This window comes from Pseudochaenichthys georgianus, unplaced genomic scaffold (genome assembly GCF_902827115.2).
Source record: "Pseudochaenichthys georgianus unplaced genomic scaffold, fPseGeo1.2 scaffold_895_arrow_ctg1, whole genome shotgun sequence".
Taxonomy (NCBI): domain Eukaryota; kingdom Metazoa; phylum Chordata; class Actinopteri; order Perciformes; family Channichthyidae; genus Pseudochaenichthys; species Pseudochaenichthys georgianus.
Window position 1 is genome coordinate 1 of NW_027263429.1, and position 58,823 is coordinate 58,823.

The following is a 58,823-nucleotide window of genomic DNA, read 5'->3' on the forward strand; positions in this document are numbered from 1 at the left end:
GATTTCGTGACACGGACCGTCAGACTTCGCACACTGATAACACAAACGAGGAACCAGAGAGCATATGGAACCGCTCAGCTGGCACTCGCTCGTGACACCTTGTGTGTAGTGTGTTTTGGTGTATGTAGTGCAAGTGTGGTGCTGGTGGTGACTAGGACACGTCACTTGTTGTCATCTGTTGGTGACTTGGACATGTCACTTGTTGTCATCTGTTGGTGACTTGGACATGTCACTTGTTGTCATCTGTTGGTGACTCGGACACATCACTTGTTGTCATCTGTTGGTGACTTGGACATGTCACTTGTTGTCATCTGTTGGTGACTTGGACATGTCACTTGTTGTCATCTGTTTCTATCGTTTCTCCTTTCCTGTGACCACGACCTTGCAGTGGCTGGCGTGGACCCATGTAGCTCTCTCGGCGACCTTGACCGCTGTCTGGGTGACGAGAAGCACCTGGTAGGGACCTGCCAACGATTGGATTTCCAGCTCTTTCTCCGGAAATCCTTGACCAGCACGAAGTCGCCCGGTTGAAGGTGGTGAAGCGGACCAGTGGCAGTCGCTAAAGTGGATGATAGGTTAACACAATATGACAACATAGCATCCTCACACAAAGTTGTGGAGGGAGGAGGACATCCTGGAGCCTTGAGTCCAATCTGGATTAGCATAGGATTTCAAATGGGCTGAGTTGACTCCGTGTTCTTTTCTGCATCCTCATGTACATCAGCACAATGGGCAGAGCTTGTGTCCATGACAGACCTGTGTCTGCACAGCATTTTGCTAGTTTGTAATTTTGCATAATGCAGATTAGCATGCTTCACAGTGCTTTTGAGCTGTTACTGTGAACCCCCTTGTGAACCACTCCTGATTTATAGACTCTAACATCCCCCCTTTTGACACATGATCCCACCCATGTGTCAACTTAGCGAAATGAGGGAAAAAATGTCTGGGAAGACATGGATTAGAATTTGGGCCAACCCAAAAAACAGCCCCAGCAGCCTTCCATTGAGCCTTCTCAACTGGCGTAGCTAGGAAGTCAGTGATGACATTTTGTCAGTAAAGGAGGAGACAGGGATTTTAACAAATGAGTGTGCGTGAGGTACGAGAGGAATCAGGGCAGCTGCCTTTGCGGCTGAGTCAGCAGACGCATTTCCTAGGGAAACTGGGTCTTTACTGCTTGCGTGTGCGGCACATTTACAGACTGCAACCTCAGATGGGAGCAGAATGGCGTCTAGTAAGCCTGCAACCAGTACATGGTTAAGTACTGGTTTGCCATCAGATTTAAGAAATTGTCTACACTTCCAAATAGCCCCCAAAATCGTGTACTACAACGAAAGCATATCGTGAGTCAGTGTAAATAGTCACGGTTTTGCCTTCTGCAAACGTGCAGGCTTCAGTTAGTGCGATGAGCTCTGCTGCCTGTGCTGAGAGGTGACATGGAAGCAGTCCAGAACGGAGTACAGCAGAATCTGAAACAACAGAAGAAAAAAAAACAACAAAAAAAACAAACAAATAAATTAGTGCCCCCTTGGTCGCGAGAGGCAGACCCATCAACATACAAAATGAGGTCAGCGTTGGTCAGAGGAACGTCTTTTAAGTCCAAACAATAAAAACCTGTCTGTCTTTAAGTCCGGTCTAGGTGTGCACACAATGGAAATTACGTCAACCGTCTTCAGGCAATATTCAAACTAAATGAAGTCTCTCCTTTTGAAACATCATGTGTTGAAATAAACACCTGTAGTTAAAAAAAAAAAAAAATGAATTGCCTAATATTTTTGTTGTGGAATCAATTAATTTCTTTCTTTAAAGGCAAAAACATGAAAAAGCTAAGAGAAAAACCCTATTGGTACAATATTATTTGGAGCAACTTAATTTATAAATAGTTGTCAACTTAAAAACATGTGTTCATGTTCAACATGTGGTAATTAAGTACATACAATTTAAGATTATATTTAAATAATACGGTAAAACAAGTTGGAACTTTTGGAGTAATCAACTTAAACTTGTGTTTATGCTACCAATTATTAAGTGAGTGGTAATTGAAAACACCTCTGATTGCAGAGGAAAAGCCTTCTCCCCTAACCCAAATAACTTTGTTGCTTTAACAACATTTCAATAGAAGTTGTCTTAACTCAATAACCATCGATGCAACCTATTGCCTTGATTTTCTTTGTTAAGCCAAGGCATTTGTTGTTAGAGTGTACGTAGACTGGGCCTCCCATATAACCTGGCTGAGCCGATATAAAAACCAATCAGCAAATAACTTTTCAATACATTATTGATTACTATTTTTTAGGTCCTTTTAGGTTGGAAGTGAACATAAGTCATAGGTACATGGTGTACTTTTCCTTCACTTCATGTATTAATACCTTTAGTTACTTCACAGATGTGGATGAATGATGTGAAATATAATCAAGTGTTAAATCAGACTTTAGTTCCACCTGGAGTGAATCCACAAGCTACCCTGCAGAATACAAATTCATTCAAACTAGCTGCACCTTCACCAGCTTTGAGAACACTTTCATGATCAATCATTATAAAACATATCACATATATTATTCTGAAATGGACCAATCTGCACAACGACTACTTTTACTGTCTTTACTTTCACTATATTCTGATAATACTTTTCTACTTTTACTTGAAGAACATTTTGAATGCAGGACTGTTACTGTAACACTCTGGTATTTCTACTTTTACTCAAGTACAAGATCTGAGTACTTATTCCTTTACTCAAATACAATATCTGAGTACTTCTAATTTCACTACAATATCTGAGTACTTATTCCACTTCTGGTAGTGTATTAGTCTGAATTGTAGCTACAAAATCACACAGAGCTGCATAAAAATAGAATAATATGTACACGTGTACAATGATTTGTAGGTAATTTTGACTACTCAAGACACCTCACTTATACATCTTCAAAGTATTGGCTTTCAGAATATTAAACTTGTTTCGGCAAATTCAGATGATAAATACAACTTTGAAGCTTGTAACGGCATAATTACAAGCAGAGAACGGACTAAGGTAACATCACAGCAAGCATAACAACAGCCGTGTGTTATGAACACATACGCAAGAATGACATCATCTGTTGCTTAGTGACTTTTTTAACATTTAGTCTTAACACAAACGTGTGAATGTGTAAGGTTTACCATTATATTCAAATGTGAACAAAAATTGACTGTCTTTGTGTACCGGAACACTGGAAAAAATGCATTTGAGACATCTATGGCAGTAAAAATGTTGCAGAGGCTGGAACTTGGGAAATAATCAGATAAGAATTCCGGACGAGCGTGCATGCACAGCTGCATTTACATCGTAAATCCTGGACAAATCTCCACTCGTCAGGAGGTTTGTCTCTGATCTTTTTGACAGGAAACACTGGAATCGTTACACGGAATAATGACCCCTTGTTTAAGCAGAGAGGTAAACACTGGCCATCAACAGCTTCACGTTTCAATGAGTACGGTACGTGAACGTGGACATTAACCCTACGTCATATCTGTGAGCTGCCCAGAGTGAGTATGGCACATCTGAAAGCGCGGCAGGAAGCTCAGAGATATGAGAATTACCTTATCCTCAACCAACAGCAATGTGCGCAGAACGGCTACGTTCGTGCACATTTTCCTTTGATACACGTCACGTGACATAGAGTACATGACATATTCTGTGTGTGTAGGTGCCCAATCAGTGACTGACTCCCAATCTTTAACGATTGGACCCAAATCCCTTCATCTATCAGTGGGGCCCCCTGGCTAGTGAAATGTGTGGACCGCCCCTGGGATTTGACACAGCTGGTTGTGTCTTGTGTGTGTGTGAGTCTAACAGAGATAGTGCTACCCAGCGAATTCCAATACATTTTTAAACATGAGCTCATCATTCACACATTCTAACAGTAAAACTCTCATCATAGCATTTACACGGATCTTTCAACCACGTTAGCAGTACAATGCAAAATGAGAAGTTTCCACACAGCAGGTGGAAAACCACGTTGACCAGTCAAACGCAACAACTCCTGAAAATCAGGATATGTCAGCAGCCCATTGATACACATTCACCAGTTCTTTATCATCAAATGACACTTTTTGAACCATCGTAGGAGATGGCTGTCGGACTTTAAGACCCTCATTTGTGGAAAAATGAGGTCCAAGCCGAACCGGAGAACCAGATCTCTGCCCAGTAAATGTATTGGGCAGGCAGATGATAAAATAACTGTTTTTTACTGATGTGGGAAATGGATTACTGTCAACACCGTTATCTCCACTCTGAAGTGGTACAGAAACTTCTCCTTTTCATAAACCCAGCACATGAATAAATCTATCACTAAATTTGCATTCAGGCAAATCTACCCTTTTTTTACCACAGAATGTGTAGCCCCAGAATCAACCGAAAATGTGTGGGACATTTCTTAACGCAAACATTCACTGTCATATTTCAAATATGTACCCTTTTTAATTACAGACATGTCCTCTAATTCTTCTAATTTCTCAATAGCATGTATGATGCGTGTGTGTGTGTGTGTGTGTGTGTGTGTGTGTGTGTGTGTGTGTGTGTGTGTGTGTGTGTGTGTGTGTGTGTGTGTGTGTGTGTGTGTGTGTGTGTGTGTGTGTGTGTGTGTGTGTGTGTGTGTGTGTGTGTGTGTGTGTGTGTGTGTGTGTGTGTCCGTGTGTGTGTGTGTGTGTGTGTGTGTGTGTCACTTCCCTGGTTAGATGCTGCTTGGCATGGGGTCCGTCTCCCCCGACCGAATTCATTCCTCCTCCACTCCCTCCCTCGACTGTTAGTTTGAAGAATTGTCTTTGTTGTGGTCCGATTTATCCGATCAAAAGTTATTTTTCTTCTTCTCGTGTGGGCATTCAGCGAACCGATGACCCGTCTGTCCGCAGTTAAAACAGCGATTGTAGTTATTGCTCCGGCCTCGGAAACCCCCTTGTCTGCCCCGGCCATCACTTTGGGTCCAGGTGGTTGTAATAGCCTGGACCATGGTCAGCTGGCCAGGGAAAGCGGGGAATGTAGTTATTCCTTTTTGGAGGTGTTCTTTTCTGTAGAGTTCAGCTTTCTTCGCGTCTCTTTTCTTTTTCTCTCTCTTGTCATGGATCTTTTTCAGTCCTGCTTCTTCTTCTTCATTTTCTTTTCTCTGTCTCTCTTCGTCTCTGCTCCCTGTCTGTGTGTCTTGCTGCGCAGCTGCTCCAGCGGCGGCTGGTATGTTGACCTCTGGTCCAGCAGCAGCAGCCCCTCCAGGAGCCTCCACAGCAGGTAGCAGACGGGGGGAGGAAGGGGGGAATGGGGAACTTAGGTGAGGGAGAGGGTCCCGCACGCCTGAAACCAGAGGATAAAGGGAAGCATGTGATTTATATTGTGGAGGAAACACAAAACACTTTTTATCTTTCTTTTCAGTCTTATCCTCAGCCTGTATCTTTTTTATTGCCGCGGCCAATTGCCTTTCACGGCACTCTGCTTCATCCTCCCAGTATTTTAAACACTTTCTATGAGTGTCCAGTCTCTCTAAATCTTTTACTTTAATTTTACTCTTCTTCTTCATTCCATCTTCACACTCTTGTAATTTATCCCTTAGGTTTTTGATTTTTAATTTACTCAAAGAACCTCCCTGAGGAAATCCGAACATTTCCGTCCATATATTTAATTTAGACAGACTTTCTTCACCATATTTTGCTCGCATGACATCAACTATCGGACCCTCAGGAGGCTGTACATACCCCCTCCCCTGCTTTGCCCCCATAGCAAAGTCTTTTAAAGTGTCACCAAAACACTCCGTGTCACCAAAACACTATTAAAGTGTCACCAAAACACTCCGTGTCACCAAAACACTATTTTTCATCCGTCGATGCTAGATATGCCAAATATCTCTGTTTTCGAGCAGTCCCTCTCCTGATGTCATGGAGTTTTAATTACGTTTAACGTTTAACAATTTAGACTTTGCACATCTCACCGAGTATTGAAAGCCCTTTGAGTTCGTTGGATCTCGTGAAGTCAATCGGTTCCACCCCTCGCGCTGGTCCCCTCGTCCCGTACGTTTTATGTCGGGGTAGAGGAGGATCCAAGATCCCGGAGCTAGCAGCCACCAGCGTCCAGAGGTTTCCCCGATCAAACATACAGAGATCCTGCCGACAACGCCATTTGTTATGGAAATCTAGGACCCAACACAGCGCTTGAGAGTACAAGTCAAATGATCAAAACAAATAAATGGTGAATCAAGCAAAGCTGTCTTTTGGTTATTTATTTGAAGCTTCAAATACACGATATAATAATATAATAATGTCACAAGTCGCACAGAGTATAAGATAGTCTGCGCGAGAGTGCGCAGAACAATGGAAAAGCAAAGGTTATATAGAAAAGGAGTGGGAAAGAGAACAATCTGGGTTCACACAGTCAGATTGTTGATGAGACACCCAGTGGCCTTGAGTAGATAGCATAACGGTTCTCAGAGCAGGGAAATTCGTGATGTGTCTGACTGTGTATGAGTCTCCCAGTCTGCTGAAACAGCTGTGGCCTTGCAGAGACTGGGAAACTCATAAGAGAATATAGTAGAATAATAATGGTAAAAGCACAACAAGAGGAAATAAGAAGCATTTGGTTTAAACATATGAAAGATATAATAAGGATAATAATAAGAATGATAATAATAAAATGTTCCACTACAAGAGCTAGGGAGAACATACTGAATAATTTAAGCTAACTGTGGCAACTATATCGTCACTTGCTAGCAACATACTAGAAAACCTGTATAATGCACTTTGGTATTTTATTGATGTTACAATGTAAACAGTATTTATGGCAAAAATGGCTTTCAAATGTTAAAACAGGTGTCAAAATGCTCAATTCTTGGTCATAATGGGACACAGGGATGAACATTAAATAATACTATTACTGATACTACAGACAATATCCTGTATCAATCTTTTCCATTGTTAGTGGTACAGTAGGAATTGTCTATGTCCTTATTATATATAAAGAAAAACACATGACTGAAGAGGATGCATTTATTTGTTATTCTTCTGCTTTTTTATGTGCAGCCAAACTTTACTGAACCGTATCCAGACATCCATGGCAAACAAGAGGTGGATGGTTCCTGTGTGACAACAGGGCCTTATGACTGCTGCTGTAGTGTTTTAAAATGTAGCCATGAGTAAAAAGCAAAACTTGGTAACATCATGTAAATTGAGATGCATTACCTCAGACTATAACTACTTCACATGACTAAACCCCCCTGACATAAACCCTAATATAGCTCATGTGTGTCTGCAGATCTATTTGTGTAAATCCACAATATACAAGAAGCGGGTTGTTTGGCATAAAATACCTTATATTTAACGAATAGGACCAGACTGGGAAGAACCTTGCTTAGAATTCCGCATTTTATGACCCAGTAATTCCACAAAAAGTGATGATAGTAAGCAAACAAAGCAGTAGACTGACCTCCAGGTGCATGTACAGTGGTGACCTTTGAAGTTAAAGATAGCGATGTGCTGCCATCTATAGGCTTCCATGTGCACTGACCCCACTCTGTAAAAAAGAGCACATTTCTGTCATTTAACATTTAACTGCAAGAAACACATATTTTCACCATTATAATAATATATTTTATTTATAAGCGCACTTTTCATTAGCGTAAACAAAACTCAAAGTGCTACAAAATTAAAAAGGGTGAAACAAAACAATAAAAAAACAATTTTAAAACAATTAAAACAACATAATAAAAGCTGTGACATTCATGCCGGCATGGCATAATGTGGTGGATTTAAAAATCTAGTTAAAGGCTATTCTAAAAAGATGCGTTTTTAGGCCTTTTTTGAAAGCCTCCACAGTCTGTGGTGTCCTCAGCTGGTTTGGGAGGGCATTCCACAGTCTCGGAGCAGCGGAGCAGAAGGCTCGGTCTCCCATGGTCTTCAGTTGTGTCCTTGGTGGGATGAGGAGGTTTGCCTTTACTGAACGTATAGTTCCTCGTGGAGGTTTGTGGGGTGAGCAATTCCTTGATGTAGGGAGCATTTCCATATACTGATGAGTGAAGAGGGTGATTATATTATATATAAGTTATTAAAAGACTTTCATCAATGGAATATTCTGCATGTTCAAAATCCAACTAGTAAGTCCTGCCATTGAACAATGTTATTTGTTTAAGTATCTACAGTGGTTATTATTACAATCCAATACATTTGTTGGCCTAAAATACTTTATATTTAGTGAATAGGACCAGACTAGGAAGACAATCAAAAAACATTTAAAAAAGTGATTGATTATAGTAAGCAAACAAAGCAGTAGGTGTCAAGGTGAGTCTACTGTGGTGATTTTTTAATTTAAAGATAGTGCTTTGCTGCCATCTGCAGGCTTCTACTGATCCCACTCTGTATAACGGCACATTTCTGTCTAAAACTACATGGCAATTACAAAAAAGTGTGATCCGAAAGTTTTTGCAGCAGTTCTTTGCCCCAGTGCATGTGAAGTTTATTAAAAATAATATTATTTTCAGGCTCAGAAGAATATATATCAATGTTACTGCTGCTGAAAAAAAACAGATACATTCCCATACATTTAACTAAATCTTAAAAATGTTATTATTATTCAAATCTTAAAACGGTCCAGAAATAATTTTAAATTGTAATTATTTAAATGAAAAGAAGAATAGTTGTTGTGTTGCTGTTTATTGTAAATAAGGGACAAGCAGCTACACTTTGGTAAAGGTTTATGCATGTTTATGCTGTAACTCTCTTAATATTTAAAAGCCATAATAATTAAGGTTAATATTTTTTTCACATTTGTGTTGATATTGAGGTCAATTTACTGTAAAAAGTGGGCTGCCATACCATACAGTATGATAGTAGCACTATACAACATCTCATCAGTATCATGTGTTTGAACAAATATTAAAAGACTTTCATTATTGGAATATTCTGCATGTTCAAAGTCATTTAGTACGGCCATTGAACAATGTGAATGAATACAAATACAAAAGGTATGTACAGTGGTTATTACAATCCCATTTTTCTTTTTATTAATTATCTAGTAAAAGTAGCTGTTTTATTAGCCGTGTAATTCAGAGAAGAGGATGAGCTACTGTGGCACAGGTTTTTGCACAGTGGTGTTTCACTGTGTATACGGGGGGAACCACAGTGATTGACACAGTTACAAAAACCTCTGGCAAAGCTCCGTAAACTTTAGATATGCAAACAATTATAGGAAGCTGTGACTTGCAGGAAATAGTGAGTTTAAATACATTTCACAAACGTAGTACTTAAAAATTAATAATATGCACATTGTTATAACATTTTATTGCATTACCCTGTCATTGCTGCTACATCTGCTTTTATTTATTTATTTGTGTCTATTTTCATTACTGCAGTGAGAGATGCCAAAGAAATGTCGATAAACTTTGAATGATGACAACAAAGATATATTCTATTCTATAAAAGACTGGGCAGTATTTTTAAATATGATAAACAGGATGATATACCTGTAACAACATATAATGAGTATGAAAATATGTAATCTTCTGTCAGAGCCTATTTTCCATGTATCAAGCAATTTGTTTCTCATCCACATGTATACTTAGTTTGTATATGCATTTTTTTTTATATATATAACTGTATTAGTGAAACTCTTATTATTTACATTATTAAAAAAACGAAACAAAAGGAGACACTTGTACAGGTGATTCTGTTCTAGGATTAAATCGTAAAATCATCAACTAAAATGAAAGGGTTCAAAGCAAGTGCGTGTTGTGACAGCCAGTGTGCCGGGTGGAGTTTTTGTATGGAGTCATATCACAGTGCAGTATAGCAACCACAGTGATACATTGTGTGACAAAAACCCCTTTCCACTGGAGGACATGTGGTGCTATGAAGGAAACCAGGAGGTGAGATATGTGACCTACATAACCTCCTCATGAGAAGCACAGATGTATGATAGTTGAAAATAATGTGATCAATTACATAGGATTTTGTTAGGCAACATGGGCTTATAAATTACCTTACAAAAAACGAGTCAGAATCTGGGAAGGATGGTAAAAGGAATTTGTTTTTGATGTTTAAATGTACATAAATAACACCAAAAGAGAAAGCAAAAAAATAAAAGATAAAAGCAGATATTGAAAAAAAAGGGAGAGAAATACAATGCACTGTATCAAGCAAGGGTTTTTGTATGAGCGTGTCGCACTGTGGATCGAATGGCAACCACAGTGATATTGGGCAATACAAAAACCTGAACTAAAATACTCAATATCACTGTGCCTCAAGAAAGAGAAGATCAGGTGATCCCCCCCAAATGACAAGCAAGGTGATATTAAATGTACAAGTGGCAGTTTAAATTCAATATATGAGGAATTATGTTAAATATATGTTTTTGTTTGAACATGAGAAAACAGGAAACACCTCAGAAAAAAGTTTGACCTACCAACATACAGTGTTAATAACACCTTGTGATCTTATTACATGCTGGAGTAATTCTGCTTCTCATTTAATTTAGGAGGATATTACACACATTTGTTTAATTGCACCATAATGTAAAGCCATTGTTCAGGTGTATATGCAACACGACAGATGAAAAAAGAAAATATTAGAAAACTATTGCACTGATGGTTCCTTTTACAAGATTAGATTATAAGATTACAAACACAGAGCAACATGTGTGTGTTGTCATGTCAGTCAGTGTACTGGGTGGAGTTTTTGTATGGAGCTGTATCACAGTGCTCTATATAGCGGCTCCCACAGTGATACATTGCGTGACAAAAACCTATTTGCACTGACTGAAGGGAATGCTGTGTATGATGCTGATGATACAAAAGACGGCTCAGAAGGTCAGAGTGCTTTCTGATGCCTGTATTTGTACAAAATAAACTCTTAAGATGAGTAAAGATGCTTAAGAAAAAGATTAAAATAAGACACCATGTTGTTATCCAGAGGGAAATTGCTGTGCAGGAGTTGTTAATACTAACCAGGGCTGGGCGGTATGACAACAACTCTCAGTATTTTTCCAAACTATAACGGTATCACAGTGTATCATGGCATTTATTTATTTTTCAATGAGTGGAAATGTATTTACATTTATACGTTTTGGCTACACACAAACACACCTGATCAGCAGTGGCCCTCATGAGTCTTATTTGGGGAAGGAATCCAAATGCATGAAACCGCTGCAAAATGTAAAACATTTTATTGTGCAAACTTTGCGTACCACATAACAACTAACAAGAAAAGCACTGTTTGAAAATGTAAACAAATTCCCCCTTCCCTGAAACTGCACATTTGAATTATGATTGACCTTCAAACTTAGGTTCAGAATAAAAGAAGAAAGTGCAACTTAATAAACCTCGCTTCAAGCCAAGGTACACTACATAGACAAGAATTTAAACAAATATAACTAGTGCAACTTGGCTGGCACTGCACGATTATCCCTCAATATAGAGACTTTAACACACTTTATTTAACAGTCGAAATGGCTACACTATGAACATCATAAAGGCACCAAAGCTTAACATTATGTACAGACTAGTGAGGCGACATTAAGGCTTTGGTAAAGCTTGTTGACGATTGAGACATCAAGACATGTCAGACATTACACATGTTGAAACACTGCCACGTTATTAAGTATATGAAACGTTCACATTATACGGTATACATTTCAGGGTATGAAACGGTATACCTCCCAGCACTAATACAAACCATAAGAAAACAGAAAATATACAAATATTAAATAAAAAGAATATTCAATTGCAAAAGAAGGTTAAAGTAAGGAATAGTCTAATTTGCACTTAACGTCCCATTACTGCTCATTAAGTCTCAACATGATATCCCATAGGTAAGTTGTTGTGGTTGAGTTGTAATGATAAATAATTAAATACTGACAATAAAATGGTGGTTTTAGGAATCATGAGCTTAAAACTGACAAAGTGACCCTAACACCCGGAGGATTGTGGTAATAAAAATGGTATTAGGTTTCCAAGTGTAAAATGATAAAAACAATTGAAGTATATTGTATCATTTCACAGTGAAAAAAAGGAGTGCTGAAATATTGTGAATACTCCTGCCGAGTACAAAACATTGACCACACACGTCAGGTTTTTGTACGAGTATATGGCACTGTGTGGATGGGGGGGTGGCACAGTGTTACATACTCGTACAAAAACCTGTGCTAAACTGAACGGAGGCCCAGAGTCACTATACCTAAAACCTTAGAAACCCACAAACCCATGAAAAGCTGTCTGTCTTGTTATCATATCATATTTTTTCAAAATCCCAAAACACCATTCATCACTCTCATCAGAAGCGTGAGAATGTAATTTGCCCATAGTCTTAATATAGATCAAAAACAGATATTAAAAGACTTTCATTATTGGAATATTCTGAATGTGAAAAGTCATTTAGTACGGCCATTGAACAATGTGAATGAATACAAATACCAAAGGTATGTACAGTGGTTATTACAATCCCATTTTTCTTATTATTAATTATCTAAATGATTCATTTTAAAAGTAGCCGTTTTATTAGCCGTGTACTTCAAAGAAGGGGATGAGCTACTGTGGCACAGGTTTTTGCACAGTGGTGTTTCACTGTGTCTACGGGGGCAGCCACAGTGATTGACACAGTTACAAAAACCTCTGGCAAAGCTCCGTAAACTTTAGATGAAAGATATGCCAACAATTATAGGAAGCTGTGACTTGAATAAAATAGAGTGAGTTTGAATACATTTCACAAACGTAGTACTTAAGAATTAATAATATGCACATTGTTATAACATTTTATTGCATTACCCTGTCATTGCTGCTACATCTGCTTTTATTTATTTATTTGTGTCTATTTTCATTACTGCAGTGAGAGATGCCAAAGAAATGTCGTTAAACTTTGAATGATGACAACAAAGATATATTCTATTCTATAAAAGACTGGGCAGTATTTTTAAATATGATAAACAGGATGATATACCTGTACCAAAATATAATGAGTATGAAAATATGTAATCTTCTGTCAGAGCCTATTTTCCATGTTTCAAGCAATTTGTTTCTCATCCACATGTATACTTAGTTTGTATTTGCATTTACTTTTATAACTGTATTAGTGAAACTCTTATTGTTTACATTATTAAAAAAATGAAACAAAAGGAGACACTTGTACAGGTGATTTTGTTCTAGGATTAAATCGTAAAATCATCAACTAAAATGAAAGGGTTCAAAGCAAGTGTGTGTGTTGTGACAGCCAGTTTGCTGGGTGGAGTTTTTGTATGGAGTCATATCACAGTGCAGTATAACAACCACAGTGATACATTGTGTGACAAAAACCCTTTCCACTGGAGGACATGTGGTGCTATGAAGGAAACCAGGAGGTGAGATATGTGACCTACATAACCTCCTCATGAGAAGCACAGATGTATGATAGTTGAAAATAATGTGATCAATTACATAGGATTTTGTTAGGCAACATGGGCTTATAAATTACTAGTCGGAATCTGGTAAGGACGGTAAAAAGAATTTGCTTTGATGTTTAAAAAAGATACATAAAAAATACCAAAAGAGAAAGTACAACGAAAAGTAAGAGCAGACAAAAGGGAGAAATACAATGAACTGTATCAAGCAACGGTTTTTGTATGAGCGTGTGGCACTGTGGATGGCATGGCAGCCACAGTGATATTGGGCAATACAAAAACCTGAACCACAGGGCTCATACACTTTTTCACCAATGATTTTCAATGACTTTTCCATGACCTTTACCTAATTTTACATGACCAAAACTATTACTCTTTCTCAGCGGCACCACTGAAAATTGTTTATTTTAACATGGAACAGGAAAATAAGGTCTGCATATGAAACATGTTGTGCCTGTCTAAAACAAATCACGCTTCTACAGGCTAAAGCCACTGTAGACTAGACTCGAGGGCGTGATGGTAAAAATCTCACCAGCAAAATACCTCGACAGTGAAATGCCATTTTATGTTTCATTACTATACAGTATTTATTATCATTATAGTATTAATATTTCGGCGATTAGATGAAATATAAATTATAGTTAGTTACATTTCCATGACTTTTCCAAAACTTTGGGAAAAATATTGTTTTCCATAACTTTTCCAGGACCTGGAATTTGCATTTAGAATTTCCATGACTTTTGCAGGTTTTTAATGACCGTACGAACCCTGGAACTAAAATACTCAAAAAAGCTTGACCTACCAACAGTGTTAATAACACCTTTCTGCTGGGTTAACCCACACTTAACTTTGGACAACATGCCTGAATACAATATGCCCAGTTTGAAATATGAATCATCCTGTCAGAGCCTTTTGATCTTATTACATGCTGGAGTAATTCTGCTTCTCGTTTAATTTAGGAGGATATTACACACATTTGTTTAATTGCACCATTTCCATAATGTAAAGCCATTGTTCAGGTGTATATGCAACACAACAGATGAAAAAAGAAAATATTAGAAAACTATTGCACTGATGGTTCCTTTTACAAGATTAGATTATAAGATTACAAACACAGAGCAACATGTGTGTGTTGTCATGTCAGTCAGTGTACTGGGTGGAGTTTTTGTATGGAGCTGTATCACAGTGCTCCATATAGCGGCTCCCACAGTGATACATTGTGTGACAAAAACCTATTTGCACTGACTGAAGGGAATGCTGTGTATGATGCTGATGATACAAAAGACGGCTCAGAAGGTCAGAGTGCTTTCTGATGCCTGTATTTGTACAAAATAAACTCTTAAGATGAGTAAAGATGCTTAAGAAAAAGATTAAGATAAGACACCATGTTGTTATCCAGAGGGAAATTGCTGTGCAGGAGTTGCTAATACTAATCAGGGCTGGGCGGTATGACAACAACTCAGTATTTTTCCAAATTATAACGGTATCACAGTGTATCATGGCATTTATTTATTTTTCAATGAGTGGAAATGTATTTACATTTATAAGTTTTGGCTACACACAAACACACCTGATCAGCAGTGGCCCTCATGAGTCTTATTTGGGGAAGGAATCAAAATGCATGAAACAGCTGCAAAATGTAAAACATTTTATTGTGCAAACGTTGCGTACCACATAACAACTAACAAGAAAAGCATTGTTTGAAAATGTAAACAAATCCCCCCTTCCCTGAAACTGCACATTTGAATTATGATTGACCTTCAAACTTAGGTTCAGAATAAAAGAAGAAAGTGCAACTTAATAAACCTCACTTCAAGCCAAGGTACACAACACAGACAAGTATTTAAACAAATATAACTAGTGCAACTTGGCTGGCACTGCACGATTATCCCTCAATATAGAGACTTTAACACACTTTATTTAACAGTCGAAATGGCTACACTATGAACATCATAAAGGCACCAAAGCTTAACATTATGTACAGACTAGTGAGGCGACATTAAGGCTTTGGTAAAGCTTGTTGAGGATTGAGACATCAAGACATGTCAGACATTACACATTTTGTAACACTGCAACGGTATTGCGGTATATGAAAAAATCACATCATACGGTATAAAGTTCACGGTATGAAAACGGTATACCTCCCAGCACTAATACAAACCATACGAAAACAGCAAATATAAAAATATAAAATACAAATATATTTAATTGCAAAAGAAAGTTAAAAGTAAGGAATAGTCTAATCTAAAAATATATTAGTAGTCAATATGTTATATTGCACTTAAGGTCCCATTACTGCTCATTAAGTTTCAACATGATATAAGTTGTTGTGGTTGAGTTGTAATGATAAATAATTAAATACTGACAATACAAATGGTGGTTTAAGAGCTTAAAACTGATAAAGTGACCTTAACACCCAGAAGATTGTGGTCATAAAAAAGTTATTAGGTTTCCAAGTGTAAAATGACAAAAATAATATAAATATATTGTATGATTTCAGTTAAAAAAAAAGGAGTGCTGAAATATTGTGAATACTCCTGCCGAGTACAAAACATTGACCACACACACTGTCAGGTTTTTGTACGAGTATGTGGCACTGTGTGGAACGGGGGGGGCACAGTGCTATATGGTAATACAAAAACCTGTCCTAAACTGAATGGAGGCCCAGAGTCACTATACCTAAAACCTTAGAAACCCACAAACCCCAGAAAAGCTGTTTTTGTCTTGCTATCATATCATATTTTTCAAAACGCCATTCATCACTCATCAGAAGCGTGTGAATGTAATTTGTCCTTAATCTTGATATAGATCCATTACTATATGTTTTAGTGGTGTTTGGTTGCAGACAGAATATCAACCATGCAACAAATAATGCAAAGGTTTTTGTATATGCCACATATAAGTATGTGGCACTAGGTACTGTATGCAGCAACAGCAATAATGATATCAAAAATTATATATTTCACATACTGAAAAACTAAAAGAGGAATAAGGTGGGCCTACTTACAAATTACAGTTTAAAGTATGTTTTTAACTTGATGAATGGTCACAACGTAAGGATCCAACATGTATTTGATGAGAAAATGAACTGCAAACTGCGACCCATAACTTTAAATGTTCTATACAAACACACACATACACTCAAAACAGTTAGACTAAGTAACAGACACTATCAAAAGATAAATGAAAATGTGGGTACTTTTTGACTTCCTTGCTGGTTAATATTTATGTAACACAGAGGAAACAACCTTAACCACAGCAGGTGTTTCCTCATCCAGTCAACAAACTGAACGTTTAGACTGAAAGCCAAGGGCTCAGAAACCAGCCCGATAAGACATGATAATACTTAACGCAAAAGCATGCCAGAAAAATTGTATGTTTTATGTTTTCAAGATTAAAAAAGTTATTGAATCAAGCAATTCCATTCTAATAGATAACATTTGTCTTAGCCAGTACCATTGAAAAGTATTTACTACGTAGACTTAGTGACTTTGTCTATCACAGAATAAACATTTAAAAACATTTTAATGGTTTTAGGATTTCATGCAATTTAGTCTAACTAGGTAAGATAAGGTTAGCACGAGAGCAGCCTCAACGAATCAGCCCATTTTTGTGGGAAGAAATGTCTCGGTTACATGTTAGCTACAGGACTACTAGTCAGGACGCGCGTGAACTGCGAGCGCCGAAGCCTTGCAGCGGCAAAACTGTGGCGCGCTTACACTATTGCGTCGCATAAGCGCATAAAAGGTGCGCCGCATTTGAGCTTCAGGTGAGGCTCCCTCTGCAAGATTAGGGCCCCTCCGCGAGGCCCCCTCCACGAAGTGAGGCCCCACGGCGGCCCTGTGTGTAACCATTAACCAATAACTAACCAAGGTATCCCCCTCCGCCTTATCACCTGAATCTCCTCAGAGCACTATTGTGTTCTTTGGAACCAAATATCTCTCAGAGGGGCGTGGGGAGGGGCTCCTTATTTTCATCTAAAGTAACAGACAGAGAATCAGCACTTTTGAAACAGGGCTGAAACAGAGGGGTTTATGGGATGTTGCAATGATCTGTATGGTGTTTGGAGCCAAACACTTCAGAGACATGTTTTGTATATGAGACCTATAATATATTGATGAAAAACAGTATGATATGGGACCTTTAATATAATATGGGATACACACTGTTAATGGCAACTTTATTCTGGGGACACTGACGGAGTGCTAATGGGGACATCTATGGCTCAGAATGTAGATATTTGTCCGAGGTCATGGTACAGTTTGCAAATATTTCGTCAAAAAAAGTAGAAAAAATAGGAACTTTGACCAGGTAGATGACATGTCGATCAACAAAGATCTTTACAATTCACCAGAGATCAAAAAGAAAGTCAAAGCCACTCAAAACCATAATATCAATAGCACACTATATGGAAAAAAGTATTAGGACACTGCTCTTAATCATTGAATTCTGTTTCATTCACTCCTATTGCCACAACCAAGCAGCTAGCCATGCAGTCTGCCTTTACAAACATTTGTGAAAGAATGGGTCGCTCTAAAGAGCTCACTGAATTCAAACGTGGTTCTGTAATAGGATGCCACCGTTGCAACAAGTCAGTTCGTGAAATGTCTTCTCTCCTTGATATTCTACGATCAACTGTAAGTGGTATTTTTGCAAAGTGAAAACGTTTAGGAACCACAGCAACGCATCAACGAAGTGTAAGACCACTTAAAGTTACAGAGAGGGTTCGCCGAGTGCTGAGGCGCATACTGCGTAAAAGTCGCCAAAGCTCTGCTGACTCAATAACTGCAGAGTTCCAAACCAGCTTTGGCATTACTATCAGCACCAAAACGGTGCACCGGGAGCTTCATGGCATGGGTTGTCATGGCCGAGCAGCTGCATGCAAGCCTTACATCTCCAAGCACAAAGCCAAGCGTTGGATGGATTGGTGTAAAGCACCACAGGACTCAGAGCAGTGGAAACTGGCATGACTGTGCCCAAAGCAATGTCCATTAAGGCATGGTTGGATGAGTTTGGTGTGGAATAATTTGACTGACTCGCACAGAGCCCTGACCTCAACCCCATTAAACACCTTTGGGAAGAACTAGAACGGAGAGCCAGGTCCTCTCGTCCAACATCAGTGTCTGACTTCACAAATGCTCTTCTCGATGAATGGGCAAAAATTCCCACAGAGACACTCCAAAATATTGTAGAAAGCCTTCCCAGAAGAGTGGAAGCTGTTATAGCTGCAAAGGGGATTCCTAAACATTTGGAATGGGATGTCATAAAGCTCCTGTAGGTGTAATGTGTATGTGGCCCAATACTTTTGTCTATATAGTGTATGTCGAAGCTAGACTATAGAAGAAAGGTTGGGGAAACACAACATTAAGTAGGATTGATAGTCTTGGGACCGTGGATGTCAGGTCAAAAATCCATTCAATGACTGACAAGTTGTCAGGACAAAAAGTGGTGGACCAACGGAATAGCAGACCATTATTGCCATCCATAGGACCACACCGCCACTCTGGCTTAGAACAAACACTAAATCAAAGATCTTCAACCCACCTCACAAGTTCCTGCATATGTAGGTCTGGGACAAAGTGTGGTCTAATGTTAAGTTTTCAAAAACTAAGCTTAACTCTCTTGAGGCTCTGTGATTTGTTTTGATAAGTTCTACAATACTTGTTTAAATTGGCTACTTGTGCACTATAGAACTACTCATTGCCTTTTGCGTAAGGCAAGTTTATTTATATAGCACTTTTCAACACAAGGCAATTCAAAGTGCTTTACAAAAAATGAAAGACATTAAGAAAATGGCATTTAAAATCAGTCATTAAAAAGAAAAGCTAATAAAATAAACATTAAAAGAAAAATACATGGATAAAAGTTACAGTGCAGTCTAAGATATGAATAGTTCAATTAAACATTAAAATAAAAAGTACATGGATAAAAGTTACAGTGCAGTCTAAGATATGAATACTTAAATTAAAAGCAGCGACAAAAAGAAAAGTCTTCAGCCTGGATTTAAAAGTAGTCAGAGTTGCAGCGGACCTGCAGGTTTCTGGGAGTTTGTTCCAGATGTTTGGAGCATAATAACTGAACGCTGCTTCTCCATGTTTAGTTCTGACTCTGGGGACAGAAAGCTGACCAGTCCCTGAAGACCTGAGAGATCTGGATGGTTCATAATTTAGCAGGAGGTCAGAAATGTATTTTGGGCCTAAACCATTCAGTGCTTTATAAACCAGCAGCAGTATTTTGAAATCTATTCTTTGACACACAGGAAGCCAGTGTAAAGACTTCAGAACAGGAGTGATGTGATCCACTTTCTTAGTGTTAGTGAGGACTCGGCTGCAGCTTCCTAATAGATTCTTTAGTGAGACCTGTAAAGACACCATTGCAGTAGTCGAGTCTACTGAAGATAAAAGCATGGACAAGTTTTTCCAAATCCTGCTGTGACATTAGTCTTTTAATCCTAGATATGTTCTTTAGGTGATAGTAGGCTGATTTAGTAACTGTTTTAATGTGACTGTTGAAACTCAGGTCAGAGTCCATGACTACACCTAGATTTCTGGCTTTATCTGTTGGTTTGAACATTGCAGACTGAAGCTCAGCGCTAACTTTTATATGTTCTGACTTGGCTCCAAAAACCATTACCTCAGTTTTATCTTTGTTTAATTGGAGAAAGTTCTGACACATCCAGTCATTGATTTGTTCAATGCACTTACTCAGTGTTTGAATTGGAGCATAGTCTCCTGGTGAAATTGTTACGTAAATGTGTGTGTCATCTGCATAGCTATGGTAACTTATTTTGTTGTTTTTCATTATCTGAGCCAGTGGTAGCATGTAGATGTTAAAGAGAAGAGGCCCCAAGCCTTGAGGAACCCCACATGTCATATTTGTCAACTCAGATGTGTATTTACCTATAGAAACAAAGTTGTTTCTGTCCTTTAGGTAGGATTCAAACCAATTTAGAACTGTTTCCGAAAGTCCCACCCAGTTTTACATATTTTCAAGGCAAATGGAGTTTGCCTGAACAAGTCAGGAGTGAAATTGTTTATCTCTAACATATTCAACTGCCTGCGTCATCAATCTGTTCCCTCTGCCAAGGACAAGCGGCAAGAGGAATCAAAACAGGAGAAAGACACAAGAAGAATTATCACTGCACCCGCCTGAGGAATGTTCTGATTATGGGAGACCTACAGTATGAGACACATGGAGGAGTCTCCACTGCCCGTCACCCCCCCCCCCCTGTCAACGCCTTTGAGGATACTCCGTTCACCCTTTCACCCTCGCCCACCCTCCTGGAGATCGCTGAACATACAAAGGAGATACAGAGGGCTGGCACCGATTCCTTCCTGGAGTTCAAAGACCAAACTAAGGCGATACGCAGGATTGGCAGCATGTCCTTTACCCCCGCTCCTCAACGACGGCCACCAAAATCACTGCAGAGACGCGCACCATCTCCCCCGTCCTCATCACCGCGCCTACGTCAACCACTTGCCCCCCCTGGCAGCATGTCCTCTACCCCCGCACCATCTCCCCCGTCTCCATCACCGTGCCTACGTCAACCACCTCCCCTCCCTTCAAGAAAGCATCTGCAGTCTCCGAAGCCTGATAAGGATGTGTGTGTACAAAACAAAACAAACTCTTACTGATATGTGCTGGGTCCAGGCTCAAGGGCGTATGGCACTCTCAACTCTTTCCAGCACATGCCGGGGCCCTGCCTGCCAGTAGCTTTGCTGATATCTGTGTTGATAGGTAATAGATTAAGAGCGGTGAATCATCTTAGAAACAGGAAGCGCTCAAACGTTTGTGTGAGTTTTTCTAATTTAGCAGTGATTCCATGTCAGACACAGCTTGTTACAAAAAACCTGACTGATAGTGTGTTTAACAAACTTAAACTAGCTTTATTAAATGTCAGGTATTTGGCAGGAAAAACATTTTTAATCAATGATTTTATCACTGAGCACAATCTCGATTTTATGTTTTTAACGGAAACTTGGATTGAACAAAATAACAGTGCAGCTGTTCTTATCGAATCAACCCCTCCCAACTTTAGTTTTATGAGTCAGGAAAGAATGCATAAGAAAGGGGGTGGAGTTGCTATTCTGTTCAATGATTCCCTTCAATGCAGGAAGACATCGTATGGAAACTTTGATTCTTTTGAATATGTGGCCCTTCAGCTGAACAACTGTTTTGTGTTCTTGATAGCGATGGACTGACTCAGCATGTGACGGAGCCCACGCACAATAAGGGGCACACTCTGGACTTAATTATCTCAAAGGGTCTGAATATCTCTAAGGTTGTGGTGACTGATGTTGCGCTCTCTGATCATTCCTGTGTGTTCTTTGAGAGCTCTATTTCTGTTCACAAAAATGTTCAAAAAGAGGTAACCACAAAGCGATATTTAACTGAAAATACTAGGGAAATGTTTACTCAGAATTTTTCTTCCACACTTGCCCCTGCTAACATCTCAGTAAATGAACTAGTAGATCATTTTAATTCAAAAATTAAAAATGTTATAGATGCCATTGCTCCAACTAAGGTAAAGGAAGTGTCTGGCAAGAAAATATCTCCATGGAGAAAGGCCATGACCGTGAGAACAGAAAAAAGAGAATGTCGAAAAGCTGAACGCAGGTGGCGAAAAACAAATCTTCAGGTTCACTTTGAAATCTATAAAGAGAGACTTGGCCTTTATAATTTGGAATTGAAAAACGCACGACAATCGTTCTTCTGAACGATTGTCGTGCGTTAACACGTTGACGTTAACACGTTGACGTTAACACGCTGACAGTGTTCAGAACTGAACACTGTCAAACGCTGAACTGAACAGTTACAACTTCCAACTCCACTACTTTTTAATAGTTGTATTAACTTATGAACTGATCGACATCAGAGATGCAAAATATCATCCCTGTGTTGTTTTTTTATATTGTAAACTGTATTTAAATAATGTGCGGGCATGTATGGATGTGTGAGCATGTTTAATGTGTATATGTTTATATAGATAATATATGTATTCGTTTTATGTGGAAATGCACTGCGAGGATTGCTTTTTTAAATTTCGTTGGACCTGGTGTGATGACAATAAAGGAATTCTATTCTATTCTCCGACATCATTACCAAAAACAAAAACAACGCACGTGCCTTGTTTGCTACCGTCGACAGACTAACTAACCCCCCAGTGTCAGTAGCCTCTGAATTAGCCAATGATTTTGCCTCCTTTTTCACTGACAAAATTCAGAAAATCAGACAAGCAGTCAGTGCCTCTGCATCAGGAACAGCAAATATGTTGTCTCTGTGTCCACTTAACATCAATGCAGACATCATGACACAATTCCATCAGATTAATGATAAAATCCTAGAGGACATTATACAACTTCTGAAATCCTCCTCCTGCTGCCTTGATATTATTGCAACAGGATTTTTCAAAGATGTTTTGCCTTGCATGGCCTCAGATCTACTTCATATAGTAAACAAATCTCTTCACTCAGGTATTTTTCCACAGGCCCTGAAAACTGCAGTCATTTAAACGCTCTTAAAAAATAATAATCTAGATGCTTCAGTAATGAACAATTACAGGCCCATATCAAACCTGCCATTTCTACGTAAAGCTGCATTCACATTTAATTTATACAGTTACCTCCCCTAGTTTGCACCGCTTAGCACAGCTGTAATCTGATTGGTTGCACATAAAAAGGTCAGTGAACACAGTCAAAGTTGAAATAATTTGAATTTGACAATGTCAAGCACCACATTTCCCGTAGAAACAAAACGGCAACGTCCGCGCAGAGACGTTTTGCCGCTTTTCATGTTAATGCAGCTTGGATGGGTGTGGCTATGTTAATGATAAAAGATTAGGTATTTAGTGCTTTAATGTTAAGCTGCATTTCAGGTCTCAGGCTCCAAAATTACATAACCAGAACAAATGACCATATCTTCCCTTCTAAAAGGGTTAAATTAATAATCCTTTTTCTCAAAGTAATGATAAACCTGTGAGTTGGATGTAGAAAAGTCCGAATCAATATAGATGTTTTTTATTTTAAAGAAAATTCAGATTGAACATAGTAAAAAAATGTAAATTATAGTGTCCGTCCAAATATTATTTGTTACTTATAGTGAAAACTACCCTTGGATGATGGTAAGGTAGATTTAAAGCTTTAGGAATCCAAAGTACAACATATAATAAGTACCCTGTATCAAGATTGATGCAAAACAAATGACATTTGACCTTTTTAGAGAGGTTTAGCAAAAAAAAACACTTCTGGGGTCATTTGGGTGGATTTTCCATATCTCTGGCCCCCCTTGGTCGATTTTGCTGATTGACATCTCTTTCTAACCGTCAGAGCCAATGGAATCGAGGGGAACTCCCACATACACACACAGCTTACTAAATAAGGAGTGAGAGAGATGCGTAGAAAAACCGGAAGCTGCGCTAACCTCTGGTGGCTACCATTAGCAGCTAATTTTTCTTCTCCGATTTTTGCATAAAAATGGAATTATGGATTATCAATACTTTTTTCAAAGTGACAGACCCATTGCTATAACCTATGGGTTAACCTTCAGCCACGTTTTTTCTCGTTGTAATGTCATTGAACACGACTTTTGATCAGAATAACAGCTAAGGTGAGCATATCTCCGTGTTTTGCTACCTAAAGCTACTCGTGTGTTGTCTGTATTTGTTTCTCCTGTCACGAGTTATGATCGCTCAGTGATGATCCTTATACTTCTATAATCTGTGGACTCTCAGGATGTTATCTAAGCTTGTTTGTACAGATACAATAAGTATATCGATCAATGTAGCTAGAGTTCTTAAGATTGTTTCGCTCGTAGCTAATTCAGAGGCTCGGCGCTAGCTTTGTGGTTTTTTGAAAAAAAAGAAAAAAAAAGATCAGTTAGCTGAGTTTCTTCCCATTACATGGATATAAAACATTCATAGTTTATTGAATATGAAGATGCCCTCAGACGCTGTTTCCTTAAGATGACGCGTTTTTCCCCCCGGTATCGGGTGTGCGGTGTAGAAGAGGTTTTAAGGTTTAAACGTGTCAAACTCTCATAAAGCCCCAACTGTGTCAGTACAGATACATACACTACAACTTGTATGTGTCTGTCGTCATACAACTGCAATTTTGGAATAACGGAATTGAAAAGTGGAGGAACGACTATTTACCTCTAGATTATTGCTTCAGATTGAACAACACATTACATAAGTAAACATGAATTTCGTATTAAAGTGTAACCATGAAGTAAACACCACCATTGCAATTGTATTATGAGATTGAATAAAATAACTTTTTACTCAAATAGTACACCAAGCATCCTGTGAACACAATGTTGGTGCTGCTTTTAACCACCTAAACGCATTTTCTCAAATGACATCATACATTTCTCAATTTAGGTGTAACCGTTTACATTAAGTGTGAATTCAATTCTTCACCTTCCAGCCAGTTCGCTATCACAATTTGAAGTAGGGACTTAAAATTAAACACCTTTATTTTGCTTTGATACAATTAAACCTGATAATAATGTTTAATGTTTCAGTGAAAATAAACACTAGCTGCATGGAAGGTTAGAAATGCAATCCTTACATGTGTAAAATGTTAAACACTAACATGTACACAAGGCTTGTAAGCTAGTTATTGGACTAAAACACAAGATATCTTTAAGACGGACAGTAAGTCTGTGTTTATAATAGATCAGGTTACAAAGAATACACATTTTTAAACTTCAATTGTGAATATGTGGACAAGGTCTATAACCATTGCTTCAGGAGCTGGAGGGTCTGATAAAGAGGAAGTGTTCACTAACCGTTGGCAAAACACACATACTTTTATATAACCCAGACCACAGGAAATGCATATCTCAAGGGAAGTGGTTAATAAATTGTACTGTACAGTGGGTATTGCTTCAGCAGTGAGACCAACGTGAATGCTTTTCTTGGCAAATATCATTTGAAGTATTTGTATTAGAAGCAGATTGTAATATATCACTGTGACGGATACTTTGACTACTGGGGGAAAGGAACACAAGTCGCAGTGACTTCTGGTGAGTAATAATTAAATATATATCAAGTGAAGACAATTCAATTTCTTTCAGGTTTATTGTTGCATTTTTCTATATTCTAACTCTGCTCATAAATAACATTAATCTGTAGCAAAAACAATATCACGGTGAATGTTAGGTATAAAGTAATTTACTGAATAGGTACCGTCATTTATTAGATAATAGTAGCTATAAAATATTTTGTACTAAGATCTATTGAAACATATCACTGTGACTACTACTTTGACTACTGGGGGAAAGGAACAATGGTGACCGTCACAACAGGTAACAAAAGCTTTTATGGTCTTTATATTGAAAATGTAATAATTACTCTATTGAATACATCATATTTAGATTTGGGAGCACCAAATGCATCTTTAAGGTGCTCCTTTTTGTACGTTAGATGTGTTGACACATTACACTGTGCTACGGTGCTTTTGACTACTGGGGTAAAGGCACAATGGTTACAGTCACATCAGGTAAGGCACTCTTATTTTTCTTTCTCTAATATACTTAAATCTCAACGTAAATAAATTGGTAGTTAAAAAAAAAATGAATTTCTGACACCATGCAATTCATTTAATTCTGGGATACTGTGAGACAAATCTGTTCAAATCAATACACTCAATTCAAAATGTTGAAAAGTGTCCTTGTTTGAAAAAGCTCAGGTAAACGTTTTTCAGAGGGTAGATTGTCAGGGTACAGGTTTTTGTATGCAGAGGTTGATAACTTGTTGAACTGTGACTACGCTTTTGACTACTGGGGAAAAGGCACAATGGTCACCGTCAGCTCAGGTATGTCATTTTAATATTTCCAATTAGAGAATGAAATGCCTAATCATCTAACTAAAATACATATTGTCATTTTCATGTAGTCACAACTATTGGTCAGTTTTAAAACAGCCAAAAGTCCTTTGCAGCCTGATAGAGAATCTGAGAAAAGCTTTACATGATTTTGTTCAGTTGTAAAGCAAGTCTAGCAACAGGTGTATATTTGAGCTTGATTGTAACTGCCGTAACCAAATTGTGTGACATTAAGTAAGGGACAGTAAAGTAATGAGTTTTTGTGAGAAGTGTCAGTTGACTCTCATAACTGTGGAAACTGGGCTTTCGACTACTGGGGAAAAGGCACTATGGTAACAGTGTCCTCAGGTAAGAATTTGACCATTTAAAGTCTACAACAAGGTGTTTTTCAGACTGCACAATATCATGTAAAGTTATTTTTTAGAATGTGAAGTCTAACTTAAAAAATAATGCTTTGAATACACAGTCAGTGATATTCTCAGTAGGACACAATGGTGGATATTTGCGGTAACTGTAGCTTGGGTTAGCAAGCGGATTTAATAATATAGTGTGATTAATAAAAAATGAAGTCAAACCTTTCCGCTCGCCATTAGATGTAGCCTTATAATACTAACAGCTAAGTAGATTCAGCACTGTGCTACTACGCAGCTTTTGATTACTGGGGAAAGGGTACAACGGTAACTGTTTCATCAGGTAAGAATACTTTCTTATTTCATACATAACCGCTACATTTGAGATTAAGAAATGGATGGTTAGTGACTTTAAACGTTCATCCATTTAACTCAAAAAGTGATTTAATTGAGGTAGGTTAAACATTATCCAACAATCAAAAATCTAGACGAAAGAGGGGAACATAAAAGGTGCGTGAAAGGATAATTTAAGAAATCAGGACGGTGCTTTGTTACATTTAATTCATCAACTAAATTGTCTTATCACTGTTTTACCTAATGCCTGGTGAAAATGTCTGTTATATACAATTTATTTGTAATTGTATTAACACGTATGTTATTTCTTTTTTCAGCCACTGCCACTATACCAACTGTGTTTCCTCTGATGCAATGTGGCTCCGGGACCGGAGGCACAGTCACTCTCGGCTGCTTGGCCACAGGCTTCACACCGTCTGCTCTGACCTACGGATGGAGCAAAGGGGCAAACTTGCCCTTGACAGACTTCATTCAGTACCCCCCCATACAGAAGAACAACTTCTATCAGGGTGTCAGTCAAATCCAAGTGAGTAGAGTGGACTGGGATGCCAATAAGGAATTCAAATGTACCGTGACACATCAAGCGGGAACGGCGGAGGGTGTCTTCGTAAAGCCAGGTAAGACCTTTGTTAAGTCAAATGTAAGTGTCTTAGTAGTTAATTAAAAATCTAGCAAATAAGTTTCTCATGGTGGAAAAACAATGTTAATTATCTGTTCTTATTAAATGAAATGGTATGTGCTTATCATAAATGTTAATTATTTGTTCTTATTCAATTAAATTAAATTGTCGCAGTGTGGTAATAACTTATATATAATATATAATATTTTCAGAATGAATAGGTTGGGAGTGTAGTGTCGAAGAAAGTTTTACACTTTATAGTGCACTGCTACAAGGCTACTTCTAGTCACTAATACTTAAGATACTGATAACATAAAATAAAATGTAAGATCAGTTGGTCACCTTATGTATATTTAAATTCCAAAAATAACAAATTTAACAAATATTGAAACAAAAAATTGTGCTTCAAGGCGTTGTACACAAAAGCTATTAAACAAGAGTTTATTAAATATGGCATCTTAAAACTAGTGTAAATCCTGCATATTGCAAATAAACAATTGAACAATTAACAATAAAAAGGAGGCAGCAAATAGCAGGAACACTTATGATAAGAACAATTCAACCTGTCAGTAAATATTCAAAACAAAGGAAGAGTCACTGTTAATTAAAGGCAATGTTGAATAAATATGTTTTAAGTTAACGGGGGAAATGTTTACAGAACTGTAATAGCCTTATAGTTTTGGTCCATTGTTAAATAAGACTGAGCTCAACCTTAACCTTTATAATGGTATACCGAGCTGCTCATTTTGTATATCGTCAAATGAATGAATAGCGGTTTAATTGTTCAAAAAGACAGATATACTCCCATCTGTCATTTCAAAGGAACATTAACACAGGAGAGCATGAAAATAGAATTCATTGTTGCAAAATGATGTGTGAAATAGTGTATCCTTAAATATTTTTTGTTTTAGAATAATAGGGATAACGGCCAAATCTTACAGTGAGGTGGAACGAGAAGGCTAAAACTCAGCTGTTAACTTGGTCTATTTGTTTCATTTCTAATTTACTGTACCTCTGCACCTGTTAAAAAAAACAGATAACTGCTATACTGTATGTCCTGCTTCTTTCCGTCGATCTGCATTTTACAAATGTCTGTCTGCTTCCCCTTTTATCGATGTTGATTATTAACTGTGTGTTCGCTTGTCCGAGCCTCTAATGTATATGCAGAAGCAAGCATGACAGCTCTGTTTGTTACATACAAGTCTTTTATTTTTTAACTATTAACTTTATTTATTTTTCTGCAGTCTTTATTAACAAGCTACAGGAAGTGTTAAACGGAAGAGCATAATCACCATGTGAAATACAAAAAAAGTCATACACTCAAATATAATATATGTGAATATAATAAAAAAATAAGCATTGTAGCACATTGTTCCCATTTGCTTCTGCATATATATATATATGATTATCTGCTTCTGCAAACACATTTGTGTATATGTTTGTTTTTCAGTGGTGGTTTATAGAGATCCAACTCTTAAAGTGTTAGCCTCCACTTCCTCTGAAGAAAGTGAGTCTCACTTCTCCTGCTTGGCCACTGATTTTTCACCTGACGAATATAAGTTCAAATGGCTGACAAACAATCAAGAAATCACAACCAAAATCCACGAGATGAAAACTCGTTCTGTGGAAAGAAAGGACGAGAATGGAACTTCACTGTACAGCGCAGCAAGTTTCCTCACGATAAATCCCAGTGACCCGACTTTGAAGAGCTCAGTCACATGTCTGTTTGAGGGGAAAGGGGAAAAAGGTCCAAGTTACGTGAATGAAACGATCACAAAGAAATCTCCAATTTCCGGTAAATGACTACTTTATCTTTAAAAATTGTATACAAAGAGTTCAATTTTCATGTTTTTGCAGCCATCTCTGTTTAATAATTCTTCACTGTCTCCTCATTTAAAAAAGGCGGCATAGATTGTTCTGAAGCAGATGCGGATGTACATATCATCGAACCCTCAATGGAGGACATGTTATTACACCACAAAGGAACGGTATCTTGTCAAGTCACGGTTAAAAAACCATCTCTGGATAAGATTTGGTGGGTGACCGAGACTGGAAATCCAATACTTGATGCCAAGCCAATTACCAACCTTGAGGGCCGTGAGGGAGTATTTAATGCTGAACTTACCATCACGTATGAAGAATGGATAGAGGGCACCAAGTTTGTCTGCAAGGTGGAACATAAAGATTGGATGTTGCCACTTACAAGATCCTACCAAAGGATTAATGGTAAGAATCTATGGAGCAATTGTTCAAAACCTGTTTTCAATTCCTCTTGTCATGCCATCAAACATAATGAGTGTTATCTTTTTGTGTATCATGTAGCAGGGATTTTCTTCTTTAGTTCTTCTATCTGTGGCCAGAGCCCTAATTGTTCTCTAATGCTTGCAGGAGGAACGACTCAGCGTCCATCAGTGTTTATGCTACCTCCCCTAGAACATACTAAAAAAGACACGGTGACCCTGACTTGCTTAGTGAAAGACTTCTACCCGAAGTATGTGTTTGTGGCTTGGCTTGTTGATGATCAGGAATCAGGCTTACAATACAACACCACAAGCCCTATAGAAAACCAGGGATCCTATTCTGCTTATGGCCAGTTAACTCTCAGCCTTGAACAGTGGAACGACAATGACACTGTGTATAGCTGTGTTGTTTACCATGAGTCTATGGTCAAAACAGGAACTAAAGCCATTGTCAGATCCATTGGGCACAGAACATTTGAAAGAACCAACCTGGTCAACCTCAACATGAACATCCCCGATACGTGCAAGGCTCCCTGCAATTAGATGTGATTCTGTGTCACTGTGTCTTCGGCTGTTTGTTGTTTAATGTTTGTGCTTGTTATATCACACTGTTTGTCGTTTTAATGCAGATTCAAAATAAAAAAAAGCTCTTTGCAACTCAGTTGTTGTATGTCGCATGCTGTTTATGTCTTTATTATTTAATATTAGTTTGATCTCCATGTTTATCATACTTTAAGTGTAGAGTCACAGTGCTCTCCTAATGCAACAGACATTAGGTTAAGCCATCCGTGATTAAAATAGATCAAATGTAACAACATCACCTCACAAAATTTAATGAAGAAAATCTATTTGTTTATTGTTTTTTGTATACATAGTATTACCGTTGTTTGTGTGACTTGTCTTTGTGTACGTGTGTTTCTACTACTGGGTCTTGCAGCCCGACATAAGACAAATAGTTATTCACGGCCAAACTCCAGCTCTATGGTCGAATAATGAATTGACTAATTCACAAGCCAGGTCTTTCAAAAGCAATTCAAGATCATTGTAGGATGACTTTAATTATCATAATCAATTTTAGTGGGACCTTTAGCCCAGCCTTTTACACTTACAATAATGTATACAGTTACATTGTTTTTTATTTGTAGTTAAAATTGGATTGACTGACATTGATTTACTGTAGTTTCACACTGACCTGAGGTTATTAAGAGTGAGGGAGGGAAGTGATTATGATATGGTAATCATCTCATGAGCTATTTTGAATCTGCATTAAAACGACAAACACAGTGTGATATAACAAGCACAAACATTAAACAACAAACAGCCGAAGACACAGTGACACAGAATCACATCTAATTGTGGGCCTTGCACGTATCGGGGATGTTCATGTTGAGGTTGACCAGGTTGGTTCTTTCAAATGTTCTGTGCCCAATGGATCTGACAATGGCTTTAGTTCCTGTTTTGACCATAGACTCATGGTAAACAACACAGCTATACACAGTGTCATTGTCGTTCCACTGTTCAAGGCTGAGAGTTAACTGGCCATAAGCAGAATAGGATCCCTGGTTTTCTATAGGGCTTGTGGTGTTGTATTGTAAGCCTGATTCCTGATCATCAACAAGCCAAGCCACAAACACATACTTCGGGTAGAAGTCTTTCACTAAGCAAGTCAGGGTCACCATTTCTTTTTTAGTATGTTCTAGGGGAGGTAGCATAAACACTGATGGACGCTGAGTCGTTCCTCCTGCAAGCATTAGAGAACAATTAGGGCTCTGGCCACAGATAGAAGAACTAAAGAAGAAAATCCCTGCTACATGATACACAAAAAAATAACACGTGTTTGATGGCATGACAAGAGGAATTGAAAACATGTTTTGAACAATTGCTCCATAGATTCTTACCATTAATTCTTTGGTAGGGTCTTGTAAGTGGCTCCATCCAATCTTTATGTTCCACCTTGCAGACAAACTTGGTGCCCTTTATCCATTCTTCATACGTGATGGTAAGATCAGCATTAAATACTCCCTTACGGCCCTCAAGGTTGGTAATTGGGTCAGCACCAAGTATTGGATTTCCAGTCTCGGTCTCCCACAAAATCTTATCCAGAGATGGTTTGTTAACCTTGACTTGACAATATACTGTTCCTTTGTGGTGTAATAACATGTCCTCCATTGAGGGTTTGATGATATGTACATCCGCATCTACTTCAGGACAATCTGTGCCGCCTTTTTTAAATGAGGACACAGTGAAGAATTATCCTACGAGTGTTTTGTATTGTTTTACGTCATGTAGGAGAGTTTTTCAGTCTTACCATTAATCCTTTGGTAGGATCTTGTAAGTGGTGTCATCTAATCTTTATGTTCCACCTTGCAGACAAACTTGTTACCCATCGTCCATGCCACATACGTGATGGTAAGATCAGCAACAAATACTCCCTTACGGCCTTTAAGGTTGGTAATTGGGTCAGCACCAAGTATTGGATTTCCAGTCTCGGTCTCCCACGAAATCTTATCCAGAGATGGGTTGTTAACCTTGACTTGACAATATACTGTTCCTTAGTGGTGTAATAACATGTCCTCCATTGAGGGTTTGATGATATGTACATCCGCATCTACTTCAGGACAATCTGTGCCGCCTTTTTTAAATGAGGACACAGTGAAGAATTATCTTACTGGTGTTTTGTATTGTTTTTACATCATGTAGGAGTTTTTCAGTCTTACCATTAATCCTTTGGTAGGATCTTGTAAGTGGTGTCATCTAATCTTTATGTTCCACCTTGCAGACAAACTTGTTACCCATCGTCCATGCCACATACGTGATGGTAAGATCAGCAACAAATACTCCCTTACGGCCTTTAAGGTTGGTAATTGGGTCAGCACCAAGTATTGGATTTCCAGTCTCGGTCTCCCACGAAATCTTATCCAGAGATGGGTTGTTAACCTTGACTTGACAATATACTGTTCCTTAGTGGTGTAATAACATGTCCTCCATTGAGAGTTTGATGATATGTACATCCGCATCTACTTCAGGACAATCTGTGCCGCCTTTTTTAAATGAGGACACAGTGAAGAATTATCTTACTGGTGTTTTGTATTGTTTTTACATCATGTAGGAGTTTTTCAGTCTTACCATTAATCCTTTGGTAGGATCTTGTAAGTGGTGTCATCTAATCTTTATGTTCCACTTTGCAGACAAACTTGGTGCCCTTTGTCCATGCCACATACATGATGGTAAGTTCAGCATCAAATACTCCCTTACGGAGAGTTTTTCAGTCTGTGGCTTCTGATCTGGTTTCATTTTCTCGTGTTTTACATTTGTTTCATGTCTATTTTGTATGTATTCATGCTATATTTTTATACAGTTGTTGATGTTCAGCACTTTGTTCAACTCTGTTGTTTTTAAATGTGCTATAGAAATAAATTGGATTGGATACATTAAGTGTAGAGTCACAGTGCTCTCCTAATGCAACACACATTAGGTTAAGCCATCCGTGTGTTAAGCAGTGATTAAAATAGATCAAATGTAACAACATCACCTCACAAAATCTAATGAAGAAAATCTATTTGTTTATTGTTTTTTGTATACATAGTATTACCATTGTTTGTGTGACTTGTCTTTGTGTACGTGTGTTTCTACTACTGGGTCTTGCAGCCCGACATAAGACAAATAGTTATTCACGGCCAAACTCCAGCTCTATGGTCGAATAATGAATTGACTGATTCACAAGCCAGGTCATGGCACATAAAGGGGTCTTTCAAAAGCAATTCAAGATCATTGTAGGATGACTTTAATTATCATAATCAATTTTAGTGGGACCTTTAGCCCAGCCTTTTACACTTACAATAATGTATACAGTTACATTATTTAAATTTGTGGTTAAACTTGGATTGACTGCCATTGATTTACTGTAGTTTCACACTGACCTGAGGTTATTAAGCGTGGGGGAGGGAAGTGATTATGATATAGTAATCATCTCATGAGCTACTGTTTTAAAGCTGGGTTTGTCAGGCATTAACTGAATAATTTCTGTACATCCAGACTCCAACCAAACGGACATTGACAAGAAGGTAGAAGGATATGACATGGGATACACAGAGGTAGAAGAAGATAACATGGGAAGCACAGCCATCACCTTCATCCTTCTCTTCCTCATCACTCTGCTGTTCTCCATTGGAACCACTGCTTTCAAGGTAACAATGAGTTGATTAGGTAATGATGTGGATTGAATTCAGCCAGAAAAAGACAACTGAGTAAATAGTTGGATGTCTTCTTTAAGGGGTGGACAGAAAACTCCACTAATATGAGAAGTTACAAAGGGTGCATGTAGTGAATAGACGTTGTAAATGAAATGTCAGAATATGTGATAATAATACGTGATAGTAATCATATCTGCCTTATTGTGAATTGGCTAGAATCAGGCAATAAGATAGGCAGCATGATACAAGGGTTATGATTCAATAAATTAACATAAGCAATACTATTTATTGTAATCTTATTTTATAAAAAACGTTTAAATAGTAAAGAACAACCAGCCATATGCATAAAATCTGAGTAAAACTAATTGCACGCGATCAGAACTGTGGGATCTGCATTGTTCACAGCTGCTTTAAACTTGATCTAAGTATTTTTTTGCAATCTGAGCAAAGGAATTAACTTTTGCTAAAGAGTAATACAACTAGGATTCTTTAGGTAAACAAATTAAATAAAAACAAAGTTTAACCCTTGTGTTGTGTTCGAAAGCTGTTACTGGTGTTCACGGGTTAATTTTGACCCATGATTTATCTAAGTCCAAAACAGTCACAAATAATGACTATCATCCAATATTGTTTTATCTACATCATAACTAACTTATTATGCATTCATAGCCGTATAATCCTGTTGTCCTTTTATTGTATGGCACCAAAACACATTTCACCACATATTTAAGTAAAAAATGTGATACAATTCAATCATTATATTCCCTATAGTGAAGACAGTGGATCATTACGTTATCTGACTATAATAGACTAATATTAGAATACAATTTCCCCCAAAAAAGTTTTTAAAACGTTATATTATTAACTACAGTAACCTCTGTGGTGTCTAAAGTCAAAGATAAATCTTGATTGGGCAACAAAAAACTAGAGCTTAGTTATTATATAATTTTAACTTGAAACGTGTCACGGGAGACCTGAACACTTAAATGGACATTGAACTATAAATAAAACATCCGTAGTCTTTTTGAGAAGTAATACAGTATCACCAAAGATAACCTCACATTATTCATATTTTCTTTATAGTAAATATAGTAATGTTTTTAATAAAAGGTAGTAATACATTATTAAAGAGTTTTTAGCAAAGTCCCAATATCAATGATGTAGGCATGTTGAGGGGCGGACACAGATCCTACAGTACAAAAAATCCCTTTTTACGTAAATAGTTTTAAAGACTTTTCTACAAAGATGTTAAGTCAACCCTATGGTAACCATCATACATAAAGTTTTGTCTTAACATTTTATTGAGTGTTGAATATTATCTTTCACATAGATTAATGAAGCTTAATGAATGAAATGAGAACAGCATACTACAACATAAGCCAGTTGTAACACTAAGTATTGATACCATTTATTGATACAGTTATTATTAGTTATTTCTAATCCATTTTCTTTTGTCTTTTCAGGTTAAATGAAACGAGGTGAACTTTCTGTAACTTTCTGGTTTTTGACATTTCTTTCTTATAAACTCATGATACCATGTAAGTTATCGCAACTGTCCTTTATCATTTTTCTTAAAAGAGCTTTGTGTGTTTTTGAAAAATAAATATTTCATTAAAGATAACCATTGACGTTGCTCTTGACGTTTTTTTGTAACCTACCCAGCACCTGGAATCAACAGCCCATGTTAAACTCATTATGTAAATGTGTAAATGTAAATTTATTGTTACAGTCGGTAAGTTCTCAAGTCTATTATTAATGGAATTGAGAACTAAAACCTTTATCAAAGTCATGAGAAGTCATGTAAAATCTATGTGAAAACTGATATGAGACATTTAAATGTGCACATTGTTTCTTTTACTGGCATAACCACACCTCACACCTGGTGGCTGTCATGCACCGTTGCTCTTGGCAGTGTTTCACTTCTGTATTTTGGTACTTTTTTGGGACCTGGGTGTTACTCAATGCTTCCGCTTGCTGCTTGCCCTGATCACTCTGCCCTGTCATTCTGCAACATCTGTGCAACAGACTTCAAGCCTCGTCTCCACCTGACTGTAAGACACCAGACCATTTAAAAGTACAACTCTGCCACCCAGCCTTATATGAATATAATACACCTAGATATAAAAAAAATGCAGTTGGTAACTTGACTAAAAAGGTATGTATATCATAAAAGACTAAATCATCTTATATTTGAAAATTGTCCACATCTAACTTTTAGAATGAGGCAAGTAATGGATATTTTCTCTATCTCAGTAGAGCGGATTGTCCCTCCAAATATCACACTACACCCTTTGTGGGAAGGTGAATTTGAGGCCTCACCAGTCAGACTCATCTGCACCCTAAGTGGCTACTTTCCTGACGGACTGACAGTGGAGTGGAAGCAGGACAACCAACATCTAACTAATGTGGGTACCCAGAAGAAGTTGCAGAGTGTGGAAAAAGAGGAGAACACCTTCAGTTTAAGCAGCGAGATTGTGCCGAATATCACAGAGTGGGCAGGTGGCTCAATTTATACATGCAAGTCCGTTCAAAAAAATACGGAATTTATAAAAACAATAAGTATTTGTCAACGTAAGTACAGCTACTACTTCACAGCACAATGGGGGAAAAAAAGGAGTGTTAATGAGAACATGTATAGACAAGTGTGTTTTTGGTTCCTGCAGTCCATGCAAGTGCTCCTCCCTCCATCCATGTGGAGATCCCCAGCTTCAAGACTGTAATGATGGCAGGATCCACGGTGAAAGCTACATGTTTGGTCCACACTATGTTTAAAGCCAAGGTGACCTGGCTGATGGATGAAGTGACAGAAAGTAGCTCAGTGCAGAGTAACACAACACATATTCTCAGTGAAGTGACGCTGACCTCAAGTCGATGGAAACAACTTGGCGTTCTGACATGTAAAGCTGACCATAAGTGCTTCTCATCCACTGAGAAGACTGTGAATGTTGCAGGTATGATTACTATACTATATGAATAATAGATGTCTTTGACAACTGAATACATAAAACAATATAATCTGCTTTGTTTTCTTCTATATCATCCAGGGCCTGCAGTTACAGCTCCATTGGTTGGCATCAGGAGATCTCTAAAGGATTTTCTGGAAGGAGAAAGTGCTGTGCTGAAGTGTGACGTCACAAAGCTCTCATCCCATGACCTGTACGTCACTTTTCAGAGCAACAGTGTTGACATTTCTGGCCAACTTTATGTCGATCTTCCTCAAGCCCCAGGCCTCCATTCAATCAGTACAAGTTTCTCTGTCCCTCAAAGTTACTGGAAGGAAAATGCAAAGCTCACCTGCAAAGTGAACCAAGGCTTCTCCAACAGCTTTGAATCAAACTCCATTGGCAGTATTTTTGGTGAGAGAAGTAATACTTTCTTCCTTGATGACAGTTGACATGTGTTTTAAACCTAAAATATTCACTTATTGTTTAATTGGTGCATTGATACATCTCATTTTTCAGTGGAGCCATCAGTGGAACTTCTCCTGGCCCCCAGTGAAGAATCAGGACCCCAGATACTCTCGTGCTCTGGATCGGGCTTCAACCCACAAATCAAATGGTCTCCTGAGTCTGAGCAAAGCTCTCAAACAACTAATGAAATCAGCATGGATGTCAATGGACGTGTGACGGTAACCAGTCAGCTTCAGATCCCTCAAGCAGAGTGGAGCACAGGGAAGGTCTTCACTTGTGAAGTTTATGACAAGTCTCTGGAAAAAACTGTGAGAAAGGACATCAGTGTCTGCTCAGGTAAAACTAAGTGGAGACTCAAAACTCCAACCATCTACTATGAACCATTTGACCAATCAAAACGTGTTTCAAAAACATTTGTTTAAGTATTGTGTCAGTATAATCTTAGAATATAAAAAGTATTTACAAAGGTATCATTGAATAGCATTTTGGTGTTGCATCATAATGTTTTTTCCTTGTTTCCTATCAGCTTGTTCAAGTGCCCCTCCCTCCATCCATGTGGAGATCCCCAGCTTCAAGACTGTAATGATGGCAGGATCCACGGTGAAAGCTACATGTTTGGTCCACACTATGTTTAAAGCCAAGGTGACCTGGCTGATGGATGAAGTGACAGAAAGTAGCTCAGTGCAGAGTAACACAACACATATTCTCAGTGAAGTGACGCTGACCTCAAGTCGATGGAAACAACTTGGCGTTCTGACATGTAAAGCTGACCATAAGTGCTTCTCATCCACTGAGAAGACTGTGAATGTTGCAGGTATGATTACTATACTATATGAATAATAGATGTCTTTGACAACTAAATACATAAAACAATATAATCTGCTTTGTTTTCTTCTATATCATCCAGGGCCTGCAGTTACAGCTCCATTGGTTGGCATCAGGAGATCTCTAAAGGATTTTCTGGAAGGAGAAAGTGCTGTGCTGAAGTGTGACGTCACAAAGCTCTCATCCCATGACCTGTACGTCACTTTTCAGAGCAACAGTGTTGACATTTCTGGCCAACTTTATGTCGATCTTCCTCAAGCCCCAGGCCTCCATTCAATCAGTACAAGTTTCTCTGTCCCTCAAAGTTACTGGAAGGAAAATGCAAAGCTCACCTGCAAAGTGAACCAAGGCTTCTCCAACAGCTTTGAATCAAACTCCATTGGCAGTATTTTTGGTGAGAGAAGTAATACTTTCTTCCTTGATGACAGTTGACATGTGTTTTAAACCTAAAATATTCACTTATTGTTTAATTGGGGCATTGATACATCTCATTTTTCAGTGGAGCCATCAGTGGAACTTCTCCTGGCCCCCAGTGAAGAATCAGGACCCCAGATACTCTCGTGCTCTGGATCGGGCTTCAACCCACAAATCAAATGGTCTCCTGAGTCTGAGCAAAGCTCTCAAACAACTAATGAAATCAGCATGGATGTCAATGGACGTGTTACGGTAACCAGTCAGCTTCAGATCCCTCAAGCAGAGTGGAGCACAGGGAAGGTCTTCACTTGTGAAGTTTATGACAAGTCTCTGGAAAAAACTGTGAGAAAGGACATCAGTGTCTGCTCAGGTAAAATGAAAATCAGTAATCATACCCTTGCAGTAAGTGTACATTAAACATGTTTTTGAATTTGAATCCTTTATCTCACAATCATTACTTGATTGGTGTTGCATGTGCTCCCCCTTTAAATGTCTTGTTCCCTTTTTCCAGTAACTCCAGCATCATCTACGACAGTTGGTGTGTATGTTCAGGGACCACCACTCCAGGAGCTTATGAATAAGAGACGGGTGAATATCACCTGTCTTCTGGTTGGCCCGTCTCTTAGTGATTTCTCTGTCAATTGGAAAGTAGATGGCAGTAATTCCCCGAATGCCCTTAAGGAGCCACCAGTGAGTCACAGCAATGGGACAGAGACTTTGTGGAGTTCTCTGATTGTGTCGGTGGAGGATTGGCATGCATATAAACATGTGTCTTGTGAGGCAACGCACCGATGTTCCAACAAGGTCTACGTGGATCATATAAACAAAATCAGAGGTAGTGTTATGCATAAAAAGCATATGATTTGTTGTGATTGCTTATAGCTGTTTCTAAACATAATTTGAGAAGGCATCAGAACCCTCCATAAAAAAATCCTACAAGATGTTTGATGATAAATGGTCATAATATAATTCTCTATTTCCTCTTGCCTTCTTTTTCCGTTTCTAAAGACATGTACCAACCAACAGTGAAGATAATACAACCGACTACCTCTGAAATGTCTACATCAGAAGTCAACGTACTAGTTTGCGAAGTTTCTGGATTTTTCCCGGCCAACATCATAGTGAACTGGGAAGAGAATGACCGGAGACTCCCCTCTACTCGTTACACCAACAGTCCTGCATGGAAGTACTCCGGGAGCAGCACTTATTCAATGAGCAGCAGACTTTCAAAAACTGACGACGACAATGAGCCCGCGTATTCTTGTGTTGTTACGCATGAGTCATCTGAAAAGCCTTTTAAAAGCACTATGAAGGATGTTTTCGGTGAGCCGTGTATAACTTTTAGTAAAATTGCAGTTGTTTATCATAATGGAGATGTGTTAAGATCAAAGGGGGGCCTACGCCTGGATTTTCATAATGACAGAATGTTGTTGATTGTATAAGCTAAAATACCGACACTCAAAATAATTTATTTTGACCGTGGACCGCGGTTTTTTGTCCACCGTAGCTTGCTCATAATGTTGCAGAGTAGCAGTAAGCAAAAAGGTAAAGAAGTGACTGTAAGCATTTCTTCCAATCAGAGCAGACTTTGTTTTTACAGGAGGGGAGAGAGAGATAAGCACTAACATGTCGCCAGAGATTATCAGAAGAACACTTGCTTTTTTACATTAAAAGCATTTTCTAGTAGAAACTATGGTATATCCCCTCTAAATACAGGTGTTTCTTGATTTTTTATAATCCAAATACAATTTAATTCAAAAATAACTGTCATGATCCTTTTCTCCAGCCACAGTGACATACAGCAAACCTTCGGCCACCATTCTCCAGAGCTCTGGTGAACTTGTTTGCTTGGTCTTTGGCTACAGTCCAGCTTCCATAAACATCACTTGGTTCCTCGATGACAGCAGGGAACTGTTGCACTACAACACTAGTGAACCCCACAGAGGCCCAAAGGGAACGTTCAGCATCCAAAGCCACCTTAGTCTGTCTCAAGTCATCTGGTTACCTGGGGTCAACATCACCTGCAGGGTGACGCATGCAAACACCAGCATATCCCTGAATTCATCAAAACCAGGTGCGAGTTTGTTTATGATCCATGTCTTTGTTGCAAATTAAAAAGGTCAACCGTCTATTGCAAGATAATATATTTTAACGTTCTCTCTTTCGGTGTGTCCAAGTCAATGTAGTATTTGTCGTGTCACACCACAACATTTAACTGACAAATCTAATTTTCATTATTTCACAGACAACTTGGAGGACTGTAATTTTCTAGATGACATCCTGCATGCAGATGTGAACCAAGAAACCGGTGTCGAAGGCTGGTATTTGGCTTTCACTTTTCTCTCGTGTTTCCTCATCTCCTTCATCTATGGTGTCTTTGCTACCATGTTTAAGGTAAGATAAAACATGTAGTATTGAGGGAATTTAAAGTAACCGTTTGAATTTCCCTTTTTTTATATTTTGATTCAAAACAGTCACCAGATCCTGACAACTTCCCTCTGCTTTCTCTTTTCAGACTAAATGATGATACCATTTTATGATCCAAATGTGGACTTTTGAGGATTTGTAATGGCATGTGGCATACAATGTTAAAGCGTCATGGATTTTCATTTTTAAATATCTATCGTTAGAAAACTGTTTTAGACTATATTCTTTTTTGTCTGTATATGTTTCATTCTGTATTTGGTGTGGACACATGATTGCATTTTTAAAATAAACAATAACATTTGAAAAACACACTTTGTTCTTACCTGCCTCGATGATCTAAATAATCACAAATGATGACATGACACAATCAGTACAATACAGTACACCAGTCACAGTGCAAACACTCCTGTGTTACTCAGATTGTCCACTAGAGGTAGACAAGGCTTGACATGCAGCAGTGGTGATTGGCCACCTCTATGTAAACAAGAGTTATGTAGTATTTTTAAGATGCTGACAGATCTGAACTGCACTTACTTAGTGGTATGATACAGTGGTGCATTCACTTGCAGACACACACAGAGACTGTTTTTATATGTCTTCTCCTTTCCATACACACACACAGTGACGTAAATGTGCACACTATGTCTTTGAGTTAGAGCTGCGTGTTTGTGTCTGCATTTGTGTACCTTGTGGGTTTTGAAGGAATTCACATCTGGGAGGGATGACACGAGCATATTAAGGCTTACTATTGGCTTCCTCTGGAGTGATCTGGCACTGCGTGTGCCCTGATTGGCTGGGGATCCTTTGGCAGCCAGCCCAAATCTGTGACACTGTTGCTGGGATGGAGTCATAGCATGCTGCTGCCAGTCTAATTGCCAAGGCCCCCTCAACAAGGAAGCAGGGCACTATTCCCAGCAGGCTGCCTGACAGCGTCTCACTGTCTAACAGCGCCATACCCCCCTTCCTCCTATGCCAGGCCTCACCCCCTCTGGGTCCTAACATGACCCCTTCCGTGAATCCATGTGAACCAGGGACACTTAACAGTCAACCTCACATAGGAGAATTATTTTCTTTCTTAAACTATTGTTAAAGCACAACAAAGTGAGGTAGGCTACTTCGCTACAAACTCCAGTGTACTGAAAAGCTCTCAGCGTTGAACTTGTTCAACTGATTGTGATATAATGGAGCGCTGGGCGATATGTAGAAAATCACCATATAGGCTACGTGATTTCACATCTCAATACTGATAGAGCATTTTCCCTGGAATTGCATAAAGTCTATCTGAAATAACCACACGGTAAGTCTATTTTTTAATACGTCTGTGTAAATTAAATACTTGACAAATGAGAGATTTATCTTATCATATCCCACCTTAGAGTTATCAATAGAGAAGCAGACTGTTGAGCATTAAGACATTTTTGTAACATTTCCTTTTTGACCATATCAGTTTGAAAGCAAATATGGTAAGGATAAATGATATCCAAAAAACATCACTATTATGACATAATGAATGTGATTTAGTCTAATAAATATTTCCGTATTATATTTAGCGACACTGATATAGCTGAGGTTATGGTTATGGTATCTCTATTCTTCACAAAAACAGGCAACGCATTCAGGAGGGGAATTAGCTGTCTTCAATAACCTGTAAAATGTACACATCATCTTGAGGCATATGTACAGATACCTTCTACAATGGATTTGAGTTAAATGACAGTATTGAAGGGAAGGGAACAAAATCTAACCAAAACCTAAACCTCTACACTCCACCTCAAGATAAAGCATCTTGATCTCAGTACTTTATGTGTCCTTCTTACTGTTACAATTGCTTCAAAAATTATGAATTAAAGTAAATCAAAGCAAACCACATTATGCCACTAACTTATTGCCAAAAAGGAATGCAAATAAACTGATGCTCTTTTTATAAGCTTCCGAGGTAAAATGTCAAGAGGCAATACTGCCAATCAAATTTGCAAAGGCAAAACAAGAGAATGATACAAAACCTGTGCGCTGTCCTATAGCACATGATCTCAAAGACATAACTATGAAGATCTCTGGGGAAATGCCTAATAACTGTGTATAGTGGTATAACATGACCCTAAAATATAACAATGTAAAGATAAAAGCAGAGAACCCCACTTATTCGGATAATATTCGCATGTGTTCACCATCACTTACACCATTTGTCTCTAAAAAAAAAGAGCCAAAGTGTTTTTTAACAAGAGAAATTCAAGCATATGATTTTTAAGTTCATCCATTTGGTGTGCAGAGCACTAATACAATAGCTTTTGTGCTATTCCATCACAAACAAATATTTGGGGAGCAATTGGCTGTTTTAATCAGTAAAAGATCAAATAAATTGTACTGGTGATATTTACAAATAATATTATATAGGTTTGATGCTATGTCACGATTAGCAACCAGAGATTTCAATATACAAGGTTACCCAAAAAATATTTAAATCACTGTTGTAACAAACAACAAATGACATTACAAATTGTAATTATAACAAATTGTGCATGTTTAGTTATAAACACTGCCAGCAGGTGGCAGTATTCTACTAACCATATTGCCCTATAATGTCACCAATAGGCCTTTTTTTCTCATTTTACGTTTTCACATGTCCCAGAAATTAATCAAATTAATTAGCATTAAGCTAGCCACTTTAACACTTCCATGCCCGATAGTAATAGTAAAATAGAGCCATAATCGTGTTAATAATAACACCTGTGCTTTTACTTCCATTAAAAGCAACCGCAAATATCAGGAAAACCCGACTCCGAGACAAACAGGACACCAGCTAAAAGTAAAACTCACCATTTATCTTGGTTTGGAAACGGTGACAGAAGTTTTCTAATTTCAGAATCCTCTAAAACCAAAGGAACTGCAGACTGCGTGCACTTCCAGGTGTTACTTATCTATTCATGACTATTGTAGGCCTACAGGTGAAACGGTTAACTCGTTGGTAAGTTGTCACCTGTTGGACGTCAGGTGTTGAAGGGGTGGGACCAGATTGATATCCTGTTTTCTATTAATGGCGGGAAGTAATTTGTTTTTCTTCAACACTTTGTTAAACAATTTTTCCAATACATAATAACAAGGCACATACACATCAGTGTTCATTACACTAATTGAAAACTGAGGGTGTTATGAAACAGAAATAAGAAAATAGGAAGAGAAGAAAGGTGGTCATTCAGGAATTAAAGTGTGTAAAGCGACATTTGTGTATGAAATATGTTTGCTAAAATAATCAAAATAATTTTGAAACAATAGAATAATATATAGAAAGTATAAGATTCATAATGAATGGAACTTTACTCTTTGTAGCCTACTATACAACATATTTGGCTCCAAAATGGTGAAATGAGCTCCCCATTGACACCAGGACAGCAGAAAGCCTGCACATCTTCCGGTGCAGACTGAAAACTCATCTCTTTCGACTCCACCTCGAGCGATAGAATTATTAACAAATAACTGCTAACAGAGCACTTATATACTAATAAAGGACTGGCTTATCTAAAGCCAGTTGAGTAGCACTTGAAATGTTTGGCTCTATGAAACCTGATGTTCTTATATGATTCTGTTTTCTTCAAGGTTGTGTCTTCCTGGTCGAATGTACTTATTGTAAGTCGCTTTGGATAAAAGCGTCAGCTAAATGCAATGCAATGTAATGTAATGTAACATATGTCAAGGTGTCAAACTCAAATACACATGGGCCAAAATTTTAAAATGGGTACTAGTCGAGGGCCAGACTGGTTCAATGTTTATTGCAAAACGTATTGAAATGAGCTTATTGCACATCTTAAACCTGGAACTAACAAAGCTTAAATTATTGCCTATAAAAACAACATTAAACATTAAATCAGTTGCATTAATTTCTTATGGCTCTGCAGCTTTTCCAGAGTAATTTTTTATGATTACATTTTCCCACAGCTTCAAAAAAACAATTTCCCTCAAAGAAAAAAACAAACATGCCCTTTTGTCGCAAGAAAAAAAGTGCAAAAGGAAACATCAATTTAAACTCAGTTTGCTGCTCTGTGATAAGCCAGATACTTGGCATCTCATCTCAGGTGCAAGTTCATCAATGTTTGGGGTCAGGCTCTGAGCTGAGGAAACCCTCAGGATTGAGTGAAGGTGTGCGTGCAATATACCGGCGGGCCAGATCTAGTAGTAATTAGAAATTATCCTGCGGGCCAAAATTAAATCTACCACGGGCCAGATTTGGCCCCAGGGCCTTGAGTTTGACATGTGTGATATAGACTATTGCCTTAGTAAACCCTATTCTATTTTTACGGGTTAAACTGACACTTCTTCATGTTGCAGTATTATGGCCCGTGATCCCCTTCCTGTGCTAAATCACAAATCGTGAACTTAAACGTATTCTTAGTTCTGTGCAAACACATTTTTTGTATTGAGTATATCTTAATTGCAACGTACAATGTAGTCTATTGTAGCAATACTGGTTCAAGCTGGTAAAGCAGTACATCATATTTTGACCTCACAGTGGCTTACCCTCAAAATTCAGCTAAAGGATCATACACATTTATTGAGACATGAATATACTGCAACATTTGTAAATGTTCGTGTAAGAATGTTTCTAAGATAGCCACTGTCATTTTTGGATGAGTTTATCAGGCACATCTACTGAACAAACAAAACAAAAAAGGGTGTGATATAATTTTGCTGTGAATCAGATTATCCTGGAAGCAGAACATCATAACCAGGAGATGGCACTGCTTTCGTTATTTTCACATTCTGTGTGAATTCATTGTTCAAATTCTGAATGACCAAAACTGCCTATTTTCATAGATTTATTTTATGACCTATGTCAAAATAACTTTGATAGACCTCAAAATGTAATGCAGCCACATCTGTATCATTCCATAACTGAGAGAATGTTTATTGTGTAAAGCAGATGGTTATGTGGGGAATTGTAGGTCCTTATGAATGACAGTGTTACGGCCTATAGAATCTTGGACCCCAAAGCAAAAGACTGGAGAGAGATGGTAAAAAACAAAAAGCTTTATTCAAGCAGAAAACAGAAAAAAGACGGCAGTGGAGTCAGTAAGTTGGCTGGTACTGAGTCGTCAGGGACAGGAGGCACAAATCCAAACAAAGAATCCAAAAGACGAGGAGAGCAGCGAGACACACCGGAGGGTCGAAACACAGAAGAATTATCTGGCAGGGAAGTGGCATGAGGATCGGGCTTTTATATCTACAGGTGAAGAGGTGAGTGGAAACAGGTGTGCCTCGTCTGCTCCTGGGAGCAGCCAGCCAACTCCCTGTCACACACCAGCCCTGCAGAGGAAAACAGAGAAGGGAGAGGTGAGACAGGAAAAAGCACACAAAAGCACACAACAAAAACAAAACTAAACAGAATCATAACAGACAGCATAGATGAATGACAGAATAATGCAAGATTTCTTTTCAGCACTGTAGCAGGCTGACAGAGAGCCACAGCTCGATTGAGCCTTCTATTCCCATAGCACTCAGTAGTAATGATTTTATGTGCTTTTTTAACGATAAAATGGTTACTCTTAGAAACAAAATTAATGACCTCTTGCCTTTCACCAGTATAGTGTTATCAACAGCTCCTGGAAACGTAAGTTCTAATATTACACTAGATAGTAAACTAGAATGCTTTTCAGCCATTAACCTTGAACAATTAAATTAAATGATTCTCTCTTCCAAACCATCAACGTGCATGTTAGACCCAATTCCAACTAAGCTGTTGAAGGAAGTTTTTCCATTAATTAGCACTTTTTTATTAAATATTATGAATATGTCTTTATTATCAGGCAATGTTCCACAATCATTCAAAGTAGCAGTGATAAAACCACTTCTTAAAAAGCACAACCTCGATCCAGAGGTTTTAGCCAAATATAGACCTATTTCTAATCTTCCGTTCCTCTCAAAAATTCTTGAGAAAGCGGTCGCAAAACAGTTGTGTGATTACTTAAAAAACAATGATTTATCTGAAGATTTTCAGTCTGGCTTTAGAACACATCATAGCACAGAGACAGCTCTGCTTAAAGTCACAAATGACATGCTAATAGCCTCAGACAAGGGACTTGTCTCTATTCTTGTTTTGCTCGATCTCAGTGCTGCATTTGATACTATCGACCATTGTTCTGACACAACAAGTCCTCCAACTCATACGACCAAATGGGTCGATTGTTTAAGCCCTTATTACGACCAAATATGTCGTTTGTTCAAGCGCTTAATACGACCTATAATTACGTTTTAAAATTGTCGGCCTCTAGTGCTCCCGTTCAATGCAAACGTTACAAAGGGTTGTTTATTCACAAATAACCCTCTCTGTAAAATCCTAAATTGTAGGATAGTTTTGCCATTAAAACGCTTTATGATTAGATTTCTAGCGAGAAGTATATATTGTACTTTTAGAATCCACGTCCAGTCGATATGTAGGATCTATAGTTTGATAGATATTACGAAGATGATTTGAGGTTTCATCAGGAGAACGTGTACATATGCGGCAAGCTTCCATGTAAAGTTACGGGTTGAAAACAGTATTTCCGGTCTCGACGTTTTCATAATAAAACCAATGATCAAATTATTTAACAGTGATATCTTCACTACTCATCCACTAAAAAACATCAGTTTATCCTAGTTAATTATACGACATTAGTTGGTTTAAATTGTGTACAATGCTTTTGTGTTTTTCCCATAGGTTTTTCTCTTTCGATTCTGAGAGACACATTTCTTTTTTCAGAGGTTTTGATAAATCACGCCGCAATGCACGTCGGGATATAGTGTTTATGTGATATGAAATCGGAAAACATTAAACAAAATAATAATAATACTTTATTCCGAGTGTTCTTGCTTTTCTCTTTGAAAGTCATCACATAACAGCATTGCAATACACGGTTTGGCTGCATTAAATATTACATACCTGCCCTAGATATGTATTTATAGAGCCCTGATCAGAAGACCTTTTGACAAACTGGAAGAGATGCCGCCAAAACTGAATACGTGACGTGGACCTAAAATATATCAACAATTAAACAACATCTTCCATTTCTTTTCACACAATACGTCTCCTTGCAGTATCAACACTAATTCGGCTGACTTTTATATTTGATCCAATTAGTAGATCTGTCTGTATTTACACCATAACGGTGCACAGCTGATAGAAAGGGACTTTTTTGTAGTTTTTAAAGATATTACTGATTTTATGAACTACCTTTCCAACTCCTCATGCAGTTGACTGTTACAGGTCTATACAAGTTAATGGTACAATGCATAAGCTTCACGTCGAGAGACTGAAACTGTATTTTCCTTTAACGTTCTGTTTTAATTTCACAATAAAGTGAATAGTCATATTATGTACGATATTATTATGTTTTATTAACTAGACCACTGGTCTAAACCGCACCTCCTAGTGGTTAAAGCACGTTATTGAATTTAGTTGTTGAATAAGTTATATTTGATGAAAACATTTAAATATGAAGAGTAGCCTACATACAAAATAGGGGTCAATGATAGAAATATAGAATGGAAAATATCAAGAAGATACTGCTGTAGTGATTTCTACAATAAAACAGTTTAGTGCAGGACGTCCAAAGATATTAACAGGAGGATGTGCAAAACAGACAAACTGATAAGGCTGAATTTTACTCAGGTGTAACTAAAGTCTGATTTAAGGGTTGTTTATATTTCACATCATTAATCAGAATCTGCAAAGTAACAAAAATAAATATAGTAGAGTAAAAATACCATGTTAACCTCTGAATTGTAGTGGAGAACAAAGTAGTACATGCTGCTGTAACAAAAACATTTCCCAACTTGGGATCAATAAAGTATCTTAATTTAAGATGATCGATGGCTACTGCCATATTTGCTAAATGTGCATCTGAACCTTGACAAGTGCATGTTTCAGGCTTATTAATTAACAACAGGAGGGGTCACAGACATAAGACCAGCTGTTAAATAAATCTCTTCTGACCTTAGCTGTCATGTGGTATTAATGCTGCCCATTATGGACACAAGCAATTTTCACCCATGTATTAATTATATGTTTTAAATTTGATAACACCAATGTGTTTCGTATCCCCTAAACCTCCAGGGATGTATACAGTTTAATACTGGCAACTTCTAATTGTGGGAAATACGAAAACGTCTTTTAAAACTACATTTCCCAGTAGAGACGTGCCATAGAACATGTTGCGAAACACACAATAGCCAGCAAGTGTAATTCTGGGGGGGAGGGCCGGGCTGGACCCGTCCAAGTCCAGTTTTGGATAGTCTGACGTGGTTCCATTCCATTTCAAAGAGCTTTGACGCTCAGCGTAACCATGTCGCACTGCCACTCCAATATCCAATCACAGAGCTTGAGGGCTAATCACTGGGTTTGTAAAGCAAGGCGGATGTTGTAGTCCCAAACGATAGCTGGGGATTCTGGGTAGTGTAGTGTCTTCGGAAACTCTGTAGTGTCTAAACTCCGAAAAAACATAGGATAAACTGATGTATTTTAGTGGATGAGTAATGGAGATATCACTGTGTAATCATTTGACAGTGTGGGGAATACTTCCGGTTTTATTATGAAAACTTCAAGACCGGAAAAACTGTTTTCACCCACGCTAACTTTACATGGAAGCTGCCCCATATATACACGTTCTCCTGGCGAGACCTCAAATCATCTTCGTATATCTATCAAACTGTAGATCCTACACATCCACTGGACGTAGATTATAAAAGTACAATATACACTTCTCACTAGAAATCTAATAAAAAAGCATTTTAATGGCCAAACTATTCCACAATTTAGGATTTTCCAGAGAGGGTTATTTGTGAATAAACGACCCTCCGGAGCGTTTGCAATCGACAGGAGCATGTTGTTTCTTACACGACCACTAGAGGTGCTACACTTTAAAACGTGACTCTGGGTCGTATTTAGCTGCTGAACAATCGACCTATATGGTCGTTTTTTGTAGGAGGACAGGCTGTTCTGACACCATAGTGTATTGGCACCCCCTAGTGGCAAAAATCGGTACTGTAGCTTTAAGGCACCAAGTAGCGCGACTCTCCTTCTTGTGTTTTAGTTGACACAGCAAAGCCATGCAGATTACCTGTGTGCCAAGTTATGTGTTTCAAAAATGTGGTTTAATTGATTATGTGGTTTCAATGTTTAAGATAAGCTAACTAGCTGTTAAGCTAACTAGCTGCTAAGCTAACGGACATAGCTCATTCTTAGCATAGGCTGTTGATTATACTGCACTCTATTTGCATTATGTTGCACATGTATTATTTCAATTGTGTAACTTGTGTTGTATTTTTCTGTTTATTCTTGCAGTTTTACAATTTCAAGCCTCAGTAAATGGTCAACTCAACAACTGTCTTCTGAGTCTTTGTTCGCTATCTGTTAAGCTATGCAGTGCGATGCATACGCAAGGGCAGAATAACCCTATTGCAAAGACTAGAGCACTTAGTTGGCATACAGGGAACTATAGGTTACTTACGTAACCCCATTCTAGGAGTAACATGAAGTGAGATGTCTCACTATTAGACCATATTAACCCTTGTGTTATGTTCACATTTCGCACCCTTTGGTAATGTTCGGGTCAAATTGACCCGGGACATATTTCAGGGTTTAAAATATATATAAAATATATTGTCTTTAACTCATTCCCCAACAATATAAATGAATTATGATTCGTTTTTGAAAATACTCTTTTCTAGATCAAATGTAACAATGGAAGTGTGCATCGTTTTTTGTGATAAAAATGTAATGTTAAAAATAACATATAATATAGATAATTACGCTGTGCATATACAAATGAAGACCAGTATAAGCATCATAAAGGGCCTCTGATACAATATAGACAGTTGACAATTCAAAAGAGTTCGATATTTCAGCAACTTACCTCTGGAACTAATCGACGCGCTGTAATGTAAGTGAATGAGGTCCAACCATAGACTGTATATCCAACGCCCAAATGACAATATTTGGAACTAGGTTTACATTTTGCTCATGCTTTTCTAGGACAAATGTAAATGAAACATTTTTTCATTAATGTTTATTATTTTTAATCTGTCATATAATAATCAAAGCCATGAAGGAAATAAAGCAATTTATCAGCAATTGGAACACAAGAACCACACATCCAAAAGTATTTGGCTGTGAAATATAGACAGAATGAAAGATCCATATAAATTACATAGAACAGATATAAACACAAAGCAAATAAAAACAATTAAAAGTCACTATTCATAAAATACAGTATATCCGAAAAATATATTGATGAAGTGATGCTGCAGAACATCATGTGAGTCAATGGGCAAGTCCGTTTAGGAAACACATGATGTACAGAACTTCTTCGTGTATAGCACAGATGTACTTGTTGCAGTTGCTGCATGTAGTCTGTGTCTTGGAGTCCTTTGAGGGTCCACAGACCTCACAGCTGGCTGTGGGGGTCCTTCAGCGGATGGCTGTGGGGGTCTTCCAGCAGCTGGCTCTGAGTCAAGTTCATCTTCCAATTTGCTGTCAAATTCTGAGTTTACCTCCACATTATCCTCATCTTCAGAAATGTCTTCCTGTCCCACTTCACCGTGTTCTTCTAATGCATTCCACTCACTCTCATCCATTATTAGCTCCAAGGCTCTCTGAGCAGAATATCTTTTGGCCATTTTGTTGGTATATATAATTGTAGTTCTGCACTACACTGTTACTACACTGAGGTTATGTCTCTGTTTAGTCCCTCCTCCGGCATGCAGGTGCGAGGGGGGACAGTGCGAGAACATGTAAAATGTTTATACATTTCTGGAAGATCTAAAATGTTTATAATGTAGGATAGTTTTGTGTACACACTACAAAGGGTAAATATCAAGGGAAAACAGGATCAAACAGCTTCTATGCATATAATTGTGTGTGTGTGTGTGTGTGTGTGTGTGTGTGTGTGTGTGTGTGTGTGTGTGTGTGTGTGTGTGTGTGTGTGTGTGTGTGTGTGTGTGTGTGTGTGTGTGTGTGTGTGTGTGTGTGTGTGTGTGTGTCTTTAGTTTGTGTGTTTGTGTGTTTTTCTCTGTCTGTGTCCTGGTATTGTATCCGGGTCAGATTGACCCGAACCTCTTATGAAGGACATAAATGCGGGTAGGCAAGTGGAAAAAAATAAAAACAATTCCACATGTCTTTCACAATAAATAAGCCCCGGCCATTGAGTTTCAGTTTGAACGAAAATATCCTTATATTTTTTTTAATTCATTGACAATGGAAATCGGGTCAATTTGACCCGAACACCACACAAGGGTTAAAATGCACATTAAGTTGAATATAGCGTTGTGGGCCAGAGGTCAGCAAACACATGGATACCTGCAACCTAATGGTTATTACGGTATATGTTCAGTTGAACAAAGGTGCGTGCAGGTATGATAGGTGTCACTACTGCACCCTGTATTTTGCTTATAAGCTTTCACTTGTTTACAGCCAACAAGGGAGCGGCTTTATCCCTACTTTATATGCGGAAGTTCACCCCAGTTTAGAAAGTGCACAGCACGGCCTACTTTTCCAAATGCTATGGCTCATGTGCGGAGATAGAGAGAGGGGGGAGCCAGTGGGAGACAGTTTTCCCTCTCATGCTGATGCTGCTTGCTGTGCCAATGCGCAAACATTCCCCGCCGTGGGATAGGTCTCCCCAAATTGAGGCTGCGCTCGACACGATCATGCGATTGAATGACGAGCGCGTCATGCTCGTCTTCCTCCTCTCCTGCTCTGTGCGATCAGTGGCTCTGTGTTCCGCAATCCCCTGGGATACTGTACCGCCCTCGATGAGTCTGCTATCGGCGTTTAGCTCAAACTGAATGGCTTCCCAGAGCAAGGAAAAACCGGGAGAGAGAGATCTGAGTCTCTTCCTTTGAACCAGCATCAACTTCCCAGCGAGGGGGTGAGTGTCTGTCTACCGCTGTGTGTGAGGCGTCCTGCCGGGGTCGTCTGAGGATTCACCGGCTGCTGCTGCGGCGGCGGAGCAGCCGGAGGGGGAGGGTGTAGAGGAGTGAGGGGTCTGTGCCGGTGTCCTTATTTAACACCGTGGAGTAAGGTTGAGGATGAACGGTCCAGTAGGTACGGGACAATACAAAGTTTGGGAAGTAGGCTGCACACTTAGAGGACGGGTCCAAGTTCTTTATCTCAAAACAACCTTTAGAAAACACACTAAAGTATAGCACATAACCAGCGTGGAGTATAAGGTTTGTAGTTTAATTTCCTCTCTCAAATGTGCGAAAATGCAATGGCAGTCAGGTTTTTTTGGCACGGTAACTCGTTCGTAAAGAATTGTGCCTTGTTGTGCTCCCACACCCCCCCCCCCGCTCCGTGCCGCACTGGTTCCGTCTGGCTCGCCCTCAGCTGCTGCGTGTCCTGGGATGACCTGTTGATGTCGGTAGAATGGAGAATGGCAGGGGGAGCGATTTCCCCCATCACCAACATATTTAAATAAGCAACATTTTGGGCTTGACAACCGGCGTCGCAGCACAGCTACCTCGTCCGCACAGGCAGTAAGTGTATTGTTCATATTTTTGAGTGTGTGGACTATCGCGGAAATGCTTGTCATTGTGCAGCTGGGGGCTGAGTGTGCATGAGGTGGATGGGGCGAACCCAAAATATTTAACAGTAGTGTTAGCTTAGCTGTTAGCCACCTCTACAGGCCCACTGCGGATGGGAAGAGGGCATACAACAATTCAGCGTTGTCAGCCACAGGGGAGCGGGGGACACTTACATAAAGCGAAGATAATTAATATGAATACACTTAAATGTCATTTGAGGGCACGTAAACAGGAGCACAGCGTCTCCTCAACACCGGGGCTTGCTGCCATCCTGTCACCCCCCTCCCGTCGCCTCCGGTGCCAGCAGACAGTGGAGCCTCCCGGCGGGTGGACTGGCACACGGGTCGGTGTGTTAAAGAGCTGTTCTCCATTACCCGGAATCCTTTCCCGTGTAAACCTTTCTGAACGGAGGCAGACTACTGTCAGCTACAACATTAAGAAGTTTAGAAGCTTTTCACGTCAGTGCTGCTTTATATTCAGGATCTCCCTGTTATATAAGAATAATCACGAATCAGGCCTGCTCATATGTCTGGACTTCATAGGAGTAGCACAGCCATGCAGGCATGGGCACATGAGAACCAGGAAATGCCTATAGAGGGAATGCATTGTGTGCCAGCTACCCAATGACTCCACACTAATCATCCACATAGCTGTGTATGAGCCCATGATGATGTTTACAGTGGTATAACTGGATACACTTTAGTAGTCAGACTGTATACCTTACTATTAAAGGACTTATTCTGGATAAGTTCTGAAATATGTTGACAGACGTTCCCATCTTACATAAGCCGTATTGGATGTGGGCAAAACATTCTTAAGGGTCACTATGAGAAGTCTAAGGTCTTAAGCATGTTGTTTGTATGTTTGACCTACTTTCCCCACCAGGCTGGTTGGTAAAGCCACAGGGTGAGTTCGGGTGAATGTAATTCTTTCCCATTGCTGCGCTCTATATATTGTATGGAATAAGGACCTGAGATGATCCCTTTCATCTTTGCAAGCTTCACTGACCCTCCTTGGTGCATAAAGACACACACACACACATACACACACACACACACACACACACACACACACACACACACACACACACACACACACACACACACACACACACACACACACACACACACACACACACAGTCACATTCTCTCTCACTGTCAGGGCAAACTGTGCAAACACACACTACTCTCAGCCCTGTGTTTGTGTGTCTTTATGTGCACGCATGTGTGCTTATACTGCGGCTCGCCAAACTGTAAACAAGCAGTATTGTCTCATGTCTCTGTGTGACTCAGTGTGCCTTTTGTGGGTTTGTTTGAGTTTGTGTGTGCGCATCTGTGTTTTAGTATGAGGGAGAGGGAGCTTGAGTGAGACAGAGACAAAGAGAGCATTTCTCTTTACCCTGGAGCTTGGATAGGTCCCAAATGAAAGGCTTTGGATATGATGGGGCGGCTCTCTCCAGCCCTCGTCAGTCACTCACACCAAAGTGGTAGTGTGCCTCACACAGGGTGGGCTTCAATCAGTGTGTTCTCTCAGTTTCAGATATTGTCTTTTGTTGGGTTTGTATCTTCACGTGTGTGTGTGTGCAACTTGCACGCATGCAACAATAGTAGTCAAGCATCCGTGTAAAAACAGCTTTTATCTTAGCCTGGATACACATTTATGTAAATCTGTGGAATCCACTTATGGCTTCTATTCTGCTGTAATGGTTTTATAGCCAATGGAATGCCACGTAGACTTATCAATGGATCTGTTGTTGCCTTAGCTGTGACTGTGGAAGTTAGGTCATCAGTACAGAGGGCATATCATGCTTATGTGAATCTCTGTGCTAAAAAGTAGATTCCTCACATTCTGTAGAATCAGATACAATTTCCAAAATACGTTTTCTGTTGTGTTGATAGTGAATTCAAAGCTAACTCACAGATTCACGCAATAATATTAGCTTTCCTACAGAACTTTGCTCCACTTTAATTTAATATTGACATGCATAATATAGGACTCTTTCGAGCGGCAAGGAGGTATGTTTGCCTTTGAGAAGTGAACGGAAACATGCTATGTGGTGTTTGTTTAAGCCACACACTTTGTTCACATAGAATAACAGGACATGACCCAGTTATCTAAGAAGAGTTTTATAGCTCATATAAGACAGACAATAAAAAGGCTTTCACTGAGCCCACTCCTGGCAAAAACAACCACTGCAAGGCTGAATAAGATTAATGCTATGTAGATTACCCATGAAAGCTTCAACACAACTTGGTTTGAAATATCAACGTCCCGTGAGCCTGCCAACAGCCTTCAGTATCACTGTGTGAAGAATTATTTGTGGTCAAGCTTATTCAGGACTTCTTTTCTCTAGAATAGAGGTGTTTCATAAAGAGTCCTGAAGTAATACATACATTGAATTAGATTAACTTTAGTGTACGTTTTAGTTTATCCAAGTAAAAGACTGTCGGCTGTACTGTGTGTGACATTCCTCACCTGTTTTTGTTTTAGGCCGGTTTTCCCTGAGCTTTCTGTCTTTTAACACCTTCATGTTACATTGCACCTCCTCCTCACATTGCCTGCTGAATCCCTCCTCACACCAAGCACACAGCACAGGATGAAATAGTTTTTTTGTCTTTGTTTTAAATGGGCCTGCCCAACTTTATCCCACTGAAATCATGATTTGCTCACTATTAAATCCCTGTTGAGCAGTAATGTTTATAACATGATGACTCGGCAGCATCCTTTCAAGACATGCTGAACTTTTGTTTAATTGTCGGTGTTATACAAGTTATGTGTGGATGATTAACTGTCACTTATTGCAATTCTGTAATTCCAAGGGTTGCAAACAATCTGTAAATTCTTTTTAAAATGTCAAGTTAAAAAAGTTAACTTAAATATGCAAGTCTGAGATTTAAACATTATTTCACAATTTCTATTTAAAAAGTATACATTTAGTTTATTTCTAGTCTTGCACCGCACTCAGCAGAAAACTCCTACATCACATAATACAGATCATTTGCAAGCATGCCATTAAATACAAATTCAGTATATTTACAACCCTCTGCTTACACAGTGCATTCTCCCATCACGTGTGCAACCCACAATACGTGCTGACAGTACTGCCAAAGGACGTAGATCTTGATCATATAACTCGAGTGAATATTTCTTTGGAAAGGTTGATGTTTCAGTAAGGCAGATAGTAACCCAAATCTAAGTAAACCCTTTATAACTTGGTAGCAATTCATGCTAAACACCTATACCATGTGGGATGTAGCTTGATTGAGCATGCTAACCAAAGACTGTCAATACATCTATCTACATTCATTTGTTTTTTAAGTAACACATTTATTTTGTCACCTAATCTTAAACCCTAGTGCACATTATTGGGTCTTATTTTAAAGTATCTATTCCAAATTATTAACTTGTTATCTAGCACACATACAGATCATGGCACATTGTGTTTGATACTGTCTTTTAGGTTATAGGTTAGTTTCTATATGCATATGACCTGGTAAATACAGCCTGAGCAAATGAACCCGATATTTCCATTTGATATTTTCTTGAATATTTTTTTCATTTGCAACCCTATTTATTCCTCTCTTGTTCTTTTTCTCTGTCTCTCTTTCTTTCCCAACAAGACCTTTTGGTGGTGTGCCTAGGCGCACCATGGCCCAGACCCTCCAGATGGCGATTCCAAACTTTGGCAACAATGTTTTAGAGTGTCTGAATGAACAGCGACTGCAGGGCCTTTACTGCGATGTCTCCGTGGTGGTCAAGGGCCATGCCTTCAAGGTACTGATCGCACTAAAGTTATTATTGTTTTCCTAAAAGAAATTACTCTTGTGTATCAAAAGTCGGGGCTCAATTAACAGAAGTGTAGGCTTCAGTGTAAACAATCATACCAGATGGCAGCCATGTTGCTTGGATAATGGAACGTCAATATACTTCAAAGTAATTTCTGTTTGGACAGTCTCAAGCAATCGTTGTCATATTTCTAAATTGTTCTTTTTTTGTGTTACTGTGTTGGAGAGACCAACCTTTAATGCTGTTGTACTTATTTACAGAGAGCGTTTTTTCACATCAGAATAATTTTAGCGAGCTTCTGCTAAATTCCTCCTCTTTAGAGAAAGGTTTGGAGATAAGTTAAATCACCCTTTTGTAGTCTTTAATGGCATGTCATTTCCCACTTTGCTTGTAAACGTAATGGGTTAGATTGCCCCCAATTGGAGTGCCGTAAGGTTTGATTGGATGTCTTTCCTCACTTTTATCTTGGAGGATACTCTTAACTTTGTCTGCCCTGCAATCTTGTATCTCCCAACATCTGAGTATGGCTTTCTTTCTTTCTTATAAATCGTGTTTAAGACTTCAATACTTAAATACTGACTGAATTCAGGTCCCAAATAGTTGGCAACAAATGCTGTCTTTTCTTTTAATATATTGCTGACTTTATTTTAAAAATGTTCTCAAGTCTTTTTTATTTTGGTAAAGTTCAATAACTTGTACATAATATTTATAGAACACATCTTTCAAAAGTTCTAATGGGTTGCCTTACTTATCTGCTTTTGTCTCAGGCCCATCGAGCTGTGCTGGCTGCTAGCAGTTCTTATTTCCGTGACCTTTTCAGCAGCAGCAATGACACAAGCCCCACCGTGGTGGAGCTCCCGTCGGCCGTGCAGCCCCAGAGCTTCCAGCAGATCTTGTCTTTCTGCTACACAGGCCGTCTCAGCATGACGGTGGGGGACCAGTTCCTGCTCATGTACACGGCCGGCTTCCTGCAGATCCAACAGATCATGGAAAAAGGCACAGAGTTCTTTCTCAAGGTGAGGCAGATTGTTTTCAGTCTCTTATTATACTGTTTTTCATCAACATATTATAGGTCTCAGATATATACAAACATGTCTCAGAAGTGTTTGGCTCCAAACACCAAACAGATCATTGCAGCATCCCATAATCCCCTCTGTTTCAGCCCTGTTTCCAAAGTGCTGATTCTCTGTCTGTTACTTTAGATGAAAATAAGGAGCCCCTCCCCACGCCCCTCTGAGAGATATTTGGTTAAAAAGAACACATTGGTGCTCTAGGAGGAGATTCAGGTGATAAGGTGATTGGCTAATGGTTACACAAGCCAAAAAAAAAAAATCATTATGGCATCATAAAGTGGCCAAAATCGTAGCCGCTCATTTTCAGACAGGTTTTTATATAAATGGGATCAGGACAAAAAGAGAGGGGGTATTTGTTCCTGAGACTTTCAGAGTCTCTTTAGAGA

The 58,823-nt window shown here is 38.6% G+C and overlaps 3 protein-coding genes across 5 annotated transcripts; 2 read left to right on the forward strand and 1 right to left on the reverse strand.

Moving 5' to 3' along the window:
* Window positions 1–20: 20 nt before the first annotated feature.
* LOC139433666 (uncharacterized) lies at window positions 21–6,168 on the reverse strand. Its single transcript, XM_071202770.1, has 2 exons — window positions 5,949–6,168; window positions 21–5,317 (listed from the first exon to the last, which is right to left on the reverse strand). The coding sequence occupies exons 1-2, from the start codon at window positions 6,109–6,111 to the stop codon at window positions 4,821–4,823; spliced, it is 660 nt and encodes a 219-aa protein (XP_071058871.1). The 5' UTR covers window positions 6,112–6,168; the 3' UTR covers window positions 21–4,820.
* A 7,135-nt stretch (window positions 6,169–13,303) lies between these two features.
* Window positions 13,304–41,001, forward strand: ighd (immunoglobulin heavy constant delta). Its single transcript, XM_034080123.2, has 23 exons — window positions 13,304–13,330; window positions 25,318–25,393; window positions 27,215–27,514; window positions 28,967–29,311; window positions 29,419–29,742; window positions 29,905–30,293; window positions 32,127–32,165; window positions 32,536–32,574; window positions 32,945–32,983; window positions 33,665–33,704; window positions 33,792–33,943; window positions 35,612–35,646; window positions 36,105–36,520; window positions 36,613–36,900; window positions 36,994–37,305; window positions 37,411–37,695; window positions 37,886–38,173; window positions 38,267–38,578; window positions 38,684–38,968; window positions 39,110–39,433; window positions 39,607–39,921; window positions 40,385–40,672; window positions 40,844–41,001. The coding sequence occupies exons 1-23, from the start codon at window positions 13,304–13,306 to the stop codon at window positions 40,999–41,001; spliced, it is 5,076 nt and encodes a 1,691-aa protein (XP_033936014.2).
* Window positions 41,002–52,289: 11,288 nt separating this feature from the next.
* LOC117444693 (nucleus accumbens-associated protein 1-like) lies at window positions 52,290–58,788 on the forward strand. Of its 3 annotated transcripts, none has more exons than XM_071202772.1 (4): window positions 52,290–52,922; window positions 53,381–53,529; window positions 57,199–57,352; window positions 58,132–58,786. In XM_071202772.1, the coding sequence occupies exons 3-4, from the start codon at window positions 57,227–57,229 to the stop codon at window positions 58,564–58,566; spliced, it is 561 nt and encodes a 186-aa protein (XP_071058873.1). In that variant the 5' UTR covers window positions 52,290–52,922; window positions 53,381–53,529; window positions 57,199–57,226; the 3' UTR covers window positions 58,567–58,786. The 3 variants fall into 3 exon arrangements, with proteins under 3 accessions (XP_071058873.1, XP_033936013.2, XP_071058872.1); XM_071202771.1 differs by lacking the exon at window positions 52,290–52,922 and adding an exon at window positions 52,929–53,223; XM_034080122.2 differs by lacking the exon at window positions 53,381–53,529 and having other exon boundaries at window positions 58,132–58,788.
* Window positions 58,789–58,823: the final 35 nt, after the last annotated feature.

Coding starts and splice junctions, on each gene's coding strand:
- LOC139433666 (XM_071202770.1), bottom strand. CDS start 6,111: ATGTTTGATCGGGGAAACCTCTGGACGCTGGTGGCTGCTAGCTCCGGG. Junction 5,318..5,948: donor CAAAGGGCTTTCAATACTCG/GTGAGATGTGCA, acceptor CTCTGGTTTCAG/GCGTGCGGGACCCTCTCCCT.
- ighd (XM_034080123.2), top strand. CDS start 13,304: ATGTGGTGCTATGAAGGAAACCAGGAG. Junction 25,394..27,214: donor ACAAGTCGCAGTGACTTCTG/GTGAGTAATAAT, acceptor TTCTTTTTTCAG/CCACTGCCACTATACCAACT. Junction 38,969..39,109: donor GGACATCAGTGTCTGCTCAG/GTAAAATGAAAA, acceptor CCCTTTTTCCAG/TAACTCCAGCATCATCTACG.
- LOC117444693 (XM_034080122.2), top strand. CDS start 57,227: ATGGCCCAGACCCTCCAGATGGCGATTCCAAACTTTGGCAACAATGTT. Junction 57,353..58,131: donor TCAAGGGCCATGCCTTCAAG/GTACTGATCGCA, acceptor CTTTTGTCTCAG/GCCCATCGAGCTGTGCTGGC.